Raw genomic sequence first — 62,462 nt, forward strand, 5'->3', positions numbered from 1 at the left:
TTCTGGATCCTTTGTGTCCTGTGATTTTTTTCTGGAAGATCTCTTGTGAGAAGTCAGGTGATGTTTTTCTGGAAGCTGTCTTGTAAGAGATGTTTTGCTGAAGCAGATGCTTGAGAGAATGCAGGATGTTTAGAAAGAGTATAAGTAGAACCCCACAGACAATGAAAAGACACTCTTGCATTGCTACACTTTGAAATGCTTCACTGGTCTTCACTGGTCCTCACTTCATAGAGAAAAGCGCCAACAAATTTCTGGCTGCTTCTGTTGACCCCTGCTGATTTGGTAGAGCCTTGTGGTTTTTGCTGAATCGTGCTACTACTACTGACTTGTGCTAGGTGTTTACTATTGGACTGAACTACTGTGTATCCTGATAATGAAGAGTGGAATCATCCCAAAGAACAATTTCTAAACAGGTCTACCAACCCCTTTTCTTTTAACCTTCTTCTCCCCTATTTCTGATGAGGTGGGCTAGAAGAGAGGTTGAAGCATTCAAGAATCCTAAATAAAGTAGGTTTAGAAAAATCTAAGTCTACAGACCTTTCCATTGTTATGGTTAGAGAAAGGTTCTGAAGATGGGGGAAGACATTCCAAGTCAAGGAATATGAACATTGTCCCAAAACTGGAAGATGGGGCAGGGGCCACCTATGTAGGACTAATAGAGAGGAGAGAGGCTTGTGGAGATCTTGATTTGAAAGTAAGGAGGCCTGTGCCAGGCTTCTGACCTGTAATTTTTTTGTGTGTAGTTGTTTTTTCTGCATCAATAAAAACCTAAAATTATTAAAATCATTGTTAATAAGACCATATTCTTTCAAATAGATACTATGTATTTGATGTCTTTCGAAGAACATACACACACACACACACACACACACACACACACACACATTTGTCTGAAAGAGAGGAGACTTCATAATGTAGTGGTTAGTAATTCAATGGTGTCATAAAAATATGAAAAATCAGAATATTCATGACAAGAGAATTTTCTTTTTTATTAATCATTTTATTCATTTACATTTCAAATGATATCTCCTTTCCCGGTTACCTCTCCACAAATTCCCCATCCCATCTCGTTTCCCACTTCCTCTTTGCCTCTATGAGAGTGCTCCTCCACCCACCCACCCACTCCCACCTCATCACTCTAACATCCCCTTACAATGGGGCATCAAGCCTCCACAGAACCAAGAGCCTCCCTTCCCAATGTCAGATAAGGCCATCCTCTGCCACATATGTATCTGGAGCCATGTGTCCCTCCATGTACATGTTTTGGTTGGTGGTTTAGTCCCTGAGAGCTCTTGGTGGTCCAGTTAGTTGATATTATTCTCCCTATAGGGTTGCAATCCCCTTCAGCTCCTGTAGTCCTTCCCCTAGCTCTCCTGTTGAGGTTCCTAGGCTCAGTCCGATGGTTGGCTGTGAGTATCTGCATCTGTATTGGTCAGGTGTTGGTAGAACCTCTCAGAGAACAGCCATGCCAGGCTCCTGTCAGCAAGCGCTTCTCGGCATCAGCAATAGTGTAGCGGCTGGTTTGGGGTCTGCAGACAGGATGGATCCCCAGGTAGGGCAATCTCTGGATGGCCCTTCCTTCAGTCTCTGCTCCATTTTTTGTCCCTGTTTTTCCTTTGGACAGGAACATTTCTGGGTTAAATTTTTTGAGAAGCACGGTTGCTCCATTCCTCAACTGGAGGCCATGCCTATCTACTGGACACCTCTACAGGTTCTATCTCCCCTTTGTTGGGTATTTTGGCCAAAGTCATCACTGTTGGGTCCTGGGAGCCTCTTGCTTCCCTGTAGGCTGGTACTTTCTTGTGGCTACCTCCAGTTCCCCATCCCCCACTGCTATATATTTCTATTCAATTTCCTGACCCTCTGTACTTCTCTAAGAGAATTTTTTTTTATGGTGTACTTTTTGTGTGTGTTAATGCAGGTGCCTGCAGAGGCCAAAAGAGGGCACCAGACTTCCTGGAACTGGAGCCAGTGGTGGTCGTGAGCTGCCTGATGTGGATGCTGCAAACCAAATTGTTTCTTTGTGAGAGCTGCCAAGCCTGTCTTCAGTCGCAAATTTTAGAAATATCCCAGGGAAAAGTAGAATCACTGAGTATCCCTGATGAATGGATTTTCAGAGTAATTGTCAATGTAAGTGTCCAGCAACAGGAGGTTTGGTCAATTACAACATCTACACTACAGAAAACTATGCAGCTTAAACTGTTGAAAAGACATAATTAGTCACATTCAGTTTTTTTGTGTGTGTGATGCTAAGGGGAAGAGGCAAAACTCTATGAGGATGACAAGGTCCTTTCTCAAGAAAAAGACAGTTTGATGTGTGTCTGTGGCGAGTCCCTGAAAGGGTCAATAGCAAGCAAGTGCTTTGAGAAGGCCTGACCCTTCGGCCTCCTGAGTGTTATACCAGCTGTTTTTATACAGTGAGCAAAATGTCTGACAGAAACAACTCAAGTGAGGAAGGGCTTGTTTTATGCCATAGCTTCATCATGGTGGGAAGCAGGGGGAGTCAGTCTGTTGTGGCAGACTCCTTACACTGCACACCAGGAAGAGAGGCAGGCCCAGCTGCTACCTTGAAAGTCCCCTTCTAGCCACTGACTTCCACCAGCTGGGTCTCATTTCCTACAGACATAGCACATGTCAAGTTAGCGCCACTGGTGGGGAACACTCAAAACATGAGCGCCTCCTTTGGCAACATTCATGTTTCAAAGTTGAACGCTTCCCTACATACAAAATATTTTCCGCCATGATAGTTCAGGTTAAGGGGAAAGTTTTACCTAAGGCGGAGGTCCCTGGAGAACTACAGAAGAGGTCCCACTGAGAATGTCTACCGGGGCCACAGGGGCAGAGGGTGGAGGCTGGAGCCTTTCCTTCTGGGATGTTGTAATGGGTCTCTGGGTCAAAAGAGCACACAGGATGAAGCAGCTGGGTGACACCCATTTTGCTTAGTTGCATTGATTTTTTTTCTAAATGCTCCATGGAAGGCCAGGAAGGATCACTGCCCTGTTGCCCTTCTGAAAGCCAGGGATACTTCACTGAAGGAATATCTGTCTCACGACTTGGCAATCCAGTTCTGAAAGGTGAAGATTCCCCAATGAAAGCAGCCCATTCCTCCCACTCTCCTCTGCCATTCTTGTCCAAACTAGAGGTTGGGTCCCTCCAAGGAGCCGTGATGCCAGGCACTGGGATGCTCCAGGGTACTGGGTTCTGAGCTTAGGCACCCTGAAGACTCTATTCTGTCTACAAACCATCACCAAGCAACCATGGACCCAAGCAACCAAGTTCTCAGAAGCACGAGGGACCCAGTGTCCCCAGACACCTGAGGGCAGGTCGATTGCACAGGACAGGGAATCTCAATCCACTTCTATTTTCCTGAGGAGACAGAGGTAAAGACTATCTTAGGACTAATCTCATTCCTCTCCCAGTTTTGGACGCATTCGGCAGCCATGAGATTTTACGGTTCTTCCTGTTGGCAGAGCTCAGTGGCATGAGATCAATTCCTTTTGCTCTAAACAGGCACATACTTGATGTCTGAGTTGTTGGAAGCTAGCAATAATGAGTAAGAAGTACAGGTCATTTCAGATGCTGCCACCGCCAAAGTCAATGAGAGGCCTGAGGGCTTATGGGTAAGCACGTGGTCTTGGGCAGAGCTCTTCCGTGTGGCTACCCGCCCGCTACCGCAGGTTAGTGGTCCGACCTTGGTGGCCATCCCGCCTTGGGCTGAACTCCACTTGGGCTGCAGTGGTGTGGATGTGGTTTGTCTCCACCCAAGCTCTTGTGGAAAATTGGTTGTGACATAACAGTCCTGGGAGGTGTGGCCTTGAAGAGGTGGTTGGGTTGCCGAGAGGGATTAATGCCTCTTGTGAGGCTGGTTCTTGTAGAAATCGATTCAGTCCCTGAGAGTGGATTTTAATGTGTGCACGTCTTCCTTAGTGCGATGGTTTCAATGAGATGGCCCCCATAGACCTGAATGTTTGAATGTTTGATATCCAGCTAGTGGAATTATTTGGGAAGGACTAGGAAGGGAACCCTCATTGGAGAAGGTGTGACCTTGTTGAAGGAGGTGTGTCACTGGGGTGGATGTTGGGGTTACATAAAGACCACATTAGGCCTAGTGTCTCCCTCTACCTGCTGCCTGTGGACCGGGATATAAAGCTCTCCACTACTGCTCCAGTGCCACTCCTGTCTGCCTCCTGCTGTGGCCCTATAAACTGTAAGCAAGCTCCCAATTAAATTTTTTCCTATAAGTGGCCATGGCCGTCACATTTGAGCTGTGAGGTTCCCACACAAACACACATCTTCCCATCAGAGACCTTCAGCATCACATTCTGTGACTGGAGTATACATGCCCACCTCTGCTGTGCTTTTGTGGTCCTCAGAAGGGTCGGCTGGCCTCAGGGCTCAGTACCCAACCTAGTCTTACTTTTTTGGTCCTTGCTGTTTTTAGATCCTAAGAGACAAACTTTATCTCATGGCTCAATGTGATGTCTACCAAGAAATGTTCGTAGATTCCTTTATCTAATCAAAGAATTCCCTTCTATCACTAGCTTATATAACATTTCCTGTATGAATAGATGCTGAATTGTACCAACCCATTTTTTTTTAAATCCAGTGATACATAGAATCTTGTTCATTCTTATGTCAAATGTGGTAAATTATACTAACCTTTGAATGTCAATCCAACCTTTTATACTGGAATATTCTTTTTATAGATCATGAGGTCGATATATACTACATCAAAATATTAACCATTACTGGTTGGCTGATATTTTAAGATTATACTTGTATTTATGATAATGATTAATCAGCAATTTTACTTTTCATAATAATCTTCCCAGGTTGGGTGTCAAGGTTATGCTTCCTGTAATATGTTGATGTGTTGACGGCGTTTTCTTTTTTCCCTATTCTCTGGAAGAGTTTTTATGCAGTTAGTGACATTTCTACCTAACTATGTGGATTGATGCCCTGAAGTCATCTAGGTCTAGATATTTCTTTACAGGAAGGATTCCTAATTATATACTGAATGGACAGCAAATTATTCAGTTATCTATGTCTTCTGATGTTACTTTCTACAGTTGATGGGAATTTTGAAGTTTCATCTAAATTTTCAAGGTGATTGGCATAAACCTACCAATAATTCCTCCCTCTTTATTTCTAGTTGTTCTGAGAGCTTCCACACAGCCTCTGCTGCATTTACGATATCGGTGACATGATATGGGTGGCTTCTTGGGACATTTCTTCTTCAGGGTGTGAAGATCTGATGAGTATCCTCTTTCATGTTCCTTTTCTAGCTGCTGAAAACTTCTCTGACAGATGCCTCCATGTCAACAGGAGCCTCGTTCTACTTGAATAGAGCTATTTTCACAGGGTCAGACACCACCCCCACCTAGGATCTACCTGGTTATTATTGGTCTGTCCAAGCCCCAAAGCCGGATGACTCCCAAGAGCCATTTTAGCTTCCAACCACCATATATGGTTGGCTGAAGTGTTCTTTAAGACTGAATTACATCCGTGTAACTCTCCATACTCCCTTCCCACCAATGGCTTCCCCTCTCCCCACTTCATTCTTGTCTCAGGTTAATTTGATGTTCTCCCAACTCCTTACTCTGGATACTTACCTTAAAAACAACTTTAAATTGCAGTAAAATACACATAACAGTGTATAATACAGCAGCATTGGGTACACTGCCATCCACCTCCATAACGCCCAAGAAACCCTGGCTCCCACTCCTCCTTGCCCAAATCCACAGCAACAACCACTATCTGTGCCTTATGAATTTGATTACTGCCGATGTCTCGTATAAGTGAATGATACAGTTTTTGTGCATGCTCATTAATTTTTAGCCTTTAAATTTTCTCTCATAATCTACTTTAGTACAGTTTCTTCTCACAGATTTTATGTCAGACATAGGTGTGTGTGTGTGTGTGTGTGTGTGTGTGTGTGTGTGTGTGTGTGTGTGTGGTTTATCTGAGAAAGAGTCTATCTATGTAGCTCTAGCTGGCCTAGAAGCCACTACATAGATCAGACTGACCTCAAACTCACAGAAATCCTCCTGTCTCTGCCTTCCAAGTGCTGGATTAAAGATGTGGAGCATTACATCCAAGTGGATATATATTAGCTACTTAGAATCAAACCCAGATCCCCTGGAAGAACAGTCAGAGCTCTTAACTCCTGAGGCTTCTCTCTAGCCCCAGTCAAATACTCTTCTCATTCGATTCAAAACACGTTTCTCATTTTTCTCATGATTTGGTCTCCAACCTATGGATTATTTGGAAACATGATTTACATTATAAATATTTCTACTTGTTGATTTCTGACTTAATTCTACTGTGGTGAAAAAATATCCTCTGTGTAATTTCAATCATTGGGGATGTGTTAAAGGTTTCTGTCGCCTCCTAGATTCTGGTCACAGAATGCTCTGTGTAGAATCTTTTAGGAAGAGTGATCATCCCACAATCAGAGGTACAGAGTTACATGCCAGTTCTGTCAGCTCTGTTACATGTGCCCCCACAGCTCTCTGTATCCTTGCTGGCTTTTCTTCTCTCTCTCTCCTCTCTGTTCCTAGGAAACGTGTGTTCAAATCTACCATGGGGCTAGAGAGATGGCCCAGAAGTTAAAACATTTGCTACTCTTGCAAAGGACCGGGATTCAGGTCCCAGCACCCACATGGCAGCTCACAACTGTTGATAACTCCAGGTCCAGGGATTCCAATGCCCTCCTCTGGTACCAGGTATGCGTGGAATACATGCAGACAAAAAACACTCATATAAATAAAAAATATTTTAAAAATCAAGTAGGATGGTGAATTCATCCCTTTTGATTTGATTTCTGTTTTAGGTTTATAGCTTTGAGGATAATTTAACGTTTTCTTTTTGTTCTGTTTTGATGCTGACTGTGGTGGTTTGAGTTGTTTTGAGGTATCACGCAGAGTTCTGGAAATGCTACAGTTGCTTCACACAGTCTTCATTTAGATTTACCTGCTTCCCTTATTTATTTATTCATACATTCCTTTATTCATGAACATTCTTATTGGATATTTGACCCTAGGTCAGTGTCTTAGTATTTCATGTCTGTGAAGAGACACCATGACCATGTTATAAAAGACAGCATTTAATTGGGATTGGTTTACGGTAAGTTTCACAGGTTCCATCCATTGTCGTCACGGTGGGAAGCATGGCAGTGTGCAAGTAGACTTGGTGCTGGAGGAGTCAAGAGTTCTACATCTTGATCCTCAAGGAGCCAGGAGGACACTGCCATCTTCACTGGGCAGAACCTGAGCATAAGAAGAAAACTCAAAGCCCACTCACATGTGACACACTTCCTCCAGCAAGACCTTACCTCCTGGGCCAAGCATCGAAACACCTGAGGAGTCTATTCAAACCAACACAGTCAGCATCGTTCACACTCGGTACTTTGAACTTGTGACCCATGGGGCTTCCTTTGGAGGAAATACAGTTTGGTTGATGGCTGTTTTTTTTTTTTTATTTTCTATTTGTTTTACAGTTTTATGCTTATGTATCTCTCTGTGGTTTTCATTTATACTGCTAGTTAATTAGTTAGTTAGTGGGATGTGTGTGTGTGTGTGTGTGTGTGTGTGTGTGTATGTGTAAAGGCATGTGCACCCTTACTAGGTTAGCTGTCTTCTACCTGCCCTGTACCTGCTCTTCCTGAGCAAGTGCCTCTGTCTTCCTCACTTTTGCACTACCCATCTCTGCCTCCTTCTCCCCTCCCCCTTGTTCCTCTTCTCCCTCTCCTTCTGGATCAGTAATTATGTGTTTTCTCTCAAAGTAGAAAAAATCTATATTTTTTTATGCTTGGTCTGCATATATTTTTTTTCTACCTTGCCTTTGTAATTACTTATATTCTTAAGCTTTGGATAAACATAACCATTAACCTTAACATTTTTTAAGCTTTCTATTTATTGCTACTGTGATGTTACTGAAAATACTTCATGCTGTCCTTTTACTTCTGGCATGAATCAGACTTGCTATTGTAAAGGTTTTCACTTTGCTTTTTGGGAAAGAAGCCAGTGCATAGCCTCAGCCTCCCTCCACATCATGATCCTCCTGCTGTAGCATCCCAAGGACTGGGTTTACAGATGTGGGCCATGATGCCCAGATATTTAAAGTAACATCGCAACTACATCGGAAGGGCAGCATCAGAATCTCCAGTGTATATGTTTCCAGTGTTTATTTCCCCTTCGTGTCCCAACCCCCTCACTGTCCTTACTTAGCTATCTTTCATTGACGATTAGACATTTTGTATCAAATTGTAGAAGACACTAGGGGCCTTGAGGAGCATCCTTCTTTGGAGAAGAACTGCTTTTGCCTCTACCTTGCACTCAGAATGAGAGACAGCCCTTCCCCGGAGACATTTGAACGAGGCATCAGCTTTAGTCTCAGGGCGTACCCAGTCTGAGCAACCGCCTTGGCTTTCCTTGAACAAAAGGGTTTCTCAGAACAGGAAGTTCTGGTACTAAAGCCAGACAGTCAGGTGAACCGAGGGAGAGGGTCACCACGGATTGCTCCAAGGAATTGGGGTATCTGCTTTGACCCCTCCTTTGCAAGCCTTTTGTGCCAAGTTTTGTCGCCTGTCTAATGATGCTCCTGAATTTCTGCCCACCTTTTTGACTACATGCTCCTCACTGCCACTGGCTTTCCAGCATCACACCCTCAGCAGCCTGTGAACTGACCACTGCCTTGAGAGGAGGAAGAACCCCGCCCCCTATCCTTACCTTCTACCTCCTAACCCCAGCCCTGAGCCTCTCCTCTCTCCAGGAACCTGTCTTCTCAAGTCATCCCTGTCCTGTGTTTACTCCAGTGCCTTCAGGCAGGTAGTGGCTAGGCAGCTTTTTCTAGTTGTTCTTGATGGGAGGCGTGGTCTGAAACAAGCTAGTCCAACATCGTTGGAAGCAGAAATTAGACTGCGCGTTCTCAAGGCTTTCGAGTAGTGCCAAAATGCCCTCCAGAAAGATGGCAGAACATTAGCTTTCAGTTGTGGTCAGGAGAGGTGGTTTCTCTGAATCTTCCCAACGGTGGGCGTCGCCAACGATACCAGAGACACTTCTCTTTACAGCTTTGCCATTCGCTAGATGTAGAAGAGGGGTGGAGCTTCCAGATTTACCTTTCTGTGACTCCTGTGAGGTGGAGCCTTGGTTCCATTTTCTCAGCCGTTGAATTGGGTGAGAGGCAAGGGGCATTGCGCAGCAGACCTGACGGTTGGAAACTGGAAAACAAGCTGCAGGTGAGTTTGTGGCCAGAATCCGTTACAAGTCCATTCAAGAAGCTGGTTCATCAGTGGCCACTCCCTAACAGACATCAGTTCCCCTCCGATGGGAGCTGCTTGGTGCTGTGCGGCTCAAGAGTTGCAGTCCTCACTACAAAGACACAGGGACGTGCCAGGTACTGGAGAACCCGTGATACCATCACAAAGACAGCAGTGAAGGAAAATGCAAGGTCAACACTCAAAATGATGAGGGTAGAGGCGGGCAGGCACCTTTACTCTGCTTCGTCCCGTTTCAGAGACCATTATCACGAAGAGAGTGTTGCTTGTGCGAGAAGACTGTTTTGACACTGCTTGAATGCAGGCTGGGGTAGGCTGTCTCAGAACATCTTTATCCTGACTGCGGGTCCCATTCAGAGGGTGCGCCTGCAGCATCTTCCGCAGCAGAGTACGTTTGTGTCTGCGTTTACTTCAGGTGTTTGCTTTCTAAACAATCCCCTTGGCACGTTCCGAAGCAGCTGGACTGGGGTATTTAATTAGTCATTTTCAAAACAAGAGGGAAGGTCAAAGTGTTCTCAGTTGAGGAGGGGGAGAAAGCTGCCCTCCCATTTGCCTCAATCCCGGAGCAATTCTCTCTGGGCTCCTTTGTGGCCACAAGGGCCATAATTCTGGAGCCAAATTTGGGCATCCCACAATGGTGGGTTCAAAGAGGGGTTTTCATTTCTAATTACCCCTCAGGTAGCCCCTGTACCCTTATCCAGTAAATGTGTAATTGGGAGTTCCTGCTTGGAGACTAAAGTCTCGGGCGACAACAACGCTAAAGACAAGGTTTCCACTGGTCTAAATGGTCTTTTATAGCACAGACTTCCAGATACAGGGCTTTCTTTCCCCCCAAAGTCTTTATGTAGCAGTTAATGGCTGCAAGCAAATAGCCAAACCTCAGATCCTGACTGTGTGCCAAGTTCTTCACTAGGAGGGGAGACTCTCACAGTGGTGTTTGTTGAAAGTTGCTCGGAATAGGGAATATTTTGCACCCATAAATAACTGCTGGGGGGGAGGAGGGGGGGACAGGTGAGCCACAGCAGGATATTTTTTTTTCAAGAAGAGGAACAGTAAACTTATTATGCCTCAAGAAATTTCCAAGGATGTCCCATATATTCCTCACAGGAAATACTCTGTAATTTTCCCCCCTCCTTGCCAATTTCCCCCACTTTTTATCTTAATGAATGAGGTTTGCTACAACCCATGTTAGAGCTAGTCTCCTTAACATTTTTTTCCATATTGTTATTTGGAGACTGGGCTCTCTTCAGATTCCTTTCCACCTACACATGTGGTTAGGCTGTCCAGATGGTATTAGTGGGCAGGGAGCTTCTGTGATACAATGTACCAGAGTCCCCTAGTCACCAGCCAATGGAGACAAAATGAGGGTAGACAGGAGAGCACTGGACTTCAGAGTGATATGGAACAGAGTTCTCTCATTCCCTTGCTGAGAAGAGCATGCCTGGAAAGGAATAGTGGACTCTAAGTGGTTAACCGAACACATCCTCAGAAATCTCACCAGACTGGCGCTGCTCTGGGAGCCAGCCTGTAAAGTGAGGCCAGGCCTGTTTCATAGGTGTGGGGTGCAGATATGAGTCAGTCTCTGAGTCCAACTTCACTCCAATCTTGCTTTGTTATGGAATCCAGCTATTTTGCTGCTGGTTGACTTTCTCCCCACCCCCACCCCCACCCCCACTACACAAGACCCCTGCCTACTGACACCCCCAGCACTGACATCACTGTCCTTGCTGTGAGGAGGAATCAACATGAGGGAAAGGCTTGGCATGGACACATGCTCTGTAATATAGTTTTAGCAATTTGCTGGCCCAATACTCCCCACAACAGGAATAAGGAGCCTAACACTCCGCTCAATGGGTGCCTCACAGACTGGATAACAAGAGAGACTGAAGTGGCAAGGACGAGATGCTGAGAAGACCAACACGGAGACAAGAGGAGTGAGAGGAGCCAAGCCTCCCTGAGCCACCATTCCCAGGGGCATCTTCTTAGGGCCACCCCTCTTGGACATCTACCCTTACCATTCATCCAGCCCAGTTCTTCAATCTCAGCTGGGGCAGGACTCCCTGTCCCTAGCCCTTCTTCACTCCTACAGACACAATCCTTCTAGAACCTACCTTAACCTAATATACGTTTATGGCTCTGCATTGGCCTCCAGCTCAACTGATGCCTCCCGAGCCCAGAGACACGAGTGGGGATGCTGTGAGTGGGACGCAGGAAGGACAGATGTACAAGAAGCCCACAACTGCCTCGCCTCTGGGATGTTCCCTGTACTGACTAGGGAGGAGACGGCTTGCAGGAATATGCCTGTCTCTCCCACGGGACAGTTAGAGCCACAGCACACACCTAAGTCTCTGCACACAATGCCCTATTGTGGGTTACTCACCACACCATGATGCTTTTAGGTGAAGTGTGGGCAGAAGAGGTGAAAGGGGGCGATTGGGTTGTGGGGAGGGATTTTTGGAGGGAACCTTTCTTCCCCCAGGCAAGTTAAGGACAGGATGAGTTGGGCTGTGAGTAGACAGCAGCCACAGTCAGAAGCCAGGGCCTGGACCAGTGAGATGGCTCAGCAGGCGAAGAGCCTGCATCCAGGTCTGATAAGACCGATGACCTCAGCTGGATTCCAGGACCCACACAACAGGAGAGAACCAGCTCCCACTAGTTGACCTCTGACCGTCAGGTACACCGCAGCCTCACACGCCTGCTACATGCATTAACTAATTAAGCAAACAAGTCTTAGCCCAGGACCTGACCACAGCCTAGTTGGGCTTTCCCTTTCAAGCTAGGGAGACGAATTACAAGAACGCCGTAGGACCCTTGGGAACTCGCCTGGTTCAGACAGAACAAAGCTCTTGAAGCTCAGGAAAAATACCTTCTGTGTGCCCAGCAGAAGGAAGAAGGCTTATAGGACAGTGAGGGGAGAATGAAGGTATGATGGGTCTGAGGGTGGGCTGCAAGGCTCAGGCTTGCCAACAGTGTGACCATTTCCTTTCCTTTTTTTTTTTTTTTCGGAGCTGGGGACCAAACCCAGGGTCTTGCGCTTGCTAGGCAAGTGCTCTACCACTGAGCTAAATCCCCAACCCCGCCATTTCCTTTTCTACTTGAAGTAAATGCCCCTTCCTCTTTCCTGTCCACTGAGATCCAGCCTATCGTGGGCTGGGTTCCACCCATCTGGCCCTCAGCCCCAGGACCTATCATGACTCGACAGTCCTGCCTGTAGCTGTAACACAGTTTTCTGCACACAGTAGGACGTAGGACTTGTGTTTCAGTCACCACTGTACCTCCAGCACCTTCCCGAGGGCCTAGATCAGCCACTGTCCAGGCAAGGGCAGCACGGACAGCTGACGCTAAGCTGGGGTGGGTATCAGCAGCCTCAGCACAAGTCCCAACCTTCCCACCAGGCCGGCATCCTTAGAGGGGAGATGGGAATGGACAGGGGCACAGGCAGACAAGACTGCCTCAGAGTGTGAACCATAAACAAAAGCAGGAGCATAGGGTACTGGGGAGGTCTCTGGCCTGTGGCTGGGCAGAGCATCTTCGAGAAGGCAACATCTCCACAAGACTGAGGTGTCGAGACGACAGAGGAGAGTGAGCGAATGTGTCAGGCAGAACTGGTGGCAGTGGGCAGGGATTCAGGGAGGATCGTGTGTCCTGGAGCCTTGACCTCTTGGCTATTCTGTGCCTCCCAGTGTACCCACCGTACCCCAAAGCAATTTGGTCAAAAGGTAAACCCAGGAGCTCTCAGGAAAGGATGGAGCGAGGATAGAACTCATGCATCCTCAGGGCTCAGCACCTATGGACAAGGGAGAGGAGCAGTGAGAACGACTCTACTCCTCACCTCTTCCCACTCTCCCCTAGATCATCAATGACAGGTCAGGGGACAGAGAGCATGGGAGGTCCATGTCTCTCCCAACTCCCAATTTGCAAAGGGCAGGGGAGAAGAATTCCAAGAATGAGGTCCTGCTTCAACAGGGCATTGCAGTCCTGGGTTCCTATGCCTGCTGCCAGCAGAGACACCAAGTGCCCAAGGTGACTGTCACGTAAATACCTCCTAGAACCTTCCTCTGTGGAGGGTCCAGAACCATCTAGGCAGTTCTGTCTTGGAGTCCCTCAAGCTCTGTTTCTCAGCCTCAAAGCCTCCAGGGTTCTGGTGGTCCCTTTGTTCCAGGGGAACTGCACTGCTCACTGGGATCTGTTCCCATAGAGTGACTTGGATCTGGGGTTCTCCTCCAGTCTGTCCCCAGAGGCTAGCTACTGTGAAAACTATGTCCTGGAGCTGTCTCCTAAATGCTGAACTTCCTTGTGCCCAGGATGCATTATGGGAACAGTATCAGGAAGACTGCTGGGGCTTGTGGTCTAGCCTAACAATCAGTGAGAGACCCTGAATCAAAGGAGTAAAGAGGTGCAATAGAAGGATAGCCAACTTCCTCCTCTGGCCTCTCTGTGCTCACAGGTATGTGCACCTGTACTCACAATTATGAATATACCACACACTCATACACAGTCTCCTCCCTTCCCTTCCTTACCACTCCCCCCACCACCACCTTGGTTCAGATTCTTTGGAAATTTAAACCATAGCAAATACTAAGACGGCTGCAAAGGAAAGGAAGCCTTGTTCCCTTCATGTCTATTGAAGCCAGAATCCTGAACAAAGGGGTCCCACTCAGATAGGACCACTCTTTTGACCATCAATAATGACAGGATTCCATAGAGGAATTTGTTAGTGGGAGGTAAGGACAGATGTAAAAGGGGCGACATACCAGATACTGCCAGTGTTTAGGAAATATTGGGCGAGGCTCCCTCCACCCTGAAGCTTCTCAAGAGGATCTGAGGCAGGATGTGGCCCTGACTGCCCTATGCCACCGCTACCGTGTATTTGTACAAGGCTTGGCAACTTGTGTTTTAAAAACTCAAAATGCAAAAGTTCACATTAATATTTTAATACTGTTCTTGGGTGCAGCATTCCAGGCTAAGCCTCTTAATTAACCTCATATCTGCAAGGTGTTTGAAGATGAAAGGTTTGGTCAGGAATGTATTAGGGGCCCAGCAGGAGCCCCCTCCCACCTCATCTCACACTTGTTCCCATAATACCCTTTACAAAGGCCAGCCACGCCCACCTGAAACCAGGACAGAAGACACTCCAGCTAGGAGCTGGGCTCCACTGCCAGGACTTAGACCTTTTCACCGGCGCCTGTGAACTTGCTCCAATTCCCACAGGGCAACAAGGCAGGGGATAGCTGGGCACAGTGTGCTTGGGTATATGCTGTGACCCCTTTTCATTTGAGAAGTTCATATTGTCTTTAGTTTTGTAACACAAATAATGTCAACTTACTGTCAAAACATTAAAATCATGAGTAAGTCATAGTTTGGGAAATCACAGCATTATAAAGACCTTAAAGGTAGCAGAATTTTCTAAGTTCAAGACCAGACTGGTCTACGAAGCAAGTTCCAGGCCAGCTAGGCCCACAAATGAGAGCCTGTCTTATAGGACGGGAGGTGTGAGGCAGACAAATAGAATACAGACAGAAAGAGAAAGAGACGGAGAAAGAGATAGAATAATGAATTATGGGAAAACAAGTCCACAGCAGCCTAACCCCTCTGTTCTTAAGTTTCTTCCATTTACACATCCAACCACACCCACCCACACGCTGCTTCCAGTTGTCACAGCAGAGAAACAAATTGCTCCAGAACCGAAGAAAACAACAACCGTTTATGACCCTGGGCCAGGAGGAAAATGTGGATAAGGCATGGTAGTGGGCAGCTCATCTCTGCCCCATGATGTCTTGCTTCCCACTCTGGAACACCAAAAGGTTCAGAATCACTGGAAGGTTGTTTCCTCACATCCTCAGCTGTCAGGTGGTTGCCTGGCTGTTGTCAGGTTTCTTCAAGTGGTTGTGGTTTCCTCACAGTGTGGCTGCTGGGTTATCTCAAAAGCTTAGATAAAGCCTTTATGACTCGTCATGGAAGTCAGGGATTTCTCTCCAACCAGCTCCTATTAACGCACTGGTCCTCAACCTTCCTGTTGCTGTAACCCTCAGCCCCTCTACAGTTCTTCATCTTGCAGTGACCCTCAACCATAAAACTATTTTAGCTGCTACTTCCTAACTGTAATTCTGTAACTGTTAGAAATCACAATGCAAATATTTAAGTTTTCCAATGGTCTTGGGCAACCCCTATGAAAAGGTCATTCAACCCCAACCCCGCAGGGGTCACAGCCCACAGGTTGATAATCACACTGTATTAGTGGCCCGAACACTAAGGCCTGCCAGGTTCAAGGGGAGGGAAGCGAGCTTTCACCCCCAGGCAGGCAACAGCAAGGTTCTAGATAGAAGAGCCTTTGGGATGAGAAATTATTCTGGGACACTTTGGAAAAACGTAACATGCCATGTTAAATGTTTCTAAAAAGCTTTATCTTGGTGTATATGTGAGCATGAATGTTTGTGCGTGTGGTATAAATGTATGTCACATGTGTGCTGTACTCAGTGAGACTGAAAGAGGGTGTTGGATCTTGAGAACCAAACTCGGGGCCTCTATAAGGGCAGGAGGTGTTCTTCGCCACCAAGCCTTTTTTTGAGTCCCAACTGCCATGTTGAATTTTAGTGGTATTTTCATTACAGCCCATTCACATTTTTAAGAATATGTTTATTCTTTGGTAATTTAAAGCATAAATACAACGTATTTAAATCGTACCCACACCTTGAGCCCCCCTCCCACCAAATCCTCCTGTCACCCCCTCTGATTTCCCTTCTGTCTTTATGTCTTTGATGGTGGTAGCCTCTTGCCTTCTTTCTCCTCTTATAACCCGCTGACACCAGTCATGAGTGGAGGGCACCATCCCCTTTTACCAAAGACTGACAATCACACGGTGTGATGCCCTCACCTTACGTATGTAGCTCAAGGATCTGGACTGTGATACATATAGACTCCTGTTTGCTATTCACTCCCAAGCATAGCCGGCGGAGGGAGGATTTCCTGTGTCTTACTAGTCAGCAGCCTCTCAGAGCTACCCTATATCAACCTCCATCACAAAAGGTAAGTTTTCAGCTGATACTTTCCCAGGCTGATGATTTCCCATGCTACCTTCGACCTAGATGCCTGGATGGTTCCCACATGTCCGTGCACGCTATGGGTTATTTAACCAATAACCCGTGGCTGGAACATCAGTGTTTCTAAAATTTCCATTAAGGAAAATTGAGTGGTTCTGGGTAGACGCCTACCCAGGCATCCATCACCACAGTCTACGTCCTGAAACCAGTTCTGTGTTTCCATCCTAGCCCCAAAGTCCGTAGGAACCACAGTAGGGCAAGCAGGTTTGGCATATATATATATGTACTGGTTAGGAATGGAGTGGAATCTTCAGCCACATGGAGAGACTACCTAGAGACTGACCTGGGTGGAACGAAGAGATGATTTCTGACAGCACATTGGAGGAGGTACTGGGATCTGAACCCAGGGCCTTGTGAATGAGGCAGCTATCACACAGTTCTATCTGGAGCCCTCTTTCGATTTTTTTCACCTTCAGTTGATCAGGCTGGCCTTGATCTTATGATTCTCCTGCCTCAGCTTCCCAGTAGCTAGGATGACAGGTATTCTAGTTTACTTTTCTATTGTTGTGACAAAACCTAATAACCCAGAATAACTTAGTGTGATGACCCTGTTTATTTGGCTTTTATTTCCAGATCACCATTCATCATTGAGGGAAGCCAGAGCAGGACTGAAGGCAGAAACCTGGAGACAACAACGAAGCAGAGACCTTAGAGGACCACTGCTTACTGGCTTGCTTTCCATGGCTTGCTCAGCCTGATTTGTTATACAGTCCCAGACCACTGTCCACCTAGCAACAGCCTCGGTGGGCTGGGCCCTCCCACATCATCCAACAAGAATAAGCTCCCACAGACTTGCCTACAGGCCAGTCTGGTGGAGGTAACTGTTGGTTTTCTGTCTAAGCTCCATCCCGACAGCTACCTGGCAGCACCCAGATAGGCTCCGCCCCATAGTTGCCTGGCAAAAGCCAGCTGTGCCTGACACTATCAAAGGGGCTGCTTGCCCCCTCCTCGTTCTCTTTGCTCTTCTCTGCTCTCTTCCCCTCTGTCCTTGTCCCTTCTCTCCCCATCCCTCCTTCCCGCCATGGCCAGCCTTTACATCTTCCCCTCATCTACTCTTCTTCTCTCATTAAACCTCTCCGCACGGAACCATGGTGGCTTAGAGTGCTTTGTCCAGGCACGAACTGAGATTTAAACACCATCAGTAACTCCTTAAGTAAGGCTCCCTCTCCCTACATGACTCTAATTTGTGTCAAGTTGACAATCTAACCGGTGCTACAGACCTAAGCCACCAGGTCCTGGCCTTCATTATCTTCCGTCTATCCAGAACGGACACCACGCCCCTGGGCTGAGCATGGGCGGTCTGCTTTTTCTGCTCTCAGTACCTTTCACCTCTGCTTTCTCAGAGTGGGTGAGGCTTACCACCTTCCCAGGTCCCCCTCACAATGCTTGTGCCGAAACTGACCTTGCGGTTGAGTGGCACGGCCTCGCTTTATAGACTTTCTTTGTCTCGCAGTGCTAAGTATTTCCTATAAGGTGTGGTCCTGTTTGCCCACAATTATGCAAGATGAAAGGGAGGAAAGAGGAGAGTGAGGAGAAGAGAGGGAGAAAGAGAGGGGGGGGCTGTCAGGAGGAAAAGAGGTGCCATTGTTCCAATTTTGCCAGGAGGGAAGTGACGGCCTGTGGAGTCATATATCACTAGTTGGTTTACAAATAAAGACACCAGAGGCCACTGGTGTTCAAACACAGGATGTAGACGCTCTGTCTGCAACTCTCTCTAGCTCTTTTTTTTTTTTTGGTAGGAAAATTGAATTCCAAAAATATTTGTACTAACTTAAAAAATGCTTCTCCTCACATCTCCCGTTTTTAACTACATTCCTCATTTGTGTGTTGAATTCTCTCTCTCTCTCTCTCTCTCTCTCTCTCTCTCTCTCTCTCTCTCCCCTCTCCCTCCCTCCCTCCCCCTCTCCTCCCCCCTCTCTCCCTCCCTCCAAGTTTAAAAAGGAAAGGAAGCTATCCACTAAACCCAAAGCCAAGATTAGCAAGAATGTCACATAAATGGAAAGAACCCGATGTGTGGGAAGTTGCGGAAAATGGAGACAAAGCCCTCCCTCCACGAGACAGCATGAGAAGCTCCTGGATGGTGAAAATAAAGGGAGCCCACTGAGGGGCTTAGAACACAGGCAGGAACATGGAAGGGGCGCCCTGAGGATGGGTGAGGTAAGCCCATGATGGCCTGAAGTTCTGGGAAGCAACAGGCAGACGGAACTGCAGCTTACAGATATCAGTCTTGCTGTTGCAGATTCACAAGAGGATGCTGGGAGACGGTGCCTTCCGGGGACACCGAGCCTGGAACAGTCAGGTGGGCAGGCAGCCTAGGCACCATCTGCTGATGGAGCCATTATCCCTTGATCGTACACCTGAGGTCATATAATGCTCAACTGCCTTTGCAACAGGACCCACCACCTTTCCTTCTATTTTCAGTATTGGGTCGTCATTGTCACCCTGTCCCCTTCTAGGTCCTGAGTTGCTGACACTGGCAGCAACTGGCACCTCAGTGAGCACAGGGGAGACTCGCTGTGAAGCCCAGCATTAGCATTTTTCTTGTTGTAACAAAATGCATGACACGCTCAAGAAAGGAAGGGCTTATTCTGGTCCACAGTTCGAGAGGATAGTCCGTGACGGTGGTGAACACACAGTTGCAGGATCTGAGGAGCTGTAAGGTGCAACGGTCACATTGCACCCATGGTAGGGAAGCAAAGAGAAATGAGTGCAAGTGCTTGACCTGTTTGCTCCTTGGAATTCAGTTCAGGCCCCGAGCTTATGGAAAGGCGCTACTCATATATAGGGTGTGTCTTTTTCTACCTTATGTAATCTAGGAACTCCCTTATAGACATTCCCCCGAGCATGGTCACCTAGGTGATTATAGATCCTGTCAAACTGACGATCAATATAAACCTTCACAAGTCTATCCCTTGTCAGCCTGACACCCAAACATATCACATTTGAGCCAGGGTCTTCCTCTTCTAGTCCCCATAGGCTCCTAGTCATCTGTTAATGCAAAATGCATTCAGTCCAACCTCAAGTCTTGTGCCATTTGTCCCTGAAGTCTTTAACAGTTCTGACTATTTAATAGTCCAAAGTCTAATTCTCTCCAAGCTTCAAGGAAATCTCTTAACTGAGAGCTCCTATGAGATAAAACATTTTTTAAAAAGCACATATGTAACTCCAATAGACAATTTCACAAAATAAATGCTTCTATTCTAGTAGGGAAGAGGAGGGCTCAGCAAGGAAAGTTTGGACCAATGGTGGGGGCAAACACCAAACCTGGAGCATGTGATGGAACGCTCTAGGCTTCCAGATCTCCAGCCCACTGTCTGCAGTACACAGCCTCTCTGTTAGCCTGGCTTTCCTCCACACTTTCAGCTTTCCCCGATGGACTTCCTGCAGTCCTAGTGTTCCCAACATCCTAGGGTCTTCACTGCAACTTAGACTTCTCCTCGGCTTCACACCGTGGTCTTTCAGGGGCTCCTTGGAGGACTCTGACCCTGTTACACACTGATAGCTTTTAGAGACTACAGCACAAGCCTCCATGTTTCTTTCACGAATGTACCTTTCATGTCAGTAAAACTGTTAGCTATGGAAGGAATAGAGTCCTAAGCTGTCACCACAGGAGCGTGGAAAGTTCCCTTAATCTTTTAGGAATCTCAACTCAAGGATCAGATAAATCCAGATCCCTGGCTCGGATGCAGAAAGAATTTCAAAGTAAGCCAGTGTGAGGCAGAACTGGGGCTCAGTGGATAAAACGTTTGCCATCCCAGCTCGGGGACCTGCATTTGGATCAGTAGCACCAACCTGACTCACGGGTGTGGAAATGCGCCCTATAAACATGGCACTGGGATGCCGAGACAGGTGGATTCCAGGGGTTGGCTGGGCAGCCAGTTTAGCCAAAAGTGTGAGCTTCAGGTTCAGCGAGAGTGTCTCAAAATTAAAAGGTAAGGAGCTGAAAATGCTTCCCTGTTGAAACTGCTTGCTGCCCTTGCAGAGATCTGGGTTCAGTTCCCAGTAGCCATATCGGGTGACTAACAACCACCAGAATCTCCAGAGCCAGGGGACCCAAGATCCTCTTCAGGCTTCCTCAAATACTGCATGAACATACATACACTTGGGCACACATACAAACCCATTACATACATACATACATACATACATACATACATACATACATACATACATACATACATATTTTTATTAAAAAGAGAATGGAGATGATAGGGTGCCCAATGTTGACCTCTGGCCTCCACATGCACCCACTGGTGAATATCGTACACACATGCCATACACATGCCTGCTCTTGTGAACACAAAGGCACTTTTACTAGGATATAAAGGGGGTCCATAGAAAGGCTCAAAGAACGTGGTGATGGTTTGAACGAGAATGATGCCCATAGGCTCCTTTATTTGGATGCTTGGTCCCCAGTTACCGAAACTATTTGAGCAAGGTTAGGAGGCATAGTCTTGTTGGAGGAAAACTGTCACAGGGGGTGAACTTTGAGGTTTTAAAAGCCCATACCATTTCCAGTTAGCTCTCTGCTTGTGCTTATAGATCAAGGTGTAAGTTCTCAGTTACTGCTCCAGAGCCATGCCTGCTGCCTGCTGTCGTGCTCCCTGCTATGTGGTCACAGACAGACTCCAACCCCGAGGACCTGAGACCCAAAGTTAACACTTTCTTTTATAAGCTGCCTTGTTCATGGTTTTGTGGTTTGAAAGAGAATGGTCCTATAGACTCCTATGATTAAATGTTTGGTCTCCAGGTAGTAAAACCGCTCTCCCTGCAGAAACTGCTCTCCCTGCAGAAACCGCTCTCCCTGCAGAAACCGCTCTCCCTGCAGAAACCGCTCTCCCTGCAGCTCCCGTGGTACAGCTTTAATCTTTCTCACACTCCTTTGCACACTCGTGCGCACCTCACTTTCTCCTTTTTATTCAGTCCAGGACCCTGGTACGTGGACTGGCACTACCCACATCTAGAATGGATCTTTCTACCTCAGTGAACAAGATCTAGAAACTTCTTTATAGACATGGACAAAGAATTCGCTCCTAAGTAATTCTGGGTCTTGTCACGTTGACTGTATTAACTGCGGCAGCCCTAAAAGTCCTCTCTTCAGTCCCTTTGTAGGCTGGCTCTGGGAAGATTCTATGGCTGGCAGGCAATATGTGAAGGGGTCAGAGATAAATGAGAAGTGAGAGCCCCGGTTCTAGGTACACTTCGTAAGACAAAGGAGTTTGTCCTGGTTTGTTTTTGACACAAGCTAGCATTACCTGGGGTGAGGAATCTCAATTGAGAAAGTGTTTCCATCGTGGTACCTGTAGGCAAGTTTAAAGGCATTTTCTCAGTTAATGATTGATGTTTCTAGTCCCCCGGGTCCTGGGTTGATTAAGAAATCAGGCTAAGGGGGTTAGGGATTTTGCTCAGTGGTAGAGCGCTTGCCTAGCAAGCGCAAGGCCCTGGGTTCGGTCCCCAGCTCTGAAAAAAAAAAAAAAAAAAGAAAGAAAGAAAAAAAGAAAGAAAGAGAGAAAGAAAGAAAGAAATCTGGCAAAGTGAATAAACAATGAGAAACAAGCCAGTTGACAATGTCCCTCTATGACTGCTGGTTCAGTTCCTCTCTCCAGGTTCCTGCCTTGAGCTCCTACCCTGACTTCTTCCAGGGACGACTGTGATGTGGAACTGCAAGCCACACGAACCCCTCCTTCCCACATTGCTCTTGGCAATGCTGTTTTATCACAGCAACCGAAACCCTACCCCAGAGCATTGGAGAAACCAATGCCATAAGACTGTGAAAAGTGAGAGAGCCTCAGCTCATAGAAGTCTGCACCATAGTCCCACCAGGAAGGCATAGACAAGGATCCAGAGAGAGAAAGCCGAGTCTCAAAGCCAGAGCATGCCAGCTAGAGAAAAGCCCTCTATCTAATGGAGGTCACTGTCCCTTCTGCCTTCTTTTCCAATTCCATTCCATTTATTTGTCTCATAGCCTATTGCCCTGTTCACTGAGATGTGTGCTCGAGAGGGGACTGTGGGTCTGGTGACTTCTGTCCACTATGCCTTGCCTGATGTCCACTCAGGACACCATCTCTTGGGAAGAGAATTTGGTGGTCACAGCATGTACCACTGAGTGAGTGAGCTGTGTGGGGTTTGGAGTCAGAGTTTGAACACAGCTTGGGTGTCTTCCAGGGGTTCATACATTAAGAGCTTGGTCCTCAGCATGGCAAGGTGAAAGATGATAGACTTTTAACACACAGGGTTCAGTGAAAGGTACTCGGGTCGCTGGGCACAGTAGCCCTGAGTGGGATTCCAGTTAGTTCCCACCAGAGTTAAAAGGACAGAGAGTGGCCCCACTGTCTGGCTTCCTGTCTTGTCCTATGACAGTCTGCTTTTGCACATACTTCTGCCATGAAACCATTGCTATCATGTAACCCAGTCCAGGGGAGTCCTTCTGAAGTGGAGTCCATGAGACCACCTAATATTGGAATTTCAGCTTGTAAACCAGTGAACCCTTTTTTCTTTATAAAATATTCCAGCCTCAGTCTCACACCTGAGAAGCTGAGAACATGGTGGCAGCTTGGTCTAAGACGCTAGATGTCCCAGCAGTCAGAGTAGTCCCACAGAAGATGTCTCACACAGGAAAGGCAAACAACCTGGTTTCTCCTCAGCCCACAAGGCTGAGTGCCTCGTTAGTCCCAGTCAGGCACCGAAATTCTAGAGGATTCACGGAGAGGCCACTAGTCCTTAAACAACAATGGAGGCCTGGCAACGCTGGCTCTGACATCAGTAAAGAAGCCGCCATCTTCATCATCATCATTATCATCATCATGTCATCATCATCTTCATCATTGTCATATTGTCACTGTCATCATCATCTTCATTGATATCGTTATTGTCATCATCATTTTCATCATCTTCATCATTGTCATATTGTCACTGTCATCATCATCTTCATCATCCTGTTCTTCCTCCTTCTCCTCCTCTTCTTCCTCCTTCTCCAGTGTAAATCAATTCAATGGCAAGAAGGAAGACCAAGTGACTGTTACATCCTCATTATCATTGTCATTATCATCATCATCTTTGTGATTTCATTGCCATTGTTGTCATCATCATCATTGTCATTGTCATCATTATCATCGTCATCATCATCATCCTGTTCTTCCTCTTCTTCCTCCTCCTTCTCCTCCTCCTCATCGTAAATCAACCCAATGGCAGGAGGAAAGACCAAGCGAGTGGAAAGCAAACAGTCTCCCCTCTGCCATGCTCCTTTTTATCTGGGTTTTGACCTGGACCTGCCACCCACACTTGGGGTTGCTCTTCACATCAGTTAAAGGAATCAGGACAACTCCTCAGATGTGGCTCCCTACGCAGGTCATGCTAACTTGTGACAAGTGGACATTAACACCCTCCACCACAGGCATCTTATTACCGCAGCACAAGATGAACTGCTCTAAAGTACTCCCTCACTCTCAGCTCATGAGCTCTTTCTCATTTTCTAGAAGTAAGGGCCATAAGGAAAGATGCCTAAAGATTCCACCATGTGCCCCAGAGCACAGAGGCTCTGCCAGCCCTCCCATCGACCTTCCCCAGTGTGAAGAAATCCATCCACAGGCCTCCTCCAGCTCCAGAAACATCTAACTACTTGGATTAAAGGTTTGGGTCATAAACACATAGTTGTTTTGCTTCTTTGGTATCTTGAAAGATGATGTTAAAAAAAAGAAAGAAAAAAAGAAAGAAAGAAAGAAAAGGAAGAAAGAAAGAAAACATCTTTTTGAGTCACAGCCCCCACAGTTACTACTCTAGTCTTCTCTTTCTCTTTGCAGAGAATTTCTTTTTTTTTTTTTTTTTTTTTTTTTGGTTCTTTTTTTCGGAGCTGGGGACCGAACCCAGGGCCTTGCACTTCCTAGGTAAGCGCTCTACCACTGAGCTAAATCCCCAGCCCCTGCAGAGAATTTCTTGAAGAGTTTCCCATTCTACTCTGCCCACTACCCTCCTCTTGTCATCCCTTTAATGGACTGCCTAGACAGCTATGTACCCCACATTACCACAGACAGTGCCTAAAATGCTTAGTACTGTCCCTCCATTCTGCCAAACCTAGCAGCCAATACCCATCATCTTCTTCATTCATTTTTTTGGAGCTGGGGACGGAACCCAGGGCCTTGCACTTGCTAGGCAAGTGCTCTGCCACTGAGCTAAATCCCCAACCCCTCGAATGACTGCTTTATAAGGGTCACATATCAGATATCCTGCCTATCAGATATTTACATCATGATTCATAACGGTAGTAAAATTACAGTTATGAAGTAGCAAAGAAAATATTTTATGGTGGTGGTGGGGTCACCACAACATGAGGAACAAGGGTCACAGCATTAGGAAATAGAGCTACTGCCCTGGATAAATAAAAAAGCCATGTCCCCGCCACACCTGCATCACAGCTGAACAACCTCAGCTTCGGAAGGAATGGGACTCTCCAACAAGGGGCGACTCTCGTCACTGCAGAGGCAGAGACTGTGGACTTGTTTTCAAGTTTTTGGCAAATTTTGGAATGCTTGGGGTTCTTTCGCTTCCTCACCGTGTTTGACATCTGTTCTCTGACTGATTCTCTTTTCCCACTGTATTTGCATACTCATTCAACTGATCAAAGATTGGCTGGTCCCATAGATACAGGCATGTTGGGTTGTATTAGTCAGGGGTCTCTAGAACAATGGTTCTTAACCTGTAGGACACATCCCCTTTGGAGGTTGCCTAGACCATCAGAACACACACACACACACACACACACACACACACACTATGATTCATGAAAGTAGAAAAATTACAGTTATGAAGTTACAAGAGTAAATTATGGTTGGGGGGGTCACCACAACATGAGGAACTGTATTAAAAGGTCACAGCATTAGGAAGGTTGAGAAGCACTGACCAGTGCTGGCTGATCACTCCTTCTCTCCAGTGAGGGCTCAGGCTTCAGTTCCACTTCCCTCAATAAGTCCAGAGAATCTCTTGGTCTCAAATACTATCTGTGTCTAGTGACTGGGAAGGGATATCTTCTGTCAGTCTCTCCTGACTACTCTGGGCTATCTGTATCTCCAGTTGGATATGAAAGCCACATCAGCCAGTTTGATTGATCTCCCTCAGCATGTGAACTCTCCAATCAATCTACTCATTCTATAGAATGGCAGTGTCCATTCCTTGGGCCAAGTGTGATTTATCTCTGTCCCCTTCTCCTGTTCTCCATGTCTTATTCTATTTTCTCTTATAGTGAGTGATAGGGACCTGAGTACTTTAGAAAGAAAAGATTTATTTAGCTCCTGTTTCTGGAGGCATAACAGCATACAGGCTTCTGCTCATGAGAACTCCATGGCTGATGGGATCGCATTTGTAGATGGATGTGTGAGAGACCACACTGTCAGATCAGAAATCAGAATAAGAGAGGCCAGTCTTGCTCTTTTAAAACTACCCTTTTTGAAGGACTAACTTAGACTACCACAATAACCACATCAACCCCTTCCAAGGACAATATCCCCGGTGACTGAGCCAACTCTGCCCATTTTGGGGTCCACAACCCCTCAATCTCATGCCACTGGGGACCAAGCCACTAACCCATGAACCCTAGAGGGACAAAACACATAGAAACTGTGGGGCACTGCTGTACTTCCTTAGCAATACAGTCCCCCCTGTGAGTGCCATCATCCTGACCCACCATGGCTGCTTCCTGCCTGGATCTTTGCAAATAGCCTCACCTCACTTCCCTCAGCCCCATCTGCGTAGCCTCACCACATGGAAAGTGTGACCTGTTCCCGAAGAGGTTGGAATAACACTCTTCCTTTAGCTGCTGCCATAGCTTCCTGATCCACACAGAGCAATGTCTGCACCCGCTTGCACTGGCCCCACAGCTCCAGTGACACCAGCTTCCAATTCTGTTCACCCTAACACCATTCTGAGTCCTTTCTCCCCACCTCCGAGCTTCATAGTTCTCTCTCTCTCTCTCTCTCTCTCTCTCTCTCTCTCTCTCTCTCTCTCATCCTTGCACCATCATGGCGAGCCCTTTTCAGGCTCACACTGAAATTGTGCACATTCCCCTCCCCCGCTTGCTCTCATAGCTCTGTGTGCATTTTATTTATTGGGCCGTCAGTTTTACTCCTCAGTCAGACTGTAAGGAGATGTTGACCCCATGGAAACAGGATAGTGTGCCTGTCTTGTCCACCACTGCATCTCTAGGGCTTGCAATGCGGTGGGAGATACAGAGGTGCTCAGTCTTGCTCCAGCACCTTTGGGTTCTCACCATTCCTGTGGGCCAGCATCAGATTCAACCTGCTGTTAGACAAAAAACAGATTATACAAATAGACTTCCTGTACCACCTAAAGCAATCAAGACAATCCCCGACAGACATTCAGACATTCGTACAGACCTTGCTGATATAAACAGTTCCTGACAGAGACTCTCCCTAGGGGACTCTAGATTTCGTAAAGTTCAGCTGGGGGGCTGAATTCATCACAGAAAGCACAAACAAAGAGTCATGAAGAGACTCAGGTGGGAATGGGGAGGGTGCTAGTAGAAACGTGAAGGCAGGTGATGATAGACAGGGCCTACGCATATAGATGTTGTCAACAAGAATACTGAGGTGGGAGGAGCCTCCTGGCCAGGTGTGCAGGGGAACAGGCCCCAGTGAGAGGCAACAGGCTTGCCCTGAAAAGAAAAGTGAACAGGCAGCGAGATCGCGGTCCACTGAAACTATGACACTGAAGAAAGCCAACATGAACTAAATCGTTAATTTAAAACCCAGTAATGCTAAGTGTCAGCGAGTGGGTGGTTGAGAAAAACACAGTCCAAACAGTAGAACACTCAGTTGCAGGAAGACAGGAAACTGTGCCCAGTGGTAAGAGATGGATTAACCTTGAGCACACTGAGTTAAGTAAGCCAGGCCCAAAAGGCAGTGTTGTACGGTTCCATTACTGAGGCTCCTGGGCAGGCAGAGACAGGAAGCAGGATGGTGGCTGTCAGGGGTCTAGGGGGAAGTGTCTACACAGTTCCAGCTTAGGAAGACGAGGAACTTCTGGAAAGAGGTGGCAATGGCCCTACCGCAGTGCCAGCGTGCTCATCTCGCGCTGTCATCCACAGTGAATTTTTCTCGCATGTGTTTTATCACGGTGTAAAAATAAGAATTTAAAACTCAGTAGATATTATTAGAAAATAAAAAGCAATACTCTGCGTTTTACAGGGGCACATATATAAACTTTAAACATGCTAGACTATTAAAGGGGTGGGTGTAACAAAGGCAATAAGCAGGCAAACGACCCAAGGCGGAGAGTGAGCCTCCACCTGAATCAGAGGAGAATGACGCTCAGGGATGGTACAGTCCGTGGGTAATGGAGCTGTCTTGGTAGTTTCAGGGGACGTTTATCCTGCATCCTCCTTAGTGTGACGAGGGGGGTCCCTATATCCTAGAACACCCCCAACCCCTTCAAAATCTAGCTCCTACAAGGGCCCTTTTGGCTACTTGAACATCCTCTCTGCTAACCAGAAAGACTGGTCCTCAAGTACCGGCTGCACCCCAATGCTTGTCCCAGGCTGGCCAAACACCTGGCCCAGTCTCCTACCTCCATGGCTAGCACACTCAGTGAGGCTTCTGCCTCAGTGGGTGCTCAGGTACAGGAAGAATGAAGGGGGAAGTTTCTCATGTCCAGAGTCTGAGCCCATGTTTCACTGCAGTGACCTTCATGGGTGACACTTCCTTCTCCTGAAGATGTCCACTTTCTCAGTTTTCAATAACTCATGACTAATACAGACTGTCAACTACCTTGACTTAGAGTCACCGAGCAGAGAGGCTTCTGGGATTCCCTGATAGGGAAACTGAGGTAGGAAAGTCAACCTATCTTAACTGTGGGCTGGAATCCTGGACTGAATCAAAAGGAGAAAGTTAACTGAACACCAGTAACCACCCCTTCCCACTTCCTGACGATGCGAACAAGCCACCTCCAGGTCCTACTGCCTTGAACTCCTGGGACTACACCCTTAAATTCTGAGCCAAAATAAACCCCTACTCCCCTTAGGTGTTTGCTTTGTTTTGGGTCAGGTATTTTATCACAGCAATGGGGTATGATAACAGCTATGCAACAACCGGACCAGGTTTCTGTTTGAAACCCTGATTCTCCTTATAAAGGAGAACTCATGTCAGCCTGGGCTGAGTTGTATCCTGTGTTCTGGTCAGTTCTGAAAGGCATGATGGGGATGCAGTAGCCCTGCGGGTGTGTCTGGTCGCTGAGCATGAGGACAGTCACTGCTTCAGGAAGATGGGCTGCAGCAATGCCACTTTGAGGAAAGGACAGGCAGAAGAGTCATTTGTGTCCCATGCCTGAAATTCAGAACATGACAAAACCCTTCCAGAGTTGACATCTCCGGTGCTTGAATACACTGAGCTCCCCTGTGCTGCCCACCTGGGTGTGCAGCTGAGTTTTCATTGATGTGTGCAATTCTAGGACAACGGAGCCCATCCGCGTGCTGAAGAGGGAAAAGCAGGAGGAACATCAGGGTAGGCTGTGCCTTACATGGGCAAGGCATGACAAGCCAGGCACTGTGCCAAAGGCTCGCCTGCTGGTTTTGAACAAGCTTTCATCGAGGGAAGGAGATAGCCCTCAAACAGTGGTGCAAGGACACCCCCGGCTGTGCCCACCACGTCTCCTGACTGCAAAGCAGTCTGGTTACCATCTGGGAAGGAACATAATAAGAGGATTCAAAGTGGCCTGTAGGTAACTGACTATTGAATGTCTTTGAGAAAATGGCCCAGAATCCATTGGGGCTGGGTGACCATGGCCACAGCCCAGGGACAGGTGTAGGATGTTATCCAGGCTGAGCATGCTACCTATGCCTAGGACACTGGCCATCTGCTTCAGCCTGGTCTCCATGTTGCTGTCAGTATAGGACTGGTGGGATTTACATCTCTCCAGAAGCCAGGGAGAGAATAGCTCCGTTCTCTCAAGAAGACAAAGTCTTGCTTCCCACCAAAGAAGGAGACTCCCCAAATGTTAGAGCACCATTCCGAAGCTGGAAACGTTTCCCTACTAAGAAAGCACAATACCTTGCCTGGGTGAGTTCAAAAGAAAAGAGGCCTTCTTCAGTTCACAGTTTCGAAGATCCAAGGTGGACAGGATGCATCCGGTGGTGGCTTTCTGCTGTCAGAGTCCCAAGCAGCAAGGGATCTCCCCGAAAAAGGCAGGGGCCATTCATGCTTCGGTCCAGTGAAGGCCTTGCTGTTGGCCAGATTGTTTCTGCTCTCTAACACTTACGTCACAATGGGGACATTTAGGATTTTACCAACCTGAGTTGGGAAGTAGAGGGAGTTGTATTGAAACCATAGCAACAATCGAAATAAAAATTGTTCAAATGACTAATTGGCGACTCGGCGGCCACGGATGTCTCTAGATCCCACTGGCCAGCATTTAGTTAAACCAGAACCCTGCTGACTGTCTCAGGTCCTTAATCATGATCTCTTCAACGTTCCTTCAGATTTCCAGTACCCAGAACTATTCAGTGAGCACAAAAGCTTAGTGACTATGTTTTTTTTTTTAAATTTATTCCTTTATATCATGTATATGAGTACACTGTTGCTGTCTTCAGACACATTGGAAGAGGGCATCGGATCCCATTACAGATGGTTGTGAGCCACCATGTGGTTGCTGGGAATTGAACTCAGGGCCTCCGGAAGAGCAGTCAGTGCTCTTAACCACTGAGCCATCTCTCCAGCCCCACTATGGTTTTAATATTCTAGACAGCCTGTGTCAATTGTCCTGAGAAGGAATGTGTGTGTGTGTGTGTGTGTGTGTGTGTGTGTGTGTGTGTGTGTGTGTGTGAAATCTTGTACTAAATATTTACCCAAACTTTATCTCTTACAAAGTAAATTTTATTTTAACAAATATTCTTGTACAGGCCTCGGTTCTTCTGTGGCTTTTTCAGAGCACGCCTCCCTGTTCTGTCTTTCTCTCCTTCTGTCCTTCTGTCCAGGTGTGCAAACAACTGGAAGAGGCTAAACAGGTCAAGGCCATCTGTGGTTTTTCCCAGTTGGCAGTGGCATGCCAGGAGGAGGCGAGGGTTGTGGGTCTAGGGTTGGGCAACTTCGTAATAAACACATTAGATGGTGCAACAGGGCACCTGCTTCGGAGAGGCACACGTGGCCTCAACTGTGGCACCTTGGAAACAGCCTAAGAACTCAAGGTAACGTTTTTCCTTGGTCTTGAACTGGGCTTTCTGGTACAGTGCCGCTGAGGAGGGTCTGGGTGGGGTTTTAACTAATGTGCACAAGTAAGTCGGGAAATGGTTATCATAGCAGCAGAGTAGAAGTGAGGCTTGAGGCAGTTGATGTAGGTAAAAGCCAAGCTCGTGGAGGTAGACCCTGTAAGGAACAAAGCTCCTATCTACCAATCAGGCTAGCTTAGTAACTGTAGACAGTCCAGTCAGGGGTCCCAGGAGGTGAACTGGGGGACATAGCAAGCCAGTGTGGGATTCTGTTCCTCTGCTTATAAGCACCCGGCTTCGTTCACGGTGTTTGCCCAGGATGGTGCATGGGGCAGGGCAGCCTGACCAGGGTCTTCAGGAGAGAGGCTGATAATCTCGTCAGCAGCCACCTCCCAGTCCCAGCTGCAGGGCTGGGCTTCCTGAAAACTGTGAGTCTGGAGCAAGACAGCTGACCCCTGCCTGTGTGTTTACAGTTTTCACAGGGCTCTGGGGACAGCTGTGGCCTCCCCACCCCTGTGGCTTCATGGTGTGATGTGGGCCCCTACTGGAGTTGCTGGGATTTAGGAACAACGTCAGCTGTTCAAGAGCTACAGTCTCCCTGTGGCTTTCAGCAAATAGGGGGAGTTAGTTCATAGCTCCTGTAAACAGTTGTTTTCTCGGTGACTGCCCAGCTCCAGTTAAATATTAACAAAGAATGGCCCCCGTGGCCGCTCTTGGGGGTATCTGTTTTAAATATTTAAGTAATCGCTCTTCCCCATCCCTAAATGACATTTGGCTCAAATTTGCTATAACTGATGTTGCTTCTCTGGTTATTAAATTGTGGGAAATGCCCAACTCCCTCCCTTCCGCTCTTCTCCCTCCCTCTGTAAACAGCTGCCTCATTCACCTCCAGTCAGAACACGATGGGGTCCAGAGTATCCTGCAAGGCTCAAGTGTGACCTCCTGGGAAGCAGGTGGCTATTGAGCTTGGCAATCTAGCCCAAGGATGGGCAGAGGGGCTCACCCTGGAGCGCCAGGAACAGCAGCTGTGCTGTGCTGAGTTGGCTCTGTCTCCATCTGGGCATTTGGTGGTAACCACAGGCTTCCAGATGCTTCTACCTGGGCCCAGTCGTGGAGACTTCCCCTGACCTTAGATTTGCATTATTAGGGATCCTCACACAGGCAGGTTAGTTTCTCCTTCCCAGGTAAGGCATGGGATGGCAGTGCCACTGAAGCCTTTTCTGAAGAGCTAGGCTATCTCTCTCGCTTTTCCTTTCTACTTCATGGCAGGAGGACGGGTAGAAAGCTGAGGGGTGACTTTCTCCTGCTTGGGCCAAAGAAGTCTAGCCCTAGTTTATGGACTCCCAAGACAACCTTGCAACTCTGAAGAGCTAGTGAGGTCACCTCAAGAATAAACTAAAGTCACTTCCACTTACCAGAAGGACTACAAACAGATCTTAGCATAGAATGAATTTCAACCTCTTTAGTAGTTTAAAGGCCCTTTTTTGTACCTAAAGAAATAAAACAAAGGGTGGCTCCAATACTCTAATTCCTGACAGGGTGCCAGGGAGGATGGACCCCCAGGACACTTCCTGCTGGAGGAGCCTCACCATAGAGGGCAGATGTAGATGTAGCACCAGAGTCCTACTCGGAGTCATGAGTCCACAAAGGTGTGACCTCTCTGCATCTTACTCTCCCCCTTTCGACATGGGGGAAAGAGTAGGTCCTACTTCAGAATTGTTAAGAGCGACAACTTGGACTTCGTGAGCAATACAATGCGCCTGCGCAGTACTGCCACAACCGGGGAGCTAGCTACTGCTGAGACTGTAAGGGGAGGAGGAAGGGCTCTTCGGTGACCAGGAAGGAACTCTGAGGGAAAGGGTGAGTCTGTTCCCAAGCCACCCTGTGGCCTGGAGACAGAAAGAGTCATTAGTTGTTGGAACGTTTGAAAGAAAGAATGCCAGCCAGAAGTCCGATGGACAGATAGGGACTGGAGAAGGAAGGGTCAATGCCTACAGGTCTGCGCATGTCAGAGGCAACCTCTGTGGGGCACAGGTCAAACAGGCTGGTGGGACAGAGGGAAAATACCTGAAGAGCAGGACTAAGTAGAAATCCGTTTAGGACTCTGCTCTGTCGTTTACCCTCGGCTACCCAGACACGGGGTGGTAACAGCCAACAGTGGCCTCAACCCCACCTCAGACACTCTGAGAGACACTGGACATGCTTTCCAAGAACAAACTAGTCTTTCAATATGAGCGGATTTTATGTAATGGTGTAATGCTCAAAGTCCGCCTCAGCACCACCTAGGACGCTCGGGAGGGCTTATTGAGACGTGGGGGAGATGGGCCTAACCTGAGCTTGTTGATACAAACGGGTCCAGACCAGTGATTCTTAATGCTGAATTGACAACACATCATATTTAGTTAGACACAGCCACATGAAAACTGAGAACTCGAAAATAAAATAGAAAAGATACCCAAGTTTCCAGTGAGAAGAAGTAAAATGAGAGTCTCTCAGAAGGTTCTAGAAGTTAATGACACCAGGCCTTTGGGGGTGTAAAAGATAATATGAGTGTGAAATTCTGTGAATGAGTGAGTTACATTTTTAGGACAGAGCACCCAGGTAATCTCAGAAGTCAGCAAGCTGGTACAGGTGAGTCGTAATCTTGAGGGCATAGGCTACCTGGCTTGAATAAGGACACTCTGCTTCAAAAGTAAGCAAAAGAGGAAATGGGGTGTCAGAAATAGCAAATGAAGGTATTCTACAGCTTTTTCTTATAGAGTTTCCCAAGGGAGTACACCAGCAAAGCAAGGAGATAAATTAAGACCCACACTGAAGCCAAGGACCAATGGATGCAACCCAATAGTTAATGACAGGTGATCCATTGTCCCCAATGGATAAGGCCTCCAGAGCAGTGGGACAAGCTTTGATCATGAGTCCTAGAGGCTCTGAGATGGATGCTTCCAGGCAGGGAGATGCAGTGCAGTAGAACACCAGATCAGTCAGCTCCAGTCTAGAACACAGAAACTTCTCAAAGCATTTGAAGGATTTGATATTGGACAACTACACTAAATGCTAAAACCATCTCTGGTTTCTAGTCCAGCACACAAGGATTGTGGAAGACATCACTCTTGTCACTGTAAGACAATTACTGGACAATGTGAGAACCAATACTGCTTCTTAGAGCTATTGGAGAATTAAAGTTGCAAGGCTAAGTGCTGGCTTCAAAACTGGAAAGACAGACAGGTGATGTGGCGGCCTGAATGAGAAGGGCCCACGTAAGCTCATATATTTGAATACTTGGTCCCCAGTTGGTAGAACTGTTTGAGAAGGATTAGGAGGTGTGGCCTAGTTGGAGGAGGTCTGTTACTGGGAGTGGACTTTGAGATTTCAAAAGCTCACACCATTTCCAATAACTAACTCTCTCTCTCTCTCTCTCTCTGCCTTATGCTTGTGGAACAAATGTAAGTTCTACTGCCCCAGCACTATCTCTGCCTGACAGCTATCATGCTTAGCTCCATGATGGTCATGGGCCTACCCTCTAAAACTGTAAGTCCAAATAAACTCCTTCCTTCATAAATTGCCTTGGTCATGGTGTCTCTTCACAGAAAGGTAACTAAGAATGCTGGATGCAGAGACTCAGCAAACATCTAAGAGCAAACACCTCTACAGGAGCCATGTTTGGTACCTACATACCTAGGCTTCCTGCTGCTCAGGAGGCTGAGGCAGGAGGGTCGCTTGAGCTCAGGAGTAGGAGACCTTCCTGGGCAACATAGTGAGAGTCTATTTAAAACAAAACAAATGAACAAAGTTCCCAGTGTGATTCAGAGGGGCTGAGAGTAGGAAACCATAACCACAGATGACAAATTGCTGGAGGCTCCGTGTGGATGTTTGAAGAAACCAGGGGGCCAGTATGAAGGGTACCTCGCACTTGTGTGGACTTTGACTTCAAGATCTCCATAGTGAGGATGAAAAAAACCCATCTGGATCCTCTGGCAAGCAAACTGGAATGCATTCATTTCCAAACTCACACAGAGCATTCTGTTCTTATCGAGGCCTGCTCTCAAAAGAATCAACATGGCTTTGACTGGCCAGAGTTTTTCCAAGAACCCAGTGGCCTGCGAGATGGAAACGCCCAGCTCCATCCCCCTGTAGCCTTCCTGTTTGTCCTATTTGGAGAAATGAAGGATTTGTAAAAGCGCACTGGCTCACTGAAGGTCAACACCCAACCGTAGGACTGTAGGATGCTTCCATGCTCCCACGGGCTCTTGTGTATCCACAGGCTTATACCTGAAGGGACTGCTTGATTCAGGCTTTCTATTTAAAAAAGAAATAGAATCAAGGACACTAGAGAAAGCTGAAGTCCCCGATCCCTCCTGTTACAGCGAGCTGTAAATGCTCAGCCAATCCTCACTCCCACCCCCGGAAACTGAAATTGTTGTATTACTTTTTGTATTAGCTGGTATATAAAAGGTGATTAGAACATTTAAGGGAGAAAAAAAAAAAACCAAAAAGTTATAAAACATATGACCACATCTGGTGTGGTGGCACATGCCTGCAATCCCAGTATTAGGGAGACTGAATCAAGAAGGTTGGGAGTTCAAATCCAGCTGCAGCTACGTAGTAAGTCTGAGCCAGTCTCTGCTGCAGGAGATCCTGGATGATGGCGCTGAGGTTAAGAGTACTTACGCTGCCTACAAGATGTGCAGGAGTAAAGATGGAGCAGAAACTGAGAGAAAGGCTAAGCAATGATTAGCCCAGCTTGAGAGCCATGACTCGAGAGAGAACCTGCCCATGACACAGCTAATGGCATTCTCCTATACTTGCAGACAAGAGCCTAGCATAACTGTCATCTGAGAGGCTTCACGCAACAACTGATGGAAACAGATGTAGAGACCCAAAGCTAAATATTAGGCAGAGCTTGGGGGGAATCCTGTGGAGGATGGGGAGGAAGGATTAAAAGAGCCAGAGAGGTCAAGAACACCACAAGAAAACCTACAGAATCAACTAACCTGGGCCCATAGGGGCTCACAGAGTCAGAACCGCCAGAGACAGACTTAAGGTCACTGCACATACATAACAGTTGTGCATTTGAGTCTTCATGTGGGACTAACAGCAGGAGCAGGGGCTGTCTGACTTGGTTGCCTGCCTTTGGATCCCTCTAACTGGACTACCTCGCCCAGCCACACTAGAAGAGGCACCTAGCCCCACTGCAGCTTGATCAGCCAAGGCAGATACCCATGGGAGGCCTGCCCTTTGCCAAAGACAAAGGGAAGACAGAAGGATGGTGGGGTGGGGCGGGAGAGGGAGAGACTGGGAGGAGAGGAGGGAGGGGAAGCTACTATTGGAATGAAAAGCAAATTAATTATGTAATCAATTAATTTCAAAAGAGAAAGAAAGGGGGAAAAAAGAGTACTTGCTGCTCTCTAGAAACTATAACCCAGTTCCCAGCACCCACATTGTGGGGTTCACAACTGCCTGGTTTTGAGCAAGAGGAAGGTGTGTTAGAGAGAGAATCCATTTGATTTTGACCTTAAGGACATTCTATCTTTTGTGGCCCAGGAAAAGCCAAGAGTCCCTACTGACTGACAGTGCTGATGACATTTGTACATGTGCCATTGTCATTCCTTCCTTCCTACCACAGAGACAAACGTTAAGAAAGATAGGAAATGGGGCTGGGGATTTAGCTCAGTGGTAGAGCGCTTACCTAGGAAGCACAAGGCCCTGGGTTTGGTCCCCAGCTCCGAAAAAAAGAACCAAAAGAAAGAAAGAAAGATAGGAAATCCAACTGCAGGCCACTGTAAAGTTCCTAGAAAAACACCATACATGTGTTAAGGATTCTACAAGGCTATTGACTGACTGGAACTTTGTAATGGTGAGAAGTTGGGATGCTGCTCATCTCGAGCCAAGTGATTCTAAGTCATTTTTAATCCCTTTGTGAGCCATTCACTGCCCAAGTCTGTATCTGTCCTTACATCCTCGGTTGGGGTAAACTTTTCAAAACTCTAGTAGCTGGGCAGGTGACCAGCTTCTGCCACCCTCAAAGCTAAGAATGCCATCTGCAGCATCTGACGTCTGCTGCAGAAATGTCCTCTCTCTGCTGCTCTTCCTGCTGACTATTTCTACCCGTTTGTTTTTAAGCCTTGATTTACAACCGTCTTAATTACTTGTGTAATTGTAAACACTCACAAAATTGATTCCGCATTAGAATGTGTTATTTGACACAAAGCTGAATTCTTGTTCCTGGACTATCGTCATTCACACTCGGCTTAAGAATAGACCCTTATGCCCTCTGAGGTGGCATCTGTCTTTTACAGCAAACAGAATAGTATCCTTGTATTGATGACATAGCCAAGACGAGGGTACATCAGAGACAGAAATGAAGGAAGGGGATGGCTCCAGTGGGTGAAGGCACAAGAGTGGGATTCTCAGTTTGAATAGTATAGGATCCATAGGTGTTACTCAAAGGCAACCAATGAAGAAGTGTGATATAAATGAATGAGTCCAGGGGTTGGGGATTTAGCTCAGCGGTAGAGCGCTTGCCTAGCAAGCGCAAGACCCTGGGTTCGGTCCCCAGTTCCGAAAAAAAGAAAGAAAAAAATGAATGAGTCCATTAGTTTAATTATTCATTAGTTAATAAGTTATGGTGATGAATGGTGTGTGTACACGCATGCGTGCGTGTGCATGCTAAACCTCTAAACCGCAGGCTTTGGACATGCCAGGCAAACCCTCTTCTAATCAAGCTACGTCTCCAGACAGAAAGTTATTTTTAAGAATAGAAACAAGACTAGAATGGCAGGACTGTGCCCCAGAGGGCATTTCCCTTAGGATATAGAGAAGTCAGCACCCCATGGCTAATTCAGGGCTTCGTGCCCTGATGAGATTTGGTCCTTTGCCAAAGGTTTCTGGAAGAACACTCATATGTACTTGCATTTCTCTCAGCTGTAAGTCATTGCTAGGCATTTTCTGGACCTGTTTTACAGTAATCACAACCACGGGATTCATGGCTTCACCTACTGTATAGCTTTTGGTCTGTGTAGCCACGTTTACGTTTTCTGTCAAGGGCACTTTGGTCTTCTCTTGCCTGTTCAGTGAGTGTGGGAAAGTGAACTTGGCTTTAGATTCAGACGTCCCGACCGGCTGGTGGGGCTGGCCTCAGCCTCATGGCTGTTCTCTGAAGGGCTGTAGTCAGGTCTGCTAGAATACAGGCTGTAACCAGTCGGCTACGTAGGTAAGGGACTTGGGGCATCATATTCATGGCTTTTCTTCTAGTAGCTACCAAACACACTTAAAAAAAAACAACAGGAAAGAGAGGTTTTGTTTGGGGTCACAGTTTGAGGTGATACGGTTCCCTGTGGCAGGGGAAGGCATGTGGAGGGAACATGGAAACAGATGGTCACGTCCCATAGTCAGGTAGCGGAAAGATGAGCTGGTGTTCAGACTGCTTCCTACTTCCGTTTCACTCTGTCATCCCTATCCTACCCCAGTCCGTGGAGGATCCTCCCACATTCAGAGCAGATCTTTACCTAAGCTAATCCTCAGCAATCCTTCCGAAATGCTCTCATGGGAGCACCCAGAAGTGTGTCTCCTGGGTAATTTCAACCCCAGCCAAGCAGACAATGGAGATCAAGCAGGACCCATGTAGCCAATCCGTAGGTCTGACCACACCCTCCAGCAGGGCAGTGAACCCCAGTTCATCATTTCAGCACACCCATCCCTATTGGCCAGGAGACCTTAAGTAAGCTTCTCTCCCCTCTCCCTTATCCACTTTCCTATCTGACCACTACCCTACATCTAGTAGGCAGTAGCCCCTTCTGCACCCATTACCAAGAGTCTCACTAAGACCCGGCCACCCCTAGGGCTGCTCGGTCACTGCGCATGCTCACAGTTTACCCCTTCTGGGACGGTAGCGGCTCATTTCGTGCTTTGTCCTGACTCCACTTTCCCAGATTTTTGGGCACCTGTTTTCTTCTCTTGTTCCCAACCTAGCTCACCTCCTGGCATTTCCAGAACACATTTGCTATTGACTTTCCCTGCCTAGTCTCAACACATGACCTTGTTCCAACTCCAAATCCTCACTCGGTCCTCTGACTCTAGCCACCCACCACTGTTTCTGTATAGACCAGCAGGTGACCCACTGCAGTACGCTGTAGCCAATAGGAGAAATGGGACATCAAGGCCATGGCTTGTTAGAGATTTTGCTTCTGCGTGTGTGGTAGTCCATCTTTGAAGGAGGTCAGGGATAAAGTCTAGGCAGGAACTTAAGCAGAACCCATGGAAGAATGCTGCTTGATGTGCCAGACGTCGCCACCCACCAACACCCCACCCCCTACCTGCCGCTCCCCGACACACCCTGTGGGCTGAGCCTGGCCACCTCAGTCGTTAATTAAGAAAATGTCCTATAGACAGCCTGGATGGAGACATTTTTCTTAACTGAGATTGCTCTTCCGGGATAACTCTAGCTTGTGTCAAGTTGACAGAAGAAAAAGAAAAAAAGACCCTACTCAGGTCAGCATGTTATATTAATAAGCTGTTTGCTCTCCTAGAAACTCAGTTTTGTTTCCGTACTGTAGATTAGGCTGCTGAGGCCTGGAGATGTCCAGTAACTTGCCAAGGATCAGCCAACCAGAGTTCTGAATGCAAACCCCAGAGTCCAGGGTCTTCGCTGCTACAGCCCCTCCCTAAGAGTTGCTGAGCACCTGGGCCTGAAGAGAAACCTGAATTCCTCTGGCTTGATCTCCTTCCTGATACCTGGTAAAAGGAGGCCATCTATGTATGGGAAGGCCTGGGTTGTTAAGTGGTGGTTATCTACGTCAGTTTCCTATGACAAAGGACAGCATGCCGTTGGCTAAAAATGACAGAAACTCATTGTCTCTGAGTCATTGAAGGTCAGATCCAAAGTCAGGGTGTTGTTCCCTCCAGACCTCCAGGGAGGAATTTGTCTGGGGAGGGTGGTGTGTGTGTGTGTGGGGGGGGGTTGTTCGGGATTGTTTTGGTTTTTTATCTTTTAGGGTAGCCTCAGTTATTCTTTGGCTCTCAGCCACAAGCTCCCATCTGTTTGTCTAGGGGCTCAGGCCTTTTCTTCCTCTTTTTATGGAGGCAACACCCAGATTCCAGCTAGATTCCAGCTGCCTCAGTTCACTGTGGGCCTCATCTTGGTCCAAGTGCACCTGAAAATTCTGAATTTCCAAATACAACCTCACTCACAAGTACTGAGGCCCAGGGCTTCTGCACATCTTTCCAGGATCTACACCTACACAGTTCTCCATACGTCTACGGAGTTCCTCTTGTGGAACATTGCCCATGTGTGTTGCTCTCTGTATGTGGAAACCAATCATAAGACTGTGTATCGAGGCAACTTTCAGGACAGAGACTACTTTCTGTATTCCAAAACCTAGAAGGTCTTCAAAAGAACTTATATATGTCTTTGACTTAAACTTATTATGTCATCTCCATATCCAATTATGGAGTCAGAGAAGGAGAGATGGTTCAGCGGTTAAGAGCACTTGCTGTTTGTTCGAAGACCTAAGTTCGATTCCCAGCATCCACATGATGGTTCACAACCATCTGTAACTTCAGTTCTCTACACTCTCTCTCACCTCCAGAGGCACTGGGAATGTATGTGGTTTACAGGGATATATGCAGAAAAAATGCTCATACCTGTAAAAATAAAATAATTCTAAAAAAATCAAAAACATATTATTTTCACCCCAGTGATATTTATAATCTTTGTTTTTAACCCATTAAAATTAATTTAAAGACAGAGATAAGCATTTTAGACAGATAGTCATAACTTTCTTTCAAGATTTTATTTTCCCCTGTGAAACAAACTAATCTTATTCCGCAAGTGAAGGGGACACTTAAGGGCTCTTTGGAAAGTCAGTTGGGTTGGACGGCCTTTTGCTAGGGCAAAGACGTGGAGTGTTTTCTCGAGGTGGACACAAGAGAAAGGCCGTTTTGCTGAGGCAGACTCGTGAGGGAATGTGTCGCTGAAGCAGACACAGGTGAAAGGATGCTCTGCTAAAGCAAACTCGTGAAAGGACTCGATAAAGAATGCTTTGCTAATGGCACTCGTGCGTTGCTCTGCCTTACATTGCTCAGTTGAGCTCCTTTTACTGGGACTCCATAGAGAGAAATGCACCAAAAAGCTTCTGGCAGTGTGCGACAGCCTCTTACAGCTTCTGCGAACTCACACTGATGGGCAGAGTGAAGTCAGCTGACATAGGCTCATGCGCTGAGGCAAGACCCACGGAAGACACACGATGTTTGGAGGGCATATAAATAGAACTCAACTAACAGACTGTGAGAGGGGCTTGGTTTACTGCATAGCTAACCGCTTCTTGGTCTCAAGTCTTCCCTGATCTTTGCTTTGTTGAGAGAGACACAGCCAAGAACTGTTCCTGGCATCCCTGCTGGTCTGTAGCCCTCCTGCTGCTGACTCATGCTGACTCATGCCTGTTCTGCTGAGGCCTGGCCTTCCCTGCTAGGTCACACCACCACTGCTGCTCTCAACACTACCAAACTGGACTGCTGGTATATCCGTGAAGTGTTTGTGAGTGGATCAGATATTTACACTATGATTGATAGTAGTAAAATTACAGTTAGGAAGTAGCCGGACAAATAATGTTATGGTGGGGGGGGGGGTCATCACAACCGGAGGAACTGTGTTAAAGGGTTGCAGCATTCGGAAGGCTGAGAACCACTATTCTAAAGGCACCGAAGACAGGTGCCTGAGGTGGTCAATGTGTCCCCACTGTCCCCATGCTCTGTAGTGTTGGCTCCGTAACTTAATTTTCTTCCCAACTTAACTGAACTTCCCAAGGGCAGGGCTTCTGCTTGAGTGATGTGTAGATCTCTAACAGTCAGTGTGGGGAGTTAGGACCAATCAGCTCTTTCAGGCCCAGGTCTGTGAGTTGTGATTGTGACAAGACACTCTCCTGCCCTCGGGTGCTGACAGGCCAGAAATACATTACAGATGTCACTTCAGTGGATGCCTTGTCCCCTTTCTCCTGCCTGATCCCTCCAAACATGGCCTCCTTTCTTTCAGGGCCTTGGTGGTACTCCTGGAGGTGCCCCTCCCACATTCATCCCTGTGAGCAGCTCATACCTCTCTCTCCTTTCTTCCCTTGTCACATCCCTGGGAAGGCTGACAGAGTCTCTGGGTAAGTCACTTCTTGTCACACACACAGTTCTGGCAAACCAATTTCAAATCCATTAGCATAAAGTTGCCCTTGATATACTCTGTAATTCCTTGTTCTGCCTACGAAGGAATATGTGGAAGCTGGTCACTTCTGGAGAGATGAGGCAGCCAGGTATTGACTGCAGAGAGACCTGAGGGACCGGAGACTGCTAACATTCTGGGTCTTGGGTGTGGTTTGTACAGGTGGCTCTGTGGAAGCTCAGCAAACGGCATATAAGCAAGCATCTCATGTGACACGTGTGTCCCTTATATGGCACATGTGTTATGACTAGTGGCTTTGGGTTTGCTGTCCTTGTTGTTTTCAGTTTTGTTTTGTTGCTGTTTTTTGTTTTTAGGTGAAGGGAATGTCTACATTAGCGTTTGCTCTTCTGAACAAAGAGAGCACAGAAAGACGGTTCTCTCTCGTCCACTTTGCTGTCTTCCGGAGGTCCTTACACTATGGCCTGGTGGGCTCCCTGGCAGCTGTGTCCTTGCCTCTCTCTCCCCACCCCTTTGGAAACCTGGCTCTGTGAGCTGCCTATTTATTTACTTCTCTGGAATTTCCGTCGCGATGGTTCAGTGGGGCGGTTGCCGGGGGCCTGGGGCTGTTGGGCGTATCATCGGTACAATAATGTGTATGTGTGTCCCCAGCTTTGCAAAATTTATATGAAGGGAATTAAATCCAAACTAACTGCCGAGATCATCGTCCTTACCCTTGGCTTTTCCAGGGCCCTTGGGCAGAACCCTAGCCTGGGCATATTCCAAGAAGGATAAATTTAATATTAATGATAATAATACTTTGCACTTGGTCTAGTGAAAATATTTTGAATGCAGCAAAGGCTGGGAAGCGAATGTTTGCTTGGTGCGGTGGGTCAGGAAGCGCCTCTGCTTGTTTATTATGGTAGGGCTTTGTGTACAGAAACTATTTTTCTCCTTTCTCACCGCCCGGGGCCATATTTCTTGTTGCTCGCTACATCCAGAGTTTTACAGGAAGCCGCCACTCATATTTAAATGGCATGTTTTTAAAACATGTCTGTAAATAGCTGAAGACAGATCGGCCGTAGGTGTGGCGTCGTCTCCTATCCTCTCTGTCGGGATTCTTTGTTCCACTCGAAATCACATCTCCGTCCCTGCGAGATGGGGGAACTTTAAACTCAGCATAGCCAGGAAGTTGGGAGACCCACGCTGTGAATCGGTGGTGGCTGGAAGATTCCCAGAGGAAGAGGGAGGAGTCTCTTCTCAACTGGAGGTTGAAGCAGTAGCCAGAGATGTCATACAAATGCACAAAGGTAATGTGGGGTCTGTTCTCTGCGAGTTGACAGGGGGAGGAACACAGTGTTTTGCAGGCAAAATAGTAGCTGCCTTCTTTTCGATTATAATTACAGAGCTTTCTTCGAGATCCTCTGCTTCCTCCAGAGCCTGCCTCCCTGAAGTGATTCTATGGCAACAACAAAACAGCCTCGCCAGGATGGAGGTGAGCTGCACACCTCCATCTCCCAGCAGCAGGCCCCTTGGCTGCATGCTTTGCCGTCCGTCTCCAGCCCTGACAGTGGCATGATGTATTATTCAGGCTAGAATCACCCAAGGGGCACCCTCTCCAGATCTAACTCACTCTAATTCTGGATGCTGCTCCACCTTGGGCCCCTGCTGCATTTGAAGGCACAGATCTTGCTCCAGCAAATTTGGCTAAGACTCATCCAGGGTGACTGACATATTGCACCTGTAAACCAGAGAACTTTAAGTGTGTGCGCCCAGGAACATGGCAGTGAACCTGCTTAGATGGTCTTTAGGAGGAAAGCTAGTTATGTGTATAGTCTACAGAAGCTTAACCCCTTGTTAAAAAAAGAGTAGGGGAGTACAGTTTAAGATGGTGTATTTTTCACACCTCTCCTATAGTTTGGATCTGGACTATCCCTTGGGGGCCTGTGTGTAAAGTCTTGGTTTCCATATTGATGTTATCAGGAGGCAGTGGGAGCTTTAGGAAATGAAGCCTGTTCAGTTTGTATAATGTTACCTGCATGTATGTTACCTGCATGTATGTTAAGCAATTGGTGTGCTCTTCTCTGGAGACGACTGTTTTTCCCACTCCCAGCATTCCTTAATTGCTTGAAGGTTATAATATATGTAACATATTATAATATATATCATTTTATATTGCGCCATTATTATATACTTATATATTATATATTTGTGTTATTATGTTATATAATAATAAATTAATTACATATATTATATATATTAACAATCAATTACAAAGACAGGTATATAGGAGGACTTGGAAGACAGAAAGGGAAAGGGAAAATAATATATCTCAGAAAATAAAAAATAAAAATTTTAAACTATATAAATGAGGGGAGTGATGCCTAATATGGAGTCTTTTGTCGCTGGGCGATGCGTTGGACCCTCCTGTGAGACCTCAGCCTCCTCCTCCTTTCTTTGCTCCATTGGCCACTACAAGCCCAGAGCTGCAATGCCAACCAAGATCTCCAAGACTGCGAGCCAACATACACTTTTCCTCTTTGCAAACTGGCTTCATAAGGTGACAGAAAACTGATGGATACTTTCTAAGTCTCAGTAAGAATGAAGAAAATGGTGAGCAGGGCCAAGCACCTGCCTAGCATGCGTGGGGTTCCAAGTTCAAGCCCTGGCACAGCAAGAAAATCGAAGCACAGTCTCTGATCTGCCTTGCAGCAATGAGACCCTCACTTCAAGGCCTTGCCCTGTAGCCTTAAGAGAAGAACAATGAAGGATCCACCATGGCCCAGCATGGACGTTGTTCAGTCACATTTTCACTGATGTTCATGGTTTCTTCATACCCATGTAATGAGACCTTCATAAAGTCAAATGGGGCAGTGTATAGAGACCATCTAGGGGTTCCTGATGGGGTTCTCAAAGAGAGCGTGAGAGTGCAGCAACCCTTCTCCCAGACCTTAACTGCTTTATCTGTATCCTTTAAAATAAAAGTTGTAGTTCTCGGTTGTGTGAACCATTTCGGCAAACTGACGGAACCCGAGTGGGCGAGAGCAGTGGAGATCAGTTATTTGCAAGAACTTGAGCTTTCCTATGCCCGCCTTTGCTTTGAATAATGACATGGAGACCCTTTATATTTATAATAAATTCCAGGCAGTAAGATGGGCAAACTCTGAGCTACTCTAACCCGACTGCTGCCCTGGCCTGCTTCCCAGCGGTGTAGCCCTTTTCCTGACATCTCAGCCTCTCTCTGGCACCTCCTCCTTCATTTGTGTCCTGACAGAGATGGTGACTCCCTGGATCTCATGTAAGACCCTCTCTCTCCTCATCCAGGCATGGCTGTCCGGCCTTATGCTCTCTTGGGAGCTATAGGCTATTCAGCTCTTTATATAACCAATCAGAAGGCGATGGGGAACAATGCTTTACAAAATACTGAGTCATACCAAGGTCCAGACTGCATCCAGGTCTCTGGGTACAGGAATCAGCCTATGAATACACCATGCACAAAAATATCCCTCAAAAGTTATTTAGTTACTTTTGTTTGTTTGAGGGCAGGGCAGTCTCACGATGTGGTCCCACGAGCCCTGGAATTTGCCGTGTTGAACAGGCTGGTCTTGAACTCACAGAGATTCACCTATCTCTGCCTCCCCCCAGGAACTATGATTAAAAACAAATGCTACCATGTCCATATTTTTCTTTTGCTTGTTGCCCTCACCAGATACCTGACAGGAAGTGACTCAGAGGAAGAAGGACACATTTTAGCTTATATCGTAGTTTCATGACAGAGGAACATGGCCACTAGGAATCTGACTGGTTAGATCACAACAGAAATTGGGAAGGAGAGAGACAGGAGCGGCAGGAGAGGCCACCGGAACGCAGGCCAGGTTTCAACCCAATTGAAGTTCACCCTTAGTGACTGGTTCACTACCTAGACACTAAGTGCGCAAACACAGGAGCCAATACGAACACCTCAGACCCAAACCACAACAAACATCTCCTTTCTAGCTGGTCAGCCAGAAGCACTTGCAAAGCAGCCAGTGGCTTGGGGCTGGAATCTGAAGTCGAAAGGCACTTTTGTGGACTGGGCCTTGGCTAGTGGGAACCAAGCTGTCTCCACGTCTTAGTTAGCTAGGGTTTCTATGGCTGTAACAAAACACCATGGCCAGAAGGCAAGTTGGGGGAAAGGGTTTATTTGGCTTACACTCACTCTTCATGATCAAAGGAAGTCATGGCAGGAACTCAAACAGGAACGTGGAGGCAGGAGCAGGTGCAGAGGCCAACGGGTGTGTGTGCTGCTTACTGGCCTGCTAACGTGGTTGCTTGCTCTGCCCTCTTACGGCACACAGGACCACTGATGTAGAGATGGCACCACCCACAATATATTAAGCCCTTCCTCACTGATCACTAAGAACATGCCCCACAAGCTTGCCAACACCCTAACCTTTCAGAGGTGTTTTCTCAGTCGAGGCTTCCTCCTCTCTGATGAATCCAGCTTGTATCGAGTTAACCAGCCAGAACACTCCAAGAGAAGGTGTCACCCACTAGATGAGAGGATGTTACTGGTGTCCTGTGCTGCAGAGTCACCTGCTTGCTGGTGGGCTGGGAGGTGAGTTGTGAGTATAAAGTAGGAGAAACTGAGTCTGACTTGGAGTTGGCTTTCCCATCTCTATTCATAGCTCTTCCTTTTCAAGTATGAAGGAGTCAGTAGATGCCTGGGGAAAAGATGGTACCTGAAGGAAAAACCAAGTTGTTGAGCAGAGCTGTGCCGACCTGTTAGAGGAAAAGAGAAGAGAGAGATAATCCAAGGGGTTGAGAGACTCTAACAGATCTAATTCACCCCAGAGAGCTGTGGGGAACCCACAGAATCAGATGTGAGTGTTACGAGTGTATGCTGAGAGTCTCTGGAAGCTGAAACCTCAGAGAGGCAGGCTGAGGGCAGTGGCGTGAGACATGGAGATCGCAGAGGGAACGAAACACAGCAGCCCCAAAGACCATTCCCACAGGGATGACCTCCAACAACTCCAGAGACAGAAAGAAGGGAGAAGGGGCTGGAAGACGGCTCAGTCAGTCCAGTGTCTACTGCAAAGCCTTGGGGACCCAAGTTCAATTTCAAGGACTCACAGAAAAACTGGGTACCATGGTGTGTGCTTGTAAATCCCAGCCAGCACTAGGGAGGTAGAGACAGGCAGATACCTGGGGCTTACTGGCTAGTCAGTCTAGACTACTTGGTGAGTATATCTGGTGAGAGATTCTTTTTCCGAAAACATGGTGGCTGCATCCTGGAAATCAACAGCCAAGGTTTCCTTCTCTTCATATGCATGCATGTACACACATGCCCATGTGCATGTACATGTGCACACGCACACACGCACACACACACACGCACGCACACACACACACACACACACACACACACACACACACACACACACGGAGAGAGAAGAAAAGACAATAGAGTGAAGAGAGTCATCAGATGCAAAGCTGGTAGTTTGGAAGGAGGTCTGTCTCCAGTCGGCATGGAAGGCGCCTGAAGTCACTGCTGTTCATTCATTGCTTGACAACAATGGCGATGAAGGGCTACCCCAATGGCGGTGAAGGGCTACCCCATTCTTGACATTCCTCCTTCACTCTATGGTCAAGCCAGTGGCAGGAGAAACTGAAGCAATCCATTCAGAAGCTGGGGAACAGCATGCTACCTATTAACTAACTGGTCCTGTAAAACCAAAGCCTCAGCTGGGGGAAGTCCAGCAAGCAGAAGACCAGGTTAGAAGCATCTGATAACTGTATGCAAAGCGATCGAAGGTTCTCTCTCACGGGAACGTGCTTGGAGTCATCTGAGAACTGCAGCGACTACCCAGGGTCCCTACATGACCTCCTCCAAGAAGCCTCCCATCCCGAGTCAAAGAGAGTACTGTGATTTTGAAACTGAATAATAAAAATAATATGAAGTTAGGAAGTGAGGTCCAGTGCTGGTATGTGCATTGGGCTTAACGTCTAAAACTCAATGTATTACCTCACACTCACACACTAAAAACAAACTGTAGGAACATCTCAACATTCACAGGAGAAATATTTATCAAAGTCCAATATGCATTTCTGATAAAAGATGAAATAGGTTGTGCTGTCTTTTGTCAACTTTACACAACTTAAGAGTTATCTGAAAGTAGGAAATCCCAATTGAGAAAATTCCTCCCTAAGATCTGGCTGTAGGTCATTTTCTTAATTAAGGATTGGTGGAGGTGGACTCAGCCCATTGTGGGTGGTGCCATACCTGGGCTGATAGTCCCAGGCTCTATAAAAAGCCAGGCTGAACAAGCAAGGAGGAGCAAGCCAGTAAGCAGCATCCTTCCATGGCCTCTGAGTCAGCTCCTGCCTCCCAGGGTCCAGCCCTGCTTGAGTTCCTGTCCTGACTATCTTTGATCATGAACATCGATATGGAAGTGTAAGCCATATAAACCCTTTCCTCCCCCCAAGTTGCTTCTGGTCATGGTGTTTCATCACAGCCATACGAATCCTAAAACAGAAGGAAACACAGTAGAAAACCTCGCTGACCAGACAATAGATGGGGGTTGGGGGGTGGGAATCACACACGGCTGATATTCACCCTGAAAAGCAGTATGCCTAAGTCAAGGACACATAGCCCTGTGTGTGGTTCTATTACAATTACCAAATCCAAATCACTGACAGCCAAAGCTAGTGAGGACGCGGAGCAACTGCAAAGTGGTCCAGCCTCTGTGGAAACCTGCCTGGAAGTTCTGACGAACAGACCAGTCTTCCACATCATGCTGCCATTGCTTTCGTTGTTGTGGATGTTACATATTTACATGGTCTCTGGGAAGTGCACACAGAGCATTGCACACACATTCGTGGCAGTTTTTACTCCAAGTAACCAAACTTCGGTAGCAACCAGGATGTCCCCTAGATGTCAAAAGGTGAAGGAACTAATGTATCCTTAAAGTGAAAAACTATTTAGAATATCAGAACTGTGCTGTCGTGAAAAGCACACAGAGGGGCTTTGAACGTTTATCGCCAAGTGGAAGCAGTCGGTCTCCTAAAGCAGCAGCCTGTAGGATTCTGGGTAGATGGCTTTGTGTGGAAGGCTGGACTTTGGAGACAGGTCATGTCAGGTCATGTCAACAGAATCATATGATTTATAATGCCAGTTTGTGGCATTACATCTCTTCCAAACCCACAGCTAAATGCTTATCATCTGTGAGCTAGCACTTGTGCTTCAGTTGCTTTCGGTCCTCTTCTTCATGGAAGTTGCAGTCCAGTCAACGTGCTGGATATGTACAATGGAAAGGGAATGTCAATGCAGCTCTCATCTTGAAGAGAATAAACTTTATTCTGGAGCCACTCGGAGTGACCACGACCAGACGTAGGTTGCCCCCAAATTCCATGTTTCAACGTGCAAGCAGTTTTGCAAAGTTTTATAGTTTAGCAGAACAAAGAAAGTCAGAAATCAAGGCAAGATTAAAATACATTGGTGGATACGCTCAACTGTCCAGAGGCAGTTACAGCAAGATGGAGGAGCTTTTCTATAGGCCAGAGATGCTGTCCGATGGCATTCTTAGCTTTTGCATTTGTGGAAACTGGTGGTCTGATAAGTTCATAGATCCTACAATGTTTTCTCTACTAGTCACAAGATGTTAGTGTGGAAACAGAGGTTGGGCCAGGAATGGCTACTGCAGAGAGCTAGAACTAGCCCCAGATAGAGGAATTAGCCTCTGGACCTGCAACATTCCAACTTCCCTACAGAACTACAGCTCCAGTCAGTCAATCCATCTCTGCAGACACAGCTTCTTCCCGGGAACTATTGTTCACAGCTCCCTGTGTTGATCAAGCACCCCATTTTGTGCATTTGGGGAAAGCATATTGTTTGTTAAATACTATAAGGCCCCCATGGCTAGGAAGGCGCATCCCTAGGACCTGATACAGGCAAGGTTGGGTAGTGGGCAGGATGGTAGTTTTCAGCAGAGAGGAATAGCTAGGAAAGGCCATTAAGAAGGAAACCCTGGATCATATCTAAACCGTTAGCCATCATGACCCAGATCTAAACTGTTTTCACGCCCTCTGCATGTGACCTAACATTTGCATGGGACAGGTTTGCCAAACCTAAAATTAACAGAGTTTGACCTGATGGAGTGAGGGCAACAGGTTAAGCAAACATAAATAACCAAAATTTCCACCTTTCTAGCTAGACTGACTGTTTCCCCTGACTTTACAGGTATTTGTACTCTGTGATGAACTGTCTTGCTTATGGCCTTTGGACTATCACCTCTTTTTTTCTTAGTAAAATACAAATATCGTTTAATTAATTCTTTATTCCTGGCTATATTTTAGGTATCAAGATTAATTAAATCAAAAAGTATCAGTATTTAATATATAAAACATCATGCATGATGTTATTAGAGATTAATGTCATTAGAATAATTTGGATAAGAAGTGTTGACCCAATGTTTTAGGTATCTCTAGATAGAATAAATGGAGTTAAAGTTTAATTTAAAAACTAGATTTTTGGGGCTGGGGATTTAGCTCAGTGGTAGAGTGCTTGCCTAGGAAGCGCAAGGCCCTGGGTTCGGTCCCCAGCTCCGAAAAAAAGAACCAAAAAAAAAAAAAAAACTAGATTTTTTTTGTTTTATCCAACTATACTGAATGATGAGAATTCTCTCTCTCTCTCTCTCTCCTCTCTCTCTCTTCTCTCTCTCTCTCTCTCTCTCTCTCTCTCTCTCGCATATTTATAAAGACAAATGAAAAACTTAAAACATTTTTTTCTTTTTATGACAGGTTTTCTCCATGTAGCCCAGGCTGTCCTAGAACTCACTCTATAGACTAGGCTGGCCTCAAACTCCCAGAGATCCTTCTACCTCTGCCTCCTGAGAATAACACCCTGTTGGTATTTTTGATATTTTTGAAAAATTAGAAACTTTTTTTTAACAATGTCTTCTTCTTTTTTTTTTTTCTGAGCTGGGGACCGAACCCAGGGCCTTGTGCTTGGTAGGCAAGTGCTCTACCACTGAGCTAAATCCCCAACACCCAAATTTGAAACTTTTAAGCATGAGTTTTGAGTAGTGTAAGGGTTCATGATGAATAAGCAGTCAGAACAAAACAGGCATGATCAAATGAAAGGACATGAAATATCCTCATGTGTCACTAACCGAAACCAAGATTAATATTGTTGTGAGTTAAGAACATGTCAAGTAGAATATTAAATATTATTAAATTTTTTAATTTAATTTTAAAAGCACTTAAGAAACATAGTTACTCTGTGTACTCAATTACCAATGGCATCGAAGATGAGGACCATCCAGCATTGTCAAAGACCCCATGGATTTGCTCTCAGATGATGCGAGACAGCCTACTGCCTCCTAGGGGTGAATTACAAACCTAGATATAATATGGTATAATCTTTAAATCAGAATGGAGTCACACCAAAGGATGTGAGGTCCGTTTTTCCCTTTAGGTCGACGAAATCGGCTGTTTTTTTATTTTTTTTTATTTTTTGTTGTTTTTTTTTTTAATCATTTGAGGAAGACCCTACCTAATTTAGACCATCAGTTGTCAAAGCTAAAAGTCCTTTACAATATCATGTCTCATTTATTTATCTAATAGATCAAATCTTATACACAAATTTGAATACTTGTTCATTAAAACTCATTCACAGCTCCTATGTAATTAGTAAGAACACCCTAAGTAGGCATCACTCTTTACAGTGAATTTTTTATGGTTAGAGCAATGACTGGTTATTCTAAAAGCAAAAGTCATGTCCAATGAGAAAACGTTAAAAAAAATCCAACTATTTAATCATAGATTTTTAAATCTCCATTGAGTAAACAAATGCTAAGAACAACTTATTACTCATAGAGATACAGTTATAAAAAGTCAGCCATTAATTTTATCTCAGAGTATTGATTTTTTTTGTTGTTGTTGGCTTGTTGAAATATGGTTTCTCTGTGTAGCCCTGGCTGTTCTGGAACTTGCTCTGTAGACCAGGCTAGCCACAAACTCAGAGATCGGCCTGCTTCTGCCTTCTGAGTGCTGGAACTAAAGGCGTGAGCCACCATGCCCCGCAGGATATTAAATTAACATTAAAAATACACTAACCTTAACATTATTATTATCATTATTATTATAAAATTTAAAAAGTGGCTCTAATGAGGTAATTTTAATTGAGAGCTCATGAGGTCACATCTAAGGAACAGAAAACATGTAGTTATGTACCTAGCAGTTAGAAACACAGGTAAAATACATTGATAGTTTTTGTTTGCTTAACCAAATTTAAATTAATTCATTATTAAAGATTTAATTTATTATAACAGGTACCTTGAAATTTTTTTTGTTAGAAAAATTATTTACTTTCTATTAGTGTTTAAAAGGCGTCCAAAGCAGGAGAAGGCATGCAGAGCAGGATAGAGCTTGGCGTTTATGACTCTATTCTCATTCTTTACTCAAAATCGGAGAAGATTTTAAAATGCATCATCCTGACGTAACTCATTAAGATGCTCTGTAAACTCCAGAATGTCTGCGTAAGCCTAAAGTAGGTCTTTAAAATGACAATTAAAATATATTTAGGGTTTAATCTTAATGTAGGCCTGACTAAAATAAGAATCTGAAAAAGATCCTTAAAACGTTTGTGTTTCTACACTCACTCATTTACATACATGTCTGAAAACAGAGACATGAGTTATCCCCCCACCCCCGTGCTGGAATAGAGTCTAGTATCTCAATGAAGGCAACGTCTACCAGAGAACACTTCCCACATCAGGAACATCACCGCTTACAGTTAATATGCGGAGGACCACATTGCAGAACCAGACCAGCTATGAATGAAGGCAAGAACGTCATGACCAGAATCGAATGATTATGTAGTCTTGTTCTTGAAAGCAAAATTGAAATTTTAAATTAAAAGCTCACATTAATTTTCCTGAAGAAAGACTCAGGATCTTTAGCCACCTCTGTTTCTGTCCTCCCTGGTCACATTGGCTAAAGTACATTTTCTCTTTTATCGTTATTTTGTTCCTTAAAGTATTAGCTTTACAGCTAGGTGGTTGTGGCACATACCTTAATCCCAGAACTTGGGAGAGAAAGGCAGGCAAATCTTTATGAGTCTGAGGCCAGCCTGGTCTACAGAGGGAGTTCCAGGACAGCCAGGGCTAAGAAAAAAAAAGTCTCAAAAAACAACAAGGGGCTGGAGAGATGGCTCCTCTGTTCAGAGCACAGGCTGTTCTTCCAGAGGTCCTGAGTTCAATTCCCAGCAACCACATGGTGGCTCGCAACCATCTGTAATGAGATCTGATGCCCTCTTCTGGTGTGTCTGAAGACAGTGACAGAGTTCTCACATACATAAAATAAATAAATAATTTTAAAAACCAACAACAAAAACAATTTAGTTTTACTATGAACCACAGTAAAGTTGGGCAACTTTAGTTTACATAAGCATTTACTTCTAAGCCAATTTGGTACTAAAAGCATTTACTTCTAAGCCAATTTGGTACTAAGTACATTACGTAAAAATAGATCATAATAATGTGTATTCAGCTCATATATACACATAATCATATATAAGATATATTTTACATAAAGCATCTCTTCTTTACAGAAGGCTTAGTAACACGAAGGGTCAAACGAATTATCTTTCAACAGCTGAGGCATTTTTAAAATTGTATTACATTATTATTATTATCATTATCATTATCATTATTATATTTCTCAGGATTCTTTCTAAGAGGTAAATTGTAGCACAACTTGTGCCAAATCGGGTCTACCCACCATTCTTCAATGAGCCAACTAAAAAAGACCAAGTTATAGTGGAAAGCAAGAAAGGGAGACTTACTCAGTGTGACCACATTGGGAAGAGGGACAGAGAGATCCAGCAAACCCCTCAAGCCTATCTTTTAGGGTCCTGAGGCAAGATGAAAGTTAAGTAGAGGGCCAAGGATGTGTGTACCTAAGCAGTCCTGGTCAACATAAAGTCACGCTCCCCAGGGCTCATCGTTATATGAGTTTTAAAATACACTGGTGGGGGTATGGGGTAGGGACATCAGAGACGTATGTATGTACACTGAGATGGAGGAGCTTTTCTATAGGCCAGAGATGCTGTCCGATGATAGTCTTAGCTTTTGCATTGGTGGAAGCTAGTGGTCTGATAAGTTCATAGATCCTACAATGTTTTCTCTATTAGTCACAAGATGTTAGTGTGGAAACAGAGGTTGGGCTGGGAATGGCTATTACAGAGAGCTAGAACTAGCCCCAGATAGGGGAATTAGCCTCTGGACCTGCAACATTCCAACTTCCCAACAGAACTACAGCTCCAATCAGTCAATCAATCCATCTCTGCAGACACACCTTCTTCCCGGGAATTATTGTTCACAGGGGAAAGGGAGGCTGGGGAAAAAGAGAAAAAAACTGCTTCCGGGTGGAAAGAGATGGAAACTGAGGACACTATCCATCCATGTACAAACGTCTGAGAATCTACTGCAACCCTACTTGAACTGAGATGTGAGCATAGCAGTATTATAGGATTTAAGATTCACTTGCAAAGAAAGCCAAATGTGTTTCTACACATTGGACATGAATAAATAGAAATTGAACATTTAGAAATCAATATATTGGGGTTGGGGATTTAGCTCAGTGGTAGAGCGCTTGCCTAGGAAGCGCAAGGCCCTGGGTTCGGTCCCCAGCTCCGAAAAAAAGAACCAAAAAAAAAAAAAAAAAGAAATCAATATATTTATAATAGCTGGGCTGGAGAGATGGCTCAGTGGTTAAGAGCACTGACTGCTCTTCCAGAGGTCCTGAGTTCAAATCCCAGCAACCACATGGTGGCTCACAACCATCTGTAATGAGAACTGATGCCCTCTTCTGGTGTGTCTGAAAACAGCTACAGTGTACTCATATATAATAAATAAATAAATCTTTAAAAAAAATAATAGCATCTAAAAGATGACACACTTAAGTGTGGACTGGGTGGATTCCATTCCACAGAGTAGCAGCTGGTCTTTGCACACATTTTTTCAAAAGTGGTCAATAAGAAGCAGCAAAACTTTAAGGAGACACAAGTGCAGACACGGTCTGAGCCCCAAACACTTACAGGTGGCATCTGATGATGTAAAGAGAAGACCACAGGGGCTGGAGGGACAGCTCCGTGGCTAAGAGCACCTGTTGCTGCTGCAGAGGATCTGGGTTGAATTCCCAGTGCCCACAGGGTGGCTTGCAACCAGCTGCTACTCCAGTTCCATAGGTTCAGGCACCGGGCACACGTGTGGTGTAAAAATATGCATGCAGATAAAGCACTTACACACATAAAATGAAAATTTTTTAAAGGGGGGAAACTTTTTTTTTTTTTAGAAAAAGAAAATACATTCCCACCGAAAACTGCAAGTCAAAGCAGAGATTAAAGAAATTCTTTAACCCGGGGAGCGACACCACATTCATCATGATCAGAAGGTGTAGAATCATCCCAGTGGCAAATTTCTCTAAATTGGTATGTAAAGAGCAACACAACAGCCCAAATCCCACCGGTTGTTTTGCAGAAATTGGTGGTAAAATGTCTAAAACTTATAAGGAGATGCAAAGAATCTACGAGAAGCCAAACAAATTCAAAAGAAGTGAATGGACATCGAGTGCTTTCCCTGCCTAACATTTAAGACTTTTTAAGCAGCCACAGTAATTAGACATGGAGATGGATGAGCAGTTAATGGTGGAGACATAGACCACACAGAGATGGGTACGTCACCCGGACGAGGAGAGCATGGACCTTTCTTTACCACCCAGACTTAGCTGAGCCTTGACCCGTCACCCACAGGAATCCTGAGATAATACAGTTGTGGTTTTAATACAGCGGTTAACTGGTTACAGGGTGGTAGGCAGTTACAGATGGTTTCTTAAACAGTAGCCACACACCTACCATATGATATGGCGATTCCATTCTTGGTGTTTGCTCAGGGCCACACCAAGTCTTGCTCACCAATGCCCACGGCAGCTTTATTTGTTCCACCCCCTTGTGGGAAACAGCTCAGACACCAGTCAACAGGTGACTGGAGATACATAATGTGGTATACACTTTCTATAACAGGATATGATGAAGAAATTAAAAGGAATGAAACCCTTGAGTGTATCTCAGAATACTTAATGCTGGGTCAAAGAAGATAAGCCATAAATACTACATATGACTCCATTTATATAAAGTTTTAGAAGACATAAATCAATGTACAGAATTATATATTATTCTATAGGTAAGCGTCATAAGTATAGGCACATGCTAAATTTATTTTTGAATTTATAAAAGTATTTAATTTATTACATTATTATTATTAAAATATTATTGTCTTTGAGTTTATTAAATTCTCCAGGACATTGAGGGGTGGTGTTTGTGTTCTCCTGCATCCCAAGGAGCAGTATATTCTTCATAGCCAAAATAATCCTGAGGAACTGCACACTGCTGGAAGTTAGCGGCACACCCAAATTCAAGTTATACTTCACAGCCACAGTCGTAAAACCGGCGTGGCACTGGCGCACAGACAGACATTTTGATCAATGAACTAGAATCAAGGACCCAGATAAAGTTTACATCATACATCATACACCCAATTTTTGATAAAGCTGCTCCAAATACACATTGTAGAAAAGGCCCAACCTTTACCAAGTGGTGTTGGGAAAACTGGATATCTACACATGAGAAACATGGGACTTGGTCCTTCTCTCTTACGCTGTACACAAATGAATTCCAAATGGACCAAATATCACAACGGTAGGGGCTGTAAATACGGCTCAGCTAACAAAAGCACTGTTTTGTTTTGTTTTTTAAGACAGGATTTTTATGTTGTAGTCCTGGATGTCTTGGAACTCACTTGGTAAACCAGGATAGCCTCAAACTCACAGAGATCTGCCTGCTTCTACCCCTCCCCCCCCCCCGAGTGCTGGGATTAAAGGTGTTTGCCACCACCACCCAACTATTAAGTGCATTTACTATTAGTGTTGGTTTGAGAATGTCCCCTGTAGGCTTGTACATTCCATCACTTGGTCCCCAGTTGGTGGCACTGTTTCGGAAGGTTTTGGTCATGCAGGCTCTGGAGGAAGCATGCTGCTGGAGGTGGGTTTGAGAGCTTTGCCCTATTTGTTTGTTCTCTCTGCTTCATGCTTAGAGTTGAGGATGCAGTCAGCTTCCCGCTCCTGCTGCAGGCTCCTGCTTGCCATCACACCTCCCCACCACAATGGGCTCCGATTGAACCATAACCACAAAGAAACTCTTTATTTGTAAGTCACTCTGGTCATTTTATAACAGCAACAGAAATGGAGTTAGTACATTACTCTTGCAGGGGATCTGACCTTCTGACTTTCTTCTGGCCTCTGTGGGCTCCTGAATTCATGTGGTTCTGTGGTGCACCCAAATTCACGAAGGCACATATGCATATACATAAATTAAACATCTCTCCTCCTCCTCCTCTTCCTCTTTTCTCCATCCTCTTTCTCTTTTCTCCCTCCTCCTCTTCCTTCTCTTCCTCTTCTTCTTCTTTTTACTTCTTCTTTCTTCTCCTTCTGATCTCAATGTTAGACCTCAAACCCTGAAACTTTAAGAATACAGAGTAGGAAGTACACGTTAACTACAGGCTCAGGAAGGGAGCTTCTGAATGAGATCATGGTTGCCCAGTAAACAAGATATATATTTTTTTCACCATCCTTACCCATCAAGGAAAAGAAAGTTAAGAGTATCTTTACATGTTATCTTTCTCTAGCCAGAATGACTAAAATTAATGATGGGGCGGAGAGTCAAGACCCAATTCAGTTCCCAGTACCTATGTGGCGACTTTTGACCACCCATAACTCCAGTCCTAGGAGATCTCACACCTCTTCTGACCTCCACCAGCAACAGACATGCATGTGATGCATGTGATTCAGGCAGAACACATATATAATTAGATAAAATAAATCTAAAAATAATCTTTAAAAATATAAAAGACAACAAATGTTGGCAGGGATGTGGGTTAGGGAGAAACCTTATGCGCTGTTGATAGGAGTGAAAATTGGTGCAGTCACCATGGCAATCAGTGTGTGGGTTCCTCATAAAACTACCAATAGATCTGCTAGATGACCCAACCGCAGCACTCCTGGGCATGCACCCAGAGGAATCTTTCCTACTTCAGAGACACATACTCATCCACGATCATAGCTGCTCTATTCACAATAACATGAAACAGCCTAGATTCCCATTCATTGATTAATAGATAATCAATGTGTTACCTGTATACAGTGGAAATTTTTTTGGTTTTAAAGAAAAATGAAACTTGAAGGTAAACGGATGGAGCTAGAAAACATTATGCTGAATGAAGTAATCCAGACTGGGGGGTGGGGGGAGCATGTTCTTGTTCTCAAGTAGAGCCAGGAAACTAGAAAGGGACCATTGTTTAGGAGGGGGAAGGAGGCTCTTAAAGAAGAGATGTGCTAGCTTTTGTCATCCTGACACAAAGTGCAGTCACCTGAGGAGAGGAAATCTTAACAGGAAAGTTCTCATTGGCCTGTAGGCAATCCAGTGGGTCGTTTCTTGATTAATTGTTGGTGTGCGAGCGCCCAGCCCACTCTGGTCAGTACCAACCCTGGGCAGGTAGTTATGGGTGCGATAATAAAGTAAATTGAGCAAGCCCTGGGGAGCAAGCCAGGAAGGAGCTCTCCTCCAAGGCTTCTTCACTTCTTGCCTGCAGATTCCTGCCTCAGATTCATGCCCTGACTTCCCTTCAGGACGGACTGTGACTGGGGCATGTAAGCCAAACAAACCCCCATCTTTCCAAGTCGCTTTGGTCACGGTGTCTTCTCGCAGCGATGGAAAGCTAACTGGAAGAGATCTAAGAGGACGTGCTAAAGTGTAGATGGTGTTAACTAAACCAATGGAAATCTAGGGGAAGGAGGCCTAAGTGGAAAGAGGTATGGGAGGGTAGGGAGGGGAAAGGACAACTAACCTTAATGGTGTTTGAAAAGGCAAGTCGGGGACTTGCTATTTCGTAAGCTATAACACACACTAAAAGTTTAGTAGGAGTTAACCTATGCAGGGAATTATCCTCATTCCAGAAGCCAAATAAAAAGCCCAGAGCAAGGGTATGGAATGCTTCCTCTTGAGTCATCAGTATTGGGCTATCCTGTGGTACTTACTAGTCAGTGGTATCCTGGAGAATCCCCACCCCCACCCACCACCGCCAAAGAGTACAGGCTATTGTTTTTGTTCTTTATTGCCTGCCAGAACTTGCTTGTGAGACCCGCTCCTTGAGACGACCTGTACCTTTATCATGCAACGTGGAAATGTATTGACCAGGACACTGTCAATAGTTTTCATGTTGTCAATGGTTTTCACAGTACTAGAAGGCACTGTGCAGCATCGATAGTCTTGGCCGGCTGTGAACCTGTGAACTACAGTAGACTGATATGGCAAGCAATCGTGGTACGGATGTTATGGAAGTAACCAATCGCTCTTTTTAAAATTATTATTAGAAGGCCTGCTCCGCAGAAAGAAAGAGATGCCTAATACGGCAGGTCTCACTGAGAACCCATGATTGAGTAGATCACAGGCTGAATGGACACAATATTTAACTATCCTTTAACCTCGTATCTCTCTACCTGTAGATTTGTATAGCTCTCAAACCTCCTCAGAGAAGTTTCCTTGTGCAGGGGATGATGATTAAGGCAGAAACTCATAAATGGTCACAGGGTAAAGAATGTCAGTGCACGCATTCACACACAAATGAACAACGTGCTCGGCTCAGGGGCCATCTTGGAAGAGAGAAAGAAAGCATTGTAAGAGTCAGAGGGGTCAGAGGAGACTGGAGCAAAACAACATCTCTGCACAGGACTGTACTCTTGAACTCATAGCAACTGTGCCTAAACCTGCGTGAGACCAAGCCAGTCAACATTCTAGCATGAACGGACGAAACCACAGCCAAGGGAACGGGCTTGGCGGAAGCAGCCGAGAAAGAAGACCCTGTTGAGCTTGACTCTAGTCTGGCACAGTGAAGAGACATGAGAGGTGTAGAATAAGTGGGAGGCCCCCGGCGCCCACCCCCCCCCCCGTTCCCCGAGAGGGGTCGGGGCGAGTTCATGATCCCCAACCTCTAACTGAGGAGCTAAGGACTGTTAAAGTTTTGTCTTTTACTGTCTATTGTGATGCTAAGTGCAGGCCCCCAAACCTGGAGCCTGTTTGTAGCCACTGGGACCCTGCCCCTAAGTTAATTCTGATTGGTGAATAAAGGTGCCAATAGCTGGGTAGAAGAGACATAGGTGGGTTTAGGTTTCGTGGGCTTGTGTGTGTGTGTGTGTGTGTGTGTGTGTGTGTGTGTGTGTGTGTGTGTGTATGAGAGAGAGAGAGAGAGAGAGACCACGAGGAGGGAGGAGGGAGAAGATCCACCACTATGGGACTATGAGTTAGGGTCCAAGAGAACATGGCCCAGAGGGCTGCCTGGTTGGAGTTGGGAGCAGCCCAGATGGACCACAGTAAATAGTGAGGCTTTGTCAAGGTTTGGTCTCACTACTTACTGTGATGGCTTGGGGTTATCAGTGGGAAGGTAGATTCCAGCAGCATGGAGGGCAGGCAGTTGCCCAGCCATCGTGCTGAGTAAGGCATATTTAAATAAAGAGACTGTGTGTTTCTTTCATCCCAGAACATAAATGCTCTAAGGCAAGGAAGAAGCTCTGGGCTGGGATTTTTAATATATTTTTTTTACTACAACAGACAAGTGATAGCCTTTAGGGAAAGGAGAATCAGTTTTCTTGTGTAGCTTCTGGGAGGTTACCCATGCTCAGGTAGGTAGTGCCACACCAAGCAAAATATATGGACAACACGAACTAGGGTCGGAGCATTATTTTAAAATGGTATTATTTTCAAAAATGAAAATAGAGGGACATGAAATCGGTGGTAAAGAATTGGGGCAGAGGGGTTGGGGATTTAGCTCAGTGGTAGAGCGCTTGCCTAGCAAGCACAAGGCCCTGGGTTCAGTCCCCAGTTCTGAAAAAAAGAAAAAAGAAAGAAAAAAAAGAGTTGGGGCGGATCTTGGACAAGTTGAGTGTAAATATAATGACAGCATGGTCAATAGAATCCTCAAGGAATGAGTTAAATAATTTAAAACTTAAATCATTAGTTGAGGTAAATAATTGTAAACTTTAAAAGTATATGGTTATATATTAAATTTACTTTGGTAGGAAAAAAGAGACTATTGTCGAATGGAGCATTTTGAAGACAAATATAGTTTTGGAACGTAAAAACACAAAGGCAGAAAACTGGTAGGCAATCAGAAAGTTGAGGAAATCTCCCAGTAACTACAACACCAATAGAAAGCTGAAGCTATAAATTAGCAAAACAGGGCTCAAAGGAGAGAGTGCAGCCTGATGTGGTGTCTGTTTAAATACAGTGGGAGGCCGAGGAAGGGCTTCCAAAGCAATGATTGGAGAACACTTGGTGGACGCCAAGGTTCTTTGGCCCAAGACATTCACCGAGTGTCCAGCAGAGTGAATGAAAGCCACCAAGCACACACGAGGGTGTCATAAGTCGAGATGGGACTGCAGACACGGCCCAGTGGCGACACTGAAAACTAAGGAGAAGCCACACCTTTACCATTTGTTGGACTTCCAGCTCAGAATCCCAAGTCCTTGGCTGTCCAGGCAGAACAAGAATGCCTAACCACTCTCAGACATAGATGTGGCCTTCCCTTGGGGAAGGACAGCAAGGAACTGTCCCTACTGGAAGGACAAATTGTCTGAGAAATGTTAAGTGTAGTCAGACCTGGACCTAGCTACAACCTCAGAAACCATGTACACAGCCAGGACGATATCAATGTCAAATATAGATTCATCTCCAAAGCTGACACTGTTCTATTTGAAGAATAAGAGGGGAAGGAAATGTCTTTGAGGCCCTGGGAGTAGGGTAAGGAAACCTTATTTGTGCAATTACTAAATTAAACATGCCGTCCCCATGCTCTTCTCTCCCATGCTTAAGTCTACATTAGATGATTTCTGTCTTAAAATTATTGTACTTACATTTATTTTGTTTGTTTGTTTGGGGCGGGAAAGCATGGCACACCGTGGAAGTCAGAGGACAAGTTGCTGGAGTCATCTTTATTTTCTGCCATGTGGATCCTAGACATCAAACTCTGATGTCACCAGGCTTGTCAGCAAGAACCTGTACCCACTGAGGCACCGAGCCAGCCCCCAAAAACATTTCTGAATAATCTACAACTTGTTTCACACTGAGGAGTCCCGAAATTGTTTTCTGTGTCGTGGTCAAGAAAGCCGGCTCTCACCTGAGTAGCGGTCTCTGGAAGCAAGGCCGGGAGCCTTTGCCGTTGGCCGCGTAGAGCGGGGGCTCCTGATGCCGAGGACATCTTTTGGGGAGTCTCGTACTGCAAGATTCTAAAAATGTTGCCCCAAGAGCTCCTTGAAGATGAAGTCTATTCTACCTGCAAACTGTTAAGAATTGTAGAAGTTCTCTTCAAAATCAAACATTTTTGCCTTCTCAGACAGAACATCCCCAGGCATGAAGTCTGTCGGCTCCGGTCACCTTGCTTGACTTTTGACTGCTTTTCGGTCGTGAGGACAGTGTTGGTGTCACATCATGCTAATGCATCCCATTGCTGAAGACCTTCTTTATTACTTATTTTATTTTGCCACATTCTCAGTATATAAAGTTGGGTGTTTCTGATTTTTCATTTCACCTTCAGGATTTTTCGCCATGTTTTATTTATAGCATGGGGTTGGGGGTTGGGGGCTCATCTGTAAACT

General features: G+C 45.9%; 2 long non-coding RNA genes across 14 annotated transcripts; both read left to right on the forward strand.

Moving 5' to 3' along the window:
• Positions 1-2,930: 2,930 nt before the first annotated feature.
• Positions 2,931-24,470, forward strand: LOC102547214 (uncharacterized). 11 transcript variants are annotated; one of them, XR_010063030.1, is made up of 7 exons: positions 3,168-3,380; positions 3,511-5,362; positions 6,561-6,725; positions 7,131-13,724; positions 16,951-17,194; positions 18,310-18,534; positions 18,617-24,470. It is a non-coding gene; the product is annotated as an uncharacterized LOC102547214 (long non-coding RNA). The 11 variants fall into 11 exon arrangements; XR_010063032.1 differs by having other exon boundaries at positions 7,131-16,303; positions 18,310-24,470; XR_010063027.1 differs by having other exon boundaries at positions 7,131-17,194; positions 18,310-24,470.
• Positions 24,471-30,484: 6,014 nt separating this feature from the next.
• LOC102549305 (uncharacterized) lies at positions 30,485-44,727 on the forward strand. 3 transcript variants are annotated; one of them, XR_010063038.1, is made up of 5 exons: positions 30,574-41,114; positions 41,610-41,724; positions 42,098-42,270; positions 42,722-43,030; positions 43,127-44,727. It is a non-coding gene; the product is annotated as an uncharacterized LOC102549305 (long non-coding RNA). The 3 variants fall into 3 exon arrangements; XR_005499187.2 differs by lacking the exon at positions 30,574-41,114 and adding an exon at positions 30,485-30,562 and having other exon boundaries at positions 42,098-43,030; XR_010063037.1 differs by having other exon boundaries at positions 42,098-43,030.
• Positions 44,728-62,462: the final 17,735 nt, after the last annotated feature.

This window comes from Rattus norvegicus, chromosome 1, assembly GCF_036323735.1.
Source record: "Rattus norvegicus strain BN/NHsdMcwi chromosome 1, GRCr8, whole genome shotgun sequence".
Lineage (NCBI taxonomy): Eukaryota > Metazoa > Chordata > Mammalia > Rodentia > Muridae > Rattus > Rattus norvegicus.